The sequence below is a fragment of the Cebidichthys violaceus genome, unplaced genomic scaffold (genome assembly GCF_023349555.1).
Source record: "Cebidichthys violaceus isolate CVI_PGR_0920_01 unplaced genomic scaffold, fCebVio1.0.p SCAF_2, whole genome shotgun sequence".
Taxonomy (NCBI): Eukaryota; Metazoa; Chordata; class Actinopteri; order Perciformes; family Stichaeidae; genus Cebidichthys; species Cebidichthys violaceus.
This window is the reverse complement of record NW_027176372.1, coordinates 10,727,193-10,793,542: the sequence shown is the minus strand read 5'-3', so window position 1 is coordinate 10,793,542 and position 66,350 is coordinate 10,727,193. Positions and strand designations below refer to the sequence as shown.

At 43.2% G+C, this 66,350-nt stretch overlaps 2 protein-coding genes across 12 annotated transcripts; one reads left to right on the top strand and one right to left on the bottom strand.

The window, feature by feature from the left end:
• Positions 1-9,302: 9,302 nt before the first annotated feature.
• asb12b (ankyrin repeat and SOCS box-containing 12b) lies at positions 9,303-14,495 on the top strand. The gene is made up of 4 exons (XM_068714365.1): positions 9,303-9,529; positions 9,892-10,215; positions 11,920-12,448; positions 12,544-14,495. The coding sequence occupies exons 2-4, from the start codon at positions 9,931-9,933 to the stop codon at positions 12,687-12,689; spliced, it is 960 nt and encodes a 319-aa protein (XP_068570466.1). The 5' UTR covers positions 9,303-9,529; positions 9,892-9,930; the 3' UTR covers positions 12,690-14,495.
• Positions 14,496-15,813: 1,318 nt separating this feature from the next.
• On the bottom strand, positions 15,814-55,807 carry LOC137875277 (rho guanine nucleotide exchange factor 9). Of its 11 annotated transcripts, XM_068714355.1 has the most exons (15): positions 55,527-55,807; positions 52,588-54,261; positions 50,227-50,353; positions 50,007-50,113; positions 30,805-30,984; positions 30,051-30,140; positions 28,716-28,916; positions 26,406-26,585; positions 25,762-25,994; positions 24,592-24,721; positions 22,898-23,029; positions 20,613-20,856; positions 20,379-20,447; positions 19,199-19,266; positions 18,178-18,264 (listed from the first exon to the last, which is right to left on the bottom strand). In XM_068714355.1, exons 2-15 carry the CDS (start codon positions 54,193-54,195, stop codon positions 18,259-18,261), a joined length of 3,375 nt encoding a protein of 1,124 aa, XP_068570456.1. In that variant the 5' UTR covers positions 54,196-54,261; positions 55,527-55,807; the 3' UTR covers positions 18,178-18,258. The 11 variants fall into 11 exon arrangements, with proteins under 11 accessions (XP_068570454.1, XP_068570455.1, XP_068570460.1 ...); XM_068714353.1 differs by lacking the exon at positions 19,199-19,266 and having other exon boundaries at positions 15,814-18,264; XM_068714356.1 differs by lacking the exon at positions 19,199-19,266 and having other exon boundaries at positions 20,356-20,447.
• Between the last annotated feature and the right edge of the window lie 10,543 nt (positions 55,808-66,350).

The window sequence follows — 66,350 nt, the reverse complement described above, 5'->3', positions numbered from 1 at the left end:
TATCGAAACCAACAGCTTGACACCAGACGTTTGGAAGTGAAACATTGACCGACTTTTACCTCGAAGCAACATAGAGGGCACTGCCCTGTGTTTACACGCCTCTTCTTTTCGTGTTTGTCACAGCCGCACTTCCTGCCATCAGCGAACTACTAGCGCCATCTAGTGGTCGACGCGCCCGCAAGAAGGTACTTTTAAATTTAATGCAATGTCATTCATTTATTTATGTATTTATTTAGATTACTTTATTTGTATTCATTGCATGTAAGATGGAGGATGTACGGGGAAATATAAAGTGACAATAATCACAAGTGCAGAACAATGTGTAGTACCAAATATAAAATGTGCAATACAAAGATAATACAAACAAAATGTCTAAAAAATGAAAATGTGCAATATAAAATAGACTGTACTGTTTTGTTTTTTCCTTCTTCATACAGGATTCTGTTGACATATTTTCTCTTGCTTGAATATCAACATGTTTTTTTAATGGTCATGAATCTCTGCGTGTTTAAAATATTCAGCATTAGTTTTATTAGTTGTGGCGCACTTTTAATTTACTGTACATGATGCTCCTGTTTCTGTCACAGCCTCATTGCCGTAATGTTGCTATTGTAAGCACAATTATCTAACTTCAAATGCCATTACTAACATATTACATATGTTAGTAATGGCATATCAGTTTACTCAGTGATTTAAAGATTTGTGGATGTATATTGATAGTTTCTTCAGTGGCTAATTAACCATGTTTAGTCTGTAACCCATTTTATTACAGCACTGTGATCACTGGAATAATTCTGGACCTTATTACACACAATATGCTATGTTGGTAGACATAAATAACAAGTGAGGCTACCCACGCTGTGCCAGCTGTGTGTAAATTACACATATTGGAGTAGTCACAAAGACTCTCATGCTTCCTGGAAAACTGAAGTCACTCGTATCCACTCCTCTCCAATAACATCTTCTACCACATTGTGACTGATCAATTCTATATATATATACGGCTGAGTGATTGAATTATCCCACCACATCTGGCACGAACATAGTTGGAAGCAAGTGGTGTGTGTTCGTGATATTTGCTCAGTTAGTCAGTTGTGTTGCATTTCAAGACAGTTGCTTTTATTTGTCACACACTTGTACACTTGTAGATATGCGGCCTCAATGCATGACATCTGGGAAGAAGGGGAACATTATACAGACCAACTGAGACAATATGTCTTCATCTGTGCTGAACCCCTGAGGTAGGATATTTCTTCTCATTACCAGCTGCGTTGTGTTAAATGTTGTTTTTATTTCAAATTCAGTGGCCTCTTTAGCTTCGTTATGAACTTCTTGAAAATGTATGACATTGTAACCCTTTCAACAGAATTGTATTAAAAGACAACAGCTTTGGTCCACGTTTGCTTCCTGTCTGCTTATTCTACTGACATACATTACAACAGGAAATAAAGTGGGAAAACATTTGGAATATTTATGTTTACAGCTGTGAAATAGTGTATTGGATATGGTCTGTAATAGACATGGACATTTATCCACCATTCAGTGTGGTTTTCAATTCCTGAGAATATCATTGTTTCTAATGCCCAGAACTTCAGAATACCTAAAGCTGAAATATTACCTTCTTTTGTCTTCTTTGTTGATTTTCAGAGGAAAAACACGAGGTGTTGGGGGAGGAGCAGCAGACTGGATGGAGACGATGACATCAAGGTGATGAGCCGCTTCTGATGAGCCCTCCTTGTGATTCTCCATGGTGCCCCTCCTACAATTTCTGGAGGAAAAAAAACACATTACAGACACACACTCATTCAAATATAAATATCATGTTATTTGAATGTTCAAGTTTCCAGCTGTGTACAGACGATTATGTTTTCCAGACTCACCTCTCTTCACTTAGATGTACTTGTCTTCATCCATTCTGCTGTTCCTCCCCCAACACCATGTGTCTTTTCTCTGAGAACCAACAAAGAAGACAAATGAGCTCCTTAAATTGGCTTTAATTCCAGCTTCAGGTATTTCTAAGAGCTGGACATCAGAAACAAAGATATTCTCAGGAAGGGTAAATCAAAATGGATGACGTCAGAATATGTCCGTGTCTATTACAGACCATACCCTATAATTCCATGTATTTTCAAGCGGTTCATAACAAAGCTTAATAGGCCCCTGAATTTAAAATATTTGGTACACTTTCAATATTCAGCAAGAGGAAACACAGAGCAGGAAAAAAAATATCCTACCTCAGCTTTAGCAAGGATAAGATGTTCTCTCAGTTGGTCTGTAGAACGTTCCTCTTCTTCCCAGAGGTCGTCCATCGAGGCCGCATAGCAACAAGAGTGTGACAAACAAAAGCACCTGAAAAGTGGAAACACTAAATTACCTATTTTTGTAACATTGAGATCAGGCATCTGTTGTTTCCAACTATGCCCCTCCTAGATACCGTAGTGGAATAATTCAATCAATCAGCCATTCATTTATAAATAATTAGTCACGAAATATGTTGTCCCACCAATTGTAGAAGATCTTATTGGAGAGGAGTGAATGGGACTTTGTTTTTGATTATCTTTGCAGTGTTTCCCATTAAATAACTAGACTGTAGCAGCTCGCCAATGTTCATTTTGTCCGAACAGTTTCATAATAAATATTTGTACACTTCTCAACGGGTGGGCTGGCTGGCTCTGTCTGGGCAGCAGTGAGTAGTGAGCGTCTCTAGTTTGGCTCGGGGAGTGAAAGTGTTTAGTAAATAATGAAATGATAGAGCACAGTGTGAGCACAAGTAAAAGTCCTGCATTCCAAATTTTTCTTCAGTAAAAGTTAAAAAAGGTACTGGCATCAAAATATACTCCCATGGTTTCTGTGTGGATAATGTGAATCTAAGTGATTTTGCCATCTCTGATCCCAAACCCCCCACGAGGATTCGCTCCCGCCCCCTAAATACACTCTCTGGTCCTCACTTCTGCCATGCTTTTACTGAGTCGCGCACAACTTTCAATACCAATGAACAACTCGGCCTCTCCGTAGAGGAGCTTGTCAGTACGTTTAAACATTTTAGATTCCATAGCTCCATTCAGATGTAAGAAGTTGCATTCCCACTTGGGTTTTTGAAATATGTATTTCAGATGGCTGGTTCAGACATTTTAGCCATTATTAACTGCTCTCTGTCAACTGGTATTTTCCCCTCTAACTTTAAACATGCTACTGTTTACCCACTTTTAAAGATCCCTCGGTTTTAAAGAGTTTTAGACCCATCTCCAAGCAGCCATTTTTATCAAAGTTTTTTAGAAAAGACTGTTTGGTTTCTTTTATTAATAACAATAAAATCTTTGGTAAATTCAGGCTTTTCGCTGACTTTTGATGCTCAGGTGACCAAAGGTGTCTATATTAGGTCCTCTCCTGTTCACTGTTTTCCAAGTTACCACTAGGAAACATAATAAAGAGTTCCATCGCTACGCAGATGATACCTAGTTGTACATCCAGATTAAGCCCGGGCTCCAGCACTGTTTTGTGTATCATGTCCTGCCTTGCCGACATTAGAAATTGGATGTCGAAAAATGTCCTGCAACTAAATGACTCCAAATGAAGTAGTTATAATTACCCCTGCTGACCACAGCACTAGCTGTATTAATGATCTTTCCTCAAGTCTGGGCGCCTTATCAAATAATGTTCGGCATGAAGCCCAAGTTATATTTGAGTCAGCATTGATTTTTGATGCTCAGGTGATCAAAGTTGTGCAGATCTGCTTTGCTCAATTGAGACAGCTTAGCAAAACCAGGTCTGATTTTTAGAAAAGACTGTTTCCACTCAATTGATTTCTTTTATGAATAACAATGACATCTTTAAGAAATTCAGGCTCTTCGCTCTCTTCACAGCACTGAGACTGCTCTGGTCAAGATCCCAGCCGACCCAGGCCTGTATTCCATATGAATTCTTATTGACCTCAGCTCAGCCTTTGACACAGAGGACCACGATGTCTTAATCAGCCATCTGAAGAACTATGTTGGCATCAGTGATGTGGCACTGGATTTGTTGATGTCTAATCTGTCTAACAGGTCCTTTTCCGTAATGCTTGGAGATGCCTCCTCTTCATCTGCTCCTCTCTTCTGTGGGCTCCCTTGGTGGGGGGTCTATATTAGGTCCCCTCCTGTTTACATATATATGTTACCAATAAGGACACATCATACGGCAACATAATATGGAGTTTCATCGCTACGCCGATGAAACTCAGTTGTAGCCTACATTCCGATTAAGCCCGGGCTCCAGCACTGTTTCGTGTATCATGTCCTGCTTTGCCGACATAAGAAATTGGATGTCTAAAAATGTCCTGGAACTAAATAACTCCAAATGAAGTAGTTATAATTACCCCTGCTGACCCGAACACTAGCTGTATTAATGATCTTTCCTCAAGTCTGGGCGCCTTATCAAATAATGTTCGGCATGAAGCTCCCAACCTAAGTGTTATTTTTGACTCTGAATTGATTTTTGATGCTCAGGTGACCAAAATTGTGCAGATTTGCTTTGGTCAATTGAGACAGTTTAGCAAAACCAGGTCATTCCTTTCACCTACAGACCTGGAGACAGTCATTTGAAATGGGTTACAGACCAAATGGAGTTTAATCAGCCATTGTAGAAACGATATATAATTTACAATTCTTTGAATCACTGAGTACACTACTATGCCATTGCTGGCATATTTCCGCCTCCTAAATTAAGAGTTGCTGCTCAACAAGAGCAAACGTTACAAGCAGTTGGTAATGTGAGACAATGACAGAAAAAGGCACATTACGCACTTTAAATTAAAACTGTGGCAAAAACAATAAAATGCTGAACATGTCATACACGTAGAGATTGATTACCTTAACAAACCATATATAAGCAAGAGAAAATATATCAACAGAATCATGTATGAAGTCTGTACAGTACATTATCACACAGCAGGTGAAACAACCGGCAAAGAGACAACCATTAGCAACACACAAATTCGCCATTTAACTGCAAGCAGCTTTGTTATTTAAACAAATGTGTTTGTTAAACTCCACAATCTTACATTCATTTTACAGGCTCATCCACAAGTGGCATTGTTTTTCTCTGACAATAACGGTAGGAAAACTATAACAAAACCAACAGAAAACGCCATTTTCCTTCTCACAATAATCTGTCATTTTTGCCATGCATCATTCTGGTGAATCTGTGCGCTGGATCGTTTTATTTGTCCACTCTAAACAGGCAATGTACCAGCTGTACAAAACTGAACAATGATATTGCTTTTTATCTCAAGCTGGTTTATATTTAACCAAAATGACCAGGACATTTCTGCTGAATTAGCTACCATGTAAAAGAATACCCGGTGTGGAAGATTTACTAGCGTTGGAATTAACTGATGACATACGTGAGGCATACGTGAGGCAGATGTGGCGTGGGCGTGACCATTGATGATCCATTATACAAGTAACCAGAAGACTGTCTTATATTTGTATCATATATCATTATTAATCTGAGCTCAAGTCGATGCAAGACCTGTTCATACTTTCTTACAGCCTGTCAGTGAAACATGCAGCCTGAGTTGATGACACCCAGCGCAGACTCGGATGAATATATTATCCATTTTTATGACAAAAATATTATTCGTTGTCCGACTAAACGCGGGTCAATACTTTATTGATCCCCAGGGGGAAATTGGGACGTTACAGTTGCTACTGTATACGAGTATGTAAAATGTAAATTATATACATAATGCTACAATATATAAACACACTATATGGAGAGAAATAAAAAGTGTAAAAAAGTGAAAAAAAAATATGCATTCAAGTTGGGTGTACACCTCTCATACCTAATAATAATAATGGTATAACATTATACAAATGTATGATACAAATATAAGACTGACAACAATAACTATTTGTAAAGGATGTATTGACGTTTGCAGAGCTTTTGAAAGTTTATTTAATTTAGCATCGCACTAGATTCCTTGGGGAAAAAAAACATTAGATTTTTCCATTGAATTTTGGATTATTGTAGCAAATAAACCTGTGACAAACAAACGTTTAATATATTTAAAAGTTTAGTTCAGCAAGAACATCTTCACAACGTATCATTACATTTAATTCTTTTGAAACGCAATTCAAACTCCAGTCAATCGTAAACAAAAAATAACTTATTCCTTAATATTTACAACGTGTCAACAGTTTACTCACCTGCGAACCCCGAGCGTAGACCACCATCTACAGGTTACACAGTATAACAGCATGCAAACTCTCCATCGAGGGCTCCGGTGCGCTGCTCTCTCTCAGACACGTTGTAATCCAGCATGAAATCTCATCGAGCCTTTATAAAAACTAATACATCTAGCAGTGTATGTCTTCTTTGATTAGTTATCCATGTATCCGTGCTGAAAGGAGTTGTTGTAGCCCAGTGTCGTGCGGTGAGGTTGGTGTCTGGTGAGGCACTGACACTACATAAATCAGATTTACAAATATATGAACCCAATAGAGAAGCTTAAATCACCATTCAATTGGCAGCTTGTACATTGACTACTGGTTGTTTTTCATATTAGCATTATTTACACACACATAGGTAAGGTACATATTTGATTCCACCGGGAGCGTTTCAGAAGCGGAGCGCTCGCGGGCGTCACCCGCGAAAATCGTGAGATTCCGCGATAATCTGTGTAACAACCACGGATGTATAAAGAGAACGAACACATAAAAGGTTACTTTACCTGTCCGACGTTGAATTGCTGTTGATTTGGTCATATTTCCCTGTTTTTCAAGACATTTTTAAGCTTGGATATAGAATCTTACATTTTTGTGGTCAAACAAAATATAAGAAGTGTAGAGAAGTGTAGAAGAAGAGCAACGACAGAACAAGCATGAACCCGACCCGTGGGCTCTCGCTCGCTCTCTTCTTTGAGGCAGAGTAGTGTTTGCCTCTCTGCTTTTTCACTGCGGTTTCTGTCAGATCAGCAACACTAAATATGTTCTACACAGACGTGAAATACATTACATATTATATGTAAAGAAAGGACATGTAATAAAAGTGTCTTCAAATATTACAATGGTGACAAACAATGAGAAAGCAATAGGCACGCGCTCAACCCAGTTAGTGAGGGATTCACAATCTGAGGTGAGGGACAACTCGTCGCTGCCTCACCTACGGCAAGATATATCCCATGATGCATTGGGTGAAGTCAGTCGACGAATCAGAGGCTGTGTTGCTGATCTCAGAGCAGATGCACAATGGAGTGGCAATGGATACAATGTATATTTCTCTCCCCTGAAGAACAAGTTCACTATTGTGTTATGTGTGATTTGAATACATATCTGAGATTTAATGTCCAAAATATGTATTTTTCTTTTGTATCTATTGCATACATATTCTAATAGTCCAGTTTGTCCTGCAGAAAAAGCGATGTAAATAACATATCTGTGCATTACACTCATGCATGGTCTCATGCTGTTTGTTTTCTCATTATTTTTTTATTTATTAATTTATTTTTGCTTATATACTTCTTATAAATGGAGAGTATGGAAATAAGAAAAACATAAAAACTAAAAAGTATTTCAAAACTTTGTGAAATTGTTAAAAGGTGGTTACAGTATCTATTATAGTGGAGCTTGGAGTGTCAAGTTTAAACATTTTAGAAGGAGATGCATTTTTAAATCTTGAGCTCCACAGGGTTTAATGAAGTTACAATATTAATTTTCAGAGTGTCTATTTGCACCTGGGTGAGAATAAGTCAGCTACACAGCAGCTATTCGGCTTTAGTATGCTACTTATTTTGCAAGCCAGAAGGCGTTCTGCCAAGATTTACGAATAGTAGTAATAGTAGAAGAAGTAAAAGTATAGTAAAAAAACATGCATTTAAAAAAGACAACTTTGGGGTGGACCAGAGGGTTAACTAAGGACAGTCTCCCTGGGGGGGGGACTGTGTATGTGCTTGGTTGACCTTTATTTTCAGTTTTCAGTCACAGTTTGTTTAGGATTAAGTACAGGCAAGAAAACTAGTTAGGGTTAGGAAAAATATACACATAACCTATAGTAGGCTACATATGCAGTAATGTGTGTGAGTGCAAATAGTAATGTTGGCTACAGACACCTGGCTGCTTGTGCCATCTGCCTTTTATTTTGGATACATCTCCAAAAGTATAACAGCGATAAAAAACGGTTTATTTTTGCATACTTGCATTTGTCACTGTCCTCGGATTTCCGGAAGTGTGCATTAAAAGCACGTCTTTGTTATCCACATTGAATTGTTATAAGACTGTGTGCTCAAATGGATAAATAAAGAATAAAGTTTACTCCTGCATTTGTATGCCAGGAATCTGGACTCTTGTGCCATCTGCTGCTGAAAGAATGTGATGTGTCACAGGCTCCCTTCTGAACACAGGGGCCGGATGAAGACATGGGTTTGGCAGAGGAACAGCTGACTGGCTGCTCCTGACACTGACACTTACTGAAATGGCTGCTTTGTGGGGGGGGGGGGGGGGGGGGGTTAATCGTCAAGGAAGGAACTTGTGTACGACTCTTATAAAGGCCTTGAGCATTGAATGGTCCACTGATTGCATCCCCATTCAGCCCCTTATCTAAGCTGACAACTTCATGCCCCTGATTAAGACACACACACACACACACACACACACACACACACACACACACACACACACACACACACACACACACACACACACACACACACACATACACACACACACACACAATATTACTCAACCTGAGAGGACTCTCACTGACCATGTCTGACATTCACTAACCTTACTAAAACAAAAAGGGCCAAAACACTGAGTCTGACAATAAAAACAGATAGATAATTGACAGTGGAATTTTGCCATCACATTATTGAAGAGTATTAAAGACCATAAATACTTGGCATTTTTTGGCTCTGCCCCTGCTGCCTTGGTGTGAATCGAGGAAACAGGTGATAGCAGGGCACATAGAGGCAAACTAACGGCCATTCTCATGGGTTGTTTGGTTTTATCGTCACAATGTCACAGTTGTGTCTTTAATACCTGCAGAGACAAGCTGAAACAAAAAGTGGAGAATTATGCTACTCAGTGCACCGTGACGTTTAAAGAGACACAGAAGCCTCCATTTCATTTTTGTTTTTATTCCGGACACACTCGCCAATCTCCGACTGAGTGTCACACTCGTATCACCTTTCTAATTATAACCCTGAGCCTGGATTCTCCAAGAATGGAAGTTCAGCCAGGCCCATCTGTGGCCTAAAATTAGCCCCCTACCCCCCAGAAAGGAGCTCTGGTCCCCTCTGTCTGTTAACACATACGCACACACACACACACACACACACACACACACACACACACACACACACACACACACACACACACACACACACCATACTGCGCTTTCCACAACTCCTGTGGAAGCATCACACACTCCTTGGAGGACTTTTCTTTCCTTCTTTCTTCCACATGATTTATTATGGAGTTTTGAGAGTTTTTAAACTTCTCTTATCTTCTAATGTCTTCGGGGAAAAAAACACACCATCACACAACTAGTTGAGGTAAGTGTCTTGTTACAGTTATGTTGCTGCTGTTGAATGGAACCATAGCCTTGTTTCTGCTGAGCAAATCACGTGGACCTCCAGTGGAAACCATTCTTTCTTATGTATGAGTATAAAATGCACTCATGTATGGCTTTGTTTGAAGTTGCATTGCTGTGATTTGTCTTATGTGAAGTAACTGTGTCATGTAAACAAACTGCGTTGTCTTATGGCAGTACTGAAGAAGTTATTCTCTTTTCTTTCATGTAGGAATTTGTTATGTTGAAAGAACAATCGTGCCTTACAAAAATAACCCAAGATGTCAGCTGTGCATATGTGTTTGGAGGCATTACCATCTCTGTCTGACATTTTCGCCACCGCAGATGGAAGAGCTTTGACTCGCAGCAGCCTGGGGTTACATCATGGTTCTGGGCCAAGCTGTCAACATGAGTTTGATGGACATTTCAAAGATCTTCTCCCTGCTGCAGCCTAAGGAGGAGGATGAGGACAACGAGCAGTGCCAGGCCTTGAACAACGCCGTGAGCAGCGACAACGTGACTCTGCTCTCCGAGCTTCTGTCTCAGGAGAGTTACAGGAGGTCTATCAATGCTCGAAGCGGCTGGGGGGTCCCAGTCACCCCCTTGCGCAGTGCTGCTGCTCTGGGACACCTGAGGTGCTTGGAGTTGTTGTTGGAGCACGGTGCAGAGGTGAGACATGGAGAGAGCGTTTTGTTGTACAGCTTGCAGATGAGGATGGTGAGATGGATCTTTGATATGGAGGGGGGTTTAACCCAGAAGAACCCAAACCCATTTTTCCTTAAAGGAAAATTATAGATTTAAAACTAAGACTAAATAGACCACATGGAACACATTTCTGAAAATATTTTTTAAATACTACCCTCTAGTGCCACAGATCTGAAACGTTACATATGTCACACATATGTGTATAGATGTTTTCCTCATTTGAAAATCAATTAACTTGGCCTTTTTTAGCTTGGTAACAAAGATTATGCCTTTTTATTTGCATTTACACAACACATATCAAAATTATAACTTTTATGGTTAGATTTAATCAAAAACTCTTTTTCAGATTTGTTTTACAAGACAAAAATGTCTTCTCGTTGGATGAGCTTCAGTGCATCCTGAACACTGTATCGTTCATTCTAGACCCCACTGCAAAATAAATTAATTAAATGTCTTTTGAATTCGACAAAAGAACATATTTTAATTAAAAATAATTGAATCAGCTAAATCAATTGAGCAGCTCATTATTATTTTTCTTATTGTGTTTTTCTGAGACAATTATAAGTTTAAAAACCTGATGTGACATATCTGTCACAACAATATTTTCATAATTTTTTAGACATAAATTAGTTTGATAAACATGGTCAGAACCGTTTGGATGTAATGTAGGACTTGTTATCAAAGCATTAGAATTGTTAAATGTGTTGAAACTTCAGCAACAAAAACAAGATTTATGAAATTAGCTAGTTCTGCCATTTTGGAAGTGATGTCGTTGGTACACAAATTAAGTCACTGTCACATGACTTCACCAGGAAGTTCTGTATGTGTCACTTAGGGACTTCAAGAGTTAAAATCAGGGATACAACTGTAGAAGGAACTTTACAGGATATTTAAAGTGTCTGTGACAACTGTGTCACCGTGGGTCCTTATGGATTAATGGACATACGTTTCTATATTTAGCAACCCAAATTATATACTGCACTCAGGTGTCACACATTTCATTTAAAAGCCCAAAAAGATTCCTAGATTCCTAGAGAACATCTTTTTATGATATCAAAAATTAAGAGTAAGAAATTAGATTTCCCACATTTTAAACGTATTAGGTATTAAAGCTGCACAATATTTGAAATGAACAATGGATCAAACGGATAGGTGTAATATGAAAGGGGTGCCTGGCAGTGATAAACCCACACAAAGTGATTACCTAACTCTGCAGTTCTCCTCAGTTCTAAGGAGCCTCAGAGTGTCTTTTTAGCTCTTTGTTTCGGTTTTCCATCCTCAAGGTTGTTTCCAGAAGCAGCAGGCAGCTGTTTTTCCGCAAAATAAAGGCTCCAATAAACCCATTATTTACTACCTGACCAGTGCAAAACAGCAAATTGCCAATGTTAGGGATTAGAGAGGGATATAGTGGATCATTTAGCTGCTAATAAGCAGGATATTTCCCTCAGGAGTTGGTGGAAATCGAAACAGTGTTAAAAGGAGAGTGAATATTGGATTTCAAGTCATTAGATAAATAAATAAATACAAATTGAGAGGTGAGAATATGTCAATGCTGTGTCAAATAATGCAGCTGTAATGATGCATATCGACGTTGTTGGATCACCAAATTTGTCAGGGCCGCTTCCTACTGTGACAACATGTCGGTGCACTGCTGTGTTTTGAATCCAGATCGACAGCCTGGACGTGAAGGCCCAGACGCCTCTGTTCACAGCTGTCAGTGGGAAACATCTGGACTGCGTGGTTGCCCTGCTGAAGTCCGGAGCCGATCCCAATGGCAGCCAATACAACAACTGCTCCCCAGTGCTGACTGCAGCCCGCGAGGGCGACGTAGACGTGCTCCGAGAGCTGCTGCTCTTCGGAGCCGAGGTGGACGCCAAGCCCAAGGTCCCCGAGTGGGCCTCCAATGCCTCAGCCTGCAGAGGGCCCCTTTACATCTCAGCTGTTTATGGACACCTGGACTGCTTCAAACTGCTCCTGCTCCACGGGGCCAACCCCAACTACAACTGCACGGACGAGACGTTGCTGGCCAGGATAAAGCAGCCAAAGACGGTGCTGGAGGTGTGTCTGCGTTACGGCTGCGGGGTGGAGTACATCCAGCTGCTCATAGACTTTGGGGCAGACGTGTTTCTGCCCACACTGATCATTGACAAGACTACGAAGCAGAACGAAGCTCTGATTCTGCTGCTCAAAGAGAGAGGTGAGACACGGGTCATGGTTTGGTTCAGTGTGCGTCAAAGTGTGCAAAGTGTAAAAATGTTGATCCACCTTTTGTTTTGTCTGTTCCTGCTCCAGTTTGTCCCAAAACACTGATGTCGCAGACTCGGCTAGCAATCCGAAGACACCTACCCTTTGCCAACAAAGAGCCTGTCATCGACAGTTTGGACGTTCCTCTGATCCTGAGGAACTATCTGAAGCATGAAACCTCTGAACACATATGATGCTCACCTTAGCATCAGAATATATGGCCAGTGACATTTTTTTTTACCTCATTTCTGATGACTGGATAATTGATTTTTTGTTTTTCCGATAAGTACAAAAGGTCCCTGTACTGTATAGTGAGTGCTCTAAATTCTTGTTTTTGTTATTTATATATTAAAATTGAAATGTGTGCCTAGTAAATAGATATATAACTTCTGATTAAATTATTATTTACGCTCTACAAAGCTTATTGAAGTGTCTTCGTCAAACACAGAAAGATGAACATCTGTCCATGTTGGACACTCTGCCGTGTCCTTTTTCAGTGTAACACCGTGGTTGACCACTAGAGACCACAGTAATACTGCTTATTGCCCTGGTCCAAATTTGGTAATGCCTCTTTGCATCACCTTTAGCTCTGTTCTCCTCTGAGGTAACATTACACAATAAAAGATTTATTCATCCAGACACATATGCACACAGACTGTCTGCATCTCACCACAATGTCTGAGATCTTTCCTAAAAACACTGTTTCGCAGCTGTGGACTTCAAAACAGGAAGCGGAGAAGACATTTGCCCAAACGTCATTACAGCAGTTATTAGCAGGCTACAATTTGTGGTTATAAATGTTTCTTTTGTGAGTTGTGAAACGCCCCCTGATACCGTTATTATCGTATGTTTGCATGACCTTGAATCTTTCCTCTGTAACACATCCATAAGTTAATGCGTCAGTTGTTGGGAATGGGGACCTGCAAACAGGAAACGATGTCACACAACAGGAAACCCAGCACAATGCTCCCACTCACACATTGACGCCTCGAACACGCAGTTCTGTAGAGGTTTTATTTTCAACAAAAGTACAGCTATATCAGATATGGATTTATTTTTACAGCGAAGTACAACATATTCCCAGTGCTTCTGATTACATCAAAACATAGAATGTACATACAGTTGACATCTCCACTCTCCCATTCACAGTTTCTGGATTGAATAGGCATTATTTTTCAGGTTTTTCATTTCTACAACAAATAATCAAACTCAAAGGCCAGCGAGAAAGAAAATGACAAATGTTTGCATATGGTGACAAAGGATATGGATACTGTGAGTAAATTGTTCTGTGTGAGGCAAAAAATCCAGACCTTAAACTAGATGGTAATATACAATGAATAGATTTCAAACGTGGAATGTCAGTCTTCTGTTTACCTTGTTGTCAGTGAACACCACATCGACATATGGCTCATTGAAGACTCTGTTTGTACCCTGACTTTTCTGAAACAACACTGCGAGGAATTCCTACTGAAGATGTCGTGATGCTAAATGTGAGTGGCTCACGCACAGCCTGGACTAAAAGGAATTACATTAATCTGAGCAACCTCTGATGCGTCCGACTGACAGTCTGCTAAATTGGCTGTCTTGCTTTTATGACAGGAAATAGAAAGAAAAAATTAAATCTTCCACACAGAAAGCTGTCCTCTAAGTTCTCAGCGCAAGGTCAGAATGATAATTAGATAATAAAAATAATGTATACATCCTTTTGAACAATGTGGCCAAAATGGTTCTATTTAATACTGCATTCAATAAATACAAGTGAGGAATTAATTTGTACTGTCAAGTCATTGCACTTTAAAGAATCATTTCTTAAGTAGAAACAAGAGCATGATATGAATTGCAATGAAGTACTGTATGTGTGTGTGTGTGTGTGTGTGTGTGTGTGTGTGTGTGTGTGTGTGCATCTTCAGGATTATGTCTATCTTTAGCTCATCCCGAGAGGTTTCGCATTTATTCAGCTCTTCTGCTTGACTACAAATCTATACACAAACACCCATGATCAGTGCTAACTCCTATTTGGTTCACTGTTGTCATAGAAAAATGATACCCGTTTTTCCTCAGCGGTTAATGGAATTCCAAAAAAAATAACCAGCAGTTTGGACCATGACAGTGCAGATTGGAGTCAAAGAAAAGAGTAAATAAAGACTTCAGAATAAGTTTACAGTTTATAGGACCCAATATATCTGGGCAAAGAGAACATTAGTGCCTTTAATTTCACCCATCAACAGTTCAGTCTTTGATTCAGCATGAGGAAAAGATGTATCCCCTCTACTTAATAAATAAAAACAGAAGCTACAACCTGTAATGTGTCGTGAGCAGGAGACAGGTGGACGGAGAAAAGAACTCCCCTTAGTGAGATGGCATGGGTTCACAAATGAATGGTTCCGCGGTGGGGAAAAAAATAAATCCCATTGGAAGTTAAATGAAACTAAACAATCTGTCAAGAGTTGTCTAAAGTCTCATGCAAAATATTGGATGCCACGAGCATGCATTTACCTGGTACTGAGGTCTACCGCACGCTAGAACTGGAACATTCGTCTCCAACGCAAAATACCAATATCCAAATATATGATCTGTTCTTTTTACATTATTTACAGTGTGTAGCTGATAAAGGTAAAATAGATGATTCTTCTTTTGATTCATAACTCAATGCTAATAATATACTTTGAAAAGTGAAACCTAACTTGACTAATGAAAAGCTGCTTTCCTACTATATATTCAAATTAAACCATCTTTCAGGATGTTAAATATAACAATTAAGGAATTCTATGTAGTTTCTAAACGTCTGAAATTAGAATGAACCTCTTTTTGTGCAATAAAGTTACCGCTATGGACGTGTGGTGTAATATAATAAGGTGTGTTTCAGTCAGACGGCACAGTATCTACTCATATGGAAAAGGCCTGACCTCTAAGTTTCTGTCCGAGTGGATTTCATGCACTGGGGAGCGAGGAATTCCCATAGTGTATGTGTGAGAGAGAGAGAGAGGGGGGAGGGGGAGAGAGGGAGAGAGAGAGAGAGGGGGGGAGAGAGAGAAAAAGAGGGAGAGAGAGAGAGATGCAAGTCCCACACTGAAGGGAAAATACATGACTAATTCAAATCTGCCTGTGAAACTGAATAGATAATCACTAGTGGAATGCTGGAAGGCACTGTTAGATAGCATCTCTCTTCTCCGCAGCAGAACGGGCCAGCAAGTGCGCATGATGGTGTGTGTGTGTGTGTGTGTGTTTGGCTGCATGCTTGTGTCTGTATGTTGGTTGGTGGTGGCGTGGAGTATAGGGGAATGGGGGGGGGGGGGGGGGGGGGGGGGGGGGGGGGGGGCGTAGCACGGGACCTGAGGTTATCATGGCCTGGGAACCATATCTTTTTGCTGTGCCAGACCAGGGAATTATCTTCCAAAACAATCTCACTGGGAGCCATCTCTACAGACACCAGCAGCCAACTCACACATTTCTCAACCTTCTTTACTGAAACAAAAACATAAATTATACAACATACAAAGCAATTCTAAGGTTTTTTTTCTTTTTTCTCTCCAATAGGTTATAAGGCCTATAAGCAGGCAAACAAATGACATAGAACGATATATAACTCTTTCATATCACGTTGTAGTGGATAGTGAAGATATATAATGATATATCACATTGCACAAGTTGTCATACTGTATATGTACTGTCCATCAGGTGATATAATTCAACACAAAATGTACTTCTGTATCCGAGGTCAAAATATGATCACAAACCATGGACTCGTGTGTCACTTACATTCCCACTGTAGAAAAGAATATACCTTCATGATGTGTGTGGATTGTGTTCGGATCCTCTCGTTCCTAACACCTCTCTGTCAGTAGCATATGGCGGGATCTCGCCCACAGCAGCTTCGGCGACATTGTTGATTAAACACAACAATCTGATCGGGCCACAGTCCCGTGTAAACCACTTAACAGTGCCGAGCTAACTGCCAGAACATGGATCGGATCTGGAAAAACAACGGGGAGGAGTGCCAAGATTTGAAGCTGCAGCCTTTAGAGATGCATGAATCTGTCAGAGGACACCTGCATGCTACAGATTAAATTTACCTTTCCCGCCTCCCTCTGGTGTTGGCTCACACTTCTGCAGAGTACGTCCTTTCAGTGCTGACTCACAACCAACCGCTATGGTTGTCCTGTTCATTTATACAGATGTATTTTTTTGACCATTTCCCCTTGTGCTGGTTAAGGGCCTGTTCCAAAATTCTCACACTGCGGCGCGTTAGCGTCGCTCCTACTTAAACGGGAGGAGGGAGCGCTCCTCGGACTGAATGTGTGCTATGCTTTTTACAGTGTGAGCAACACAAAAAATGATGAAGCCAACCGAAAGCAGTCTTTCTTTTGACAGCTGACGTGAAAAAGAGATACTAGTTTAGACCTTGGCCAATGCTTCAACTTCACTTTTAGACCTCTCGGTGGATTTCCAGAGGTCGGCTGTTCTCTTTCCAAACACCCAGTGAGCTGCCAGCACAGTGCTACAGGGGTGGTCTCTGGGGAGAGTGGGGAGGGGGGGGGGCTCTGACACAAGGCAGGTGGACCGCAGCCTGCCTATCTCCTGCTCCCAGCTGTTTCATCTGAGCGGTAAAAGCTCTCTCGTCGAAATTGTCGGCATGAACGGTTATGAATACCCTGTCAAAAGTGGTTGGTGAAAGGATGTAAACATTCTATTGATGTTCCAACTATTGATTTGTTCCCTGACCCATCATATCATGGCTAATGGCAGGTTTCCAAAAGAGTGAAGCTCTTCCTCTGAGAGCCAGTGACTCATGCGGGCTGAGCAGGTGGGTAGAGAGAGATAGAGAGGACAAGGGATGGACGGGGAGAGCGAGGGAGACACCGTAAAACGTCAGACTTGGTGAGGAGGAGGGGGGGGGGGGGGCTGCTACTGTATGCGAGCAGCTAGAGAGAGAAACATGGAGCGTTGAGAGTGGGGAGGAGATCCAGACGCAGGCATTTGGTTGCGCAGAGACGGCCTGGCTGGTCTGTGATCAGTGGAAGAATGGATGTAACTCAGAGATGACACCGAAGGCCGAGCTTCACGGGTCCCTTCAGACGCCACGGGGCCGTCGCATTATTCGCTCTCACATTCAGAAGAATGCAACAAGCAATCTCACGTAGCAGCGCGGCGAGGTCGACACACTCACACCACTAGGAATGCCCTGTCCTGGCCTCGTGGTTTTCTCCAGATGATGGACTGAAAATGGATTGATATGACAACCTAAACAACTCTGGGACATTCAGATGGCGTGAAGATGCAGAATCCGGGGGGGAAAGAGTTCATGACAGGCGACTCAGCTGGAGAAGCGTGATAACTAAGAACGTTACTGACATATATGAATTGTAATGTTTTGTCATTTTTCTCAACGTTTTGAATCCAAGTCTTCAGTCCTCTTGCTGCTTCCAGTCACACGCTATATTAACAATGGTCCATCATTTCAAAAGTCTCTTGTGTTTGTGTGTGTGTGTGTGTGTGTGTGTTTTTCGTATTTTTCTTCATCATGGGACATGATCATCCAGTGTTTAGTGCTTCTAAGAAAAATAGCTGGTCCTTCAGAAGAGTCTGTGTGTCTCTATTTCTTAAATGGAGCTAATCTACTAAAATTCTGCCAGAAAGGAGCCTGGCCTCTTTTGGATTGACTGAATTCAAAAACCTCTCCTTGTGCCATGTCCTCCGTTACCTCATACTGCCCCGCACTTAGGGGGTCCTGGGGGGGCGGGTATGAGGGGGGCGTGCACCTGTTTACACCTAAGAAGGCAGGTGCAAAAAAAGAGCAAGAAGGGGGGGAGTGAGGGGAGAGGGACAAGGAGGCAGCGCAGGGCACAAAGCGAGAGAAGAAGGAAGGAGGTGGATAGCAAACAGGAGACATCATCAGTAAATGTATCTTGAACAGACACAAAAACACAACACCAAGTCATGCTTCCATAGAAAACAGGCACGTAGACGTACAAAATGAGCCTTCAGTGGTAACATTCCTGCATATTAAACCTATGATATGATACAGTGTGATCATATGGTGACGGCTGAATTGGGACACGGGTGGAATTCAGCTCTAGCAATGACACAAGGGAGACTGAAGCTGCTATTCAATCAAAGTCTGTCGCAGACAAACAGGAGAACCAACAGATTACACCGGATACAGTGATGAAAACCAGGCAATTGGACGAGAGACATTGTTCTTCCGCGTTTGTTGACAGCACGATTGTTTGAATAGCACCCTCGACACTTGAGAACACAAGAGCGGCAAAAATAGAGCCAACAGAAAAAGCTGTTAATATGCATTTAACTACAGCTTACAATGTCATCTAGCTACGGTCTACAAGCATCACAACTAGGCTAGTGCAATTAGAAATTAGATACAATCAATATTTGGAGATGAAATAGTCAAAAGTTGCCATGGCATCTTTGGAAGAAATTAAAAGATGAGAAACAGTGTATTTTTGTTGGGGGAGGAGGGGGTATTGTGCCAAACACTGTTTTTAGCAGTTCGAAGGGTTTGATCTATTTGTGTTAAGAGGAACCTGTTTTTATCTTGGACAGTCAAGACAATGCTTGTAAACAGATCGGACTGTGACTGCATGCTCCAATGTGCCAACGTTAATCACAACACCTCCCAACGCTGCTCAGCAGTTGCCATGGCATCTTATTGTGCTAGCTCTAAGGAGAACTCTAATGCATATACCTTTATCATTCTCAAACCATGTCCATACAACATGGCCCTCTTTCTCAAGATGAAATCTATAAATGAATCTGAAATTCAAGAGAGTACTTCACCTTGTGCCAGCCATGTACACATACAGCACTTAGAAACACACAACATTTACTTCTGACAGACATCTACGGGGATCCTAACGTCAAGAGAGAACATTCCAGCAGGGGGTCATTGGTTAATTAATACCTTAATGGATGGTCATGCTTATTGTGGAACTGGCAATAGCAAGAACATCAGTAATGGTAAATGTACAAACATCTAGCCTGGCACTAAAATGGCTAACTCTTAAAGGATGATACCGACAGTTTTGGACATGTGGGTCCTCTGTCTGATGCTTTGCGAGGAATTAGCATCTTGAATAACTTGCTTGACATGTTTTTCTGTTACTGAGATAGCCAGCGGCTGTTGGCGTGTTACCGTATTTTGACATATCTGGCTTTAAAACAGAACTTGTTCAAATCACCAAATAAGTCAAAATAACAGGATCACCCTGATGTTTCTCCGGCCTTAAAGGTGTCATGTTGTTCCTTTGTCCTCCTTTGTCCTTGTTTTATAATGTATATGATGTAATAAAACAAAATAAATCAACTATAAAACATGTGTACACATCAGAAGTCAGATTTAAGAGCTATTTGTCTAGGGTGTAGCTTGAAAATCTGGATGTAAATGAAAGCGATAAGCTCCAACAACCACTCTAACTCAGTAACAGAACAAATGCAAACACTTGGAATTTGTTGGAGACCAGCGTGACACAGGACCCACATGTCACCAACACCGCTATCACCCTTTAAACTCAATACATCATGCAAACAGCCCTCTGTCTTTTCATTGATGCTTAACAGCTGCTTTGCAACTCATATCAATTGAACCTCGCGTACAGGCCGACAGACATTTAACTCAAAGGAAGTGTCTATTGAAAGTAATACAACGAGAAGAACATGAATTGACGTGACTTTTTCTAGCTTACTTAGTACACAGATAGTCTAGGTCCATTCATAAACAAAGTAGGCGTGTTTAAAAAAAAAGGTGTAGAAAGTAGAAAAAACAAGAGAGCAGGTTAAGGAGTAAAGAGTAAACAGCGATGAGAAGACAGAGCACACCAGCGAGGAAAAGAAAAGGGAAATCACCTGATATCTTCTTGTTGCCTCACCTTTCTGTTTGGTCACCTTTCTCACCGTCATGGCCGCCTGGCGCTTCTGGTACTCAGAGATCTCGAAACCTAAACGAACAAACAAAATTGCAAAGCATCTGAGTAATATGTGGCAAGCCATAAGAAAGTCACCCTGTAGCGCGCTGCAGCAAATACAACACGTAGCTCCAATGTCCATTGTGAATGAAAGTAAAGCTTTCCAAACAGGGAGGTACAGAGGGATGCATGACTAACCGATTTTCTCATCCTCCTGCACCATCTTCCTCTCCTCGTGGAAGGCCCTGAGCCAGCGGATCTTTTCCTCCGGCTTCTTGGCGAGGAAGATGTGGATCTCCTCGCTGTCTTTGTTGCACAATTTGAAGGCGTTCTTCACGCTGACGTTGAAGTCGTCGTCACGCCCGTCAATGGCGTCCCGCACCTCGTAGCGGTCCATGTCGATACGGCCCTTATAGTACAGGATGTCCCGGCGTATCAGATCCTGGGGAAGAAGAGGAGGAGGAGCGGTCTGTTAATGCGCATGTGTGTGTGTGTGTGTGCTGAACCTTAAGAGGTGTCAACAAGCATCCTTCACTTGGTGTCCGGAGAGTCTGCTGCCTGATGCTTGCGACCCTTTCCGTCTGCTGCCCAGACATACAAACACATTGCAGAGTGCCAGATCACAAATGGTGGAAAGTACTATTTCAACGTTGGTGAGTACACGCCGTAAAATCTCATGTACAAGTACGCTGCGATAAATCCCATCTTTGTGAAGCTTATGCTGGCCAGTTTTTGATGACAGCTTGTGTCAGACAGGTGTGATTTTACTGTATTTGACTGTGAGGCTGCAACCAATGATTCATTTCATTACTGTTATTCTTCTCAATTAATCCCTTGGTCAGAAAATGTGAAAAAATATCAAAAAATATTTCAATTTACAATCCAAACATTTGAGAAGCTGAAACAATTTTTTTTTTTGGTATTTTGTCTGAAAGAAATCTTCAACATTATGAATCAATTACCAAATCAGTTTCAGACAAAATTTCTGATGATTGTCCTTCCATCGTGGAGTTTTTGAGGGGACGATATAGTGGATACATTTAAAATGGTGGACAGTACTACAGTACTTCGGTGTAAATAGGGAGTGCCTCAGTGAAGTACAGATAAACACCAGAGAATGACACTAACCTTGTGACTAAAAATAGTGGGTATCTCTTCTTAACCCATAAAATATCAAAAAACTATAAATATTTCATTTAGATTTTTAAACTTCGGTACACCATGACAGGGTAGCATCCAGCAATTATTTTCACCATTGATTAATCTCTGAATTATTGTCGAGTAATTGATTCATTTTTGGTCCAAAAAATTTCAGAAATTAGTGAAAAATGCAAAAGTCCAACCACAATTTCCGAAGTTGACGTCTCCAAATATCTCATCACAGTTTTCTTAAACCACAGGTGACGTCTTCTCACCAAAAGACCAAAATCCAATGATATTCAGTAACTATCACAAACAACAAACAAAGAAGCGAATCCTAAAGAATTATTTTTCAGGATAGATTTGGTCCACCTCTACAGCAGATCATCAACCACGAGTAACCTTGACCTGTGTTACTTTGCAGGAATAAGCCTTGGCCGTCATTTTGACCGCTGCCTTCGGGCCAAAATTACCAGCAGCCACACTACTGTATAAGGTCAAGGAAGGTAAAAAGAAAAAACAAGAACAGGAATATTTTAATAAGCGTGCCGAGACAAATCTGCATCCGTGTGCTGATAAGGAAGAGATGAGCGGAAAAGGCTGTAGAAGGCTACATGCAACGTGTTACTTACACACCCCGAGGGCGTAAGTTACACATGTTGTACTGAGGACGTGTGGAACAAAGACTAAAACCTATGATTCAGTTGTTTATTTAGTGGCCCAGAACCGCTAACACATGTGGGGATCTGCAGAAATTCAGAGTTCATTTCAGGTGTCAGAGATGTTCGACAATGATAGAAGTGAGTCTGTGGGGGTTAGACACTATATCTGGATGTCTTTGTTAGTTCCCTTTGTATGTGTGTTTGTCCGTGTAATGGTGAAAGTATTGCTCCGCTGTGTGTACACGTGCGTGTGATGATGCAGCACTCCAGCCTCTGTGTGTTTGTCCGCCTGCATTCGTGTCTGCGTCTCTGTGTGGTTGCGTGTATTGTTGGGACTAGTCGAGCGTGAACATCCGTCTGACAGGAGAGCGCAGCCTCAGTGCATTAGAGCCCAAACTACCACCGCTCCATTTTGTGAAAGGTGCCGAGGATTTGATCGCATCTTCACCGAGGGCGGGTGCGTCTCATAGCGTGTTATGTAATCTATTCGCGGCTCTCGAGTGCGGTTGAGGAAGTCGTGTGGTCTTCAAGCGTCTCCGTCACCAGCCATTTCAAGAACACAGGCCGAGGGTGTGTTTTAGCTTTTCAGCTTGTTTTCAGCCAGTAGGGTCTTCAAAGGAAAAAAAAAGGAAGGAAGTGAACAAAGAGAAAGACAGAGAGAAGGAGAGAGAGAGAGCCTACCTTCTTACAGAGAACCAGCTGGTGATCAAAGAGGAAGAAGACTCGCTGCTGGCTGCGTCCATAGGGCTGATAGATCCATGACAACTCCCCAGTGTAGATGAGCTCCGAGCTCCTGTCCAAGATATCATCGCCCTAGATACACAGACACACACACAATGTGTAAATGAAGAAGACACTCATAGGTACAACCATGCACTATGATGCAACTGCCAAAAGATACAAGTTAGCAGCATGTGAGAATAGTTATACAGTGTCTCCTGTGGCTCATAGCTAGCTCAGTAGCTAGCTAGCTAAAAAGTAACCTGGCCTAACATTACTAATTAGGATGGCTCGCTAGAGAAGCTTTAATATGGAGTATTGGTGGTCCGGCTGCACGTCTAATCTTCCTGTTCAGCTCCATAACAGTTCCCCTGCAATACGGCAGAGATACATCAATATTAATGTGAGACTGTTACATAACAGGTTGAAAGTTCCTTGTGGTAACTTTAATTTTCTTTGAGCTTGAACTTGATGATTTTGCTCAATCCATCTCAAAATGGCAGCCATTTAAAAGCGTAAGTTTAAAGTGAATACTGGATCCCCTTGGAGTTTAATGTTTTGGTGCAACAGAATTAAATTCGATCTAGGTTCAGAGTAAAAACCAAACTGACATTTAAAGAGAGGTTTAAATTGAATCCTTGATTTTAAGCTAGTTTTAAAGTTTGGTGCAACATGATTTAAAGTTAAACCATGATTTAACCGGGTTTAACAGCAGGGGAAATCTAACAAAAAATGCTCTCACGTTGCATTATGGGACCTGTAGGATCCAGCACTTTCTTTTTAGCTTAACCCATACTTGTGACCAAAAGTTAGGATATCTCAGCCTCTGCTGCATCAATTTTGACCGTTTGTTTTTCCCCATCGGTCTCCAACAAGTCTTTCAACTTTCTGAGAGCGCAATACTAAATTGCTGCAATAATTTATGACGTTTAAAAGTGAAAGTTGAGAAGATGTCATTTTTGGTTTGTTAAAAAGACAAACATTTAAGGAATCCAAGGAGTGACTTTGGGAATTTTAAAAGTATATGAAAACAATAAATGAAGCTTAGTGGTGGTTCAGTCAGGAAGACTCTCTTTATGCTGCCTGCAAATCTCTCTGTCTCTTGCTCTCCAGCTTCTACTCAATCGACTGACTGACTATGGGGGCTCACTCCAAGATAAACTAACCACATTTTGCCGCAATCTCCCAAAGCCAATAATATTGTTGGCATCAAACTTTTGTGATTTCAGCATGAACCAACGCCGACCCTCCCCTGCCCCATTCACCTCCAGTCTTCACCACATCCCATGGTTCTACCCACTGAGCTCATCCAAAGTCCCTCTCCAAATCCCATCATCCAGATCTTTAGCTAATTCTTTTCACCCCTTCACCACCAGACTCCACCAGGGGGGTAATATTCCTGTACTAACCATGGCATCAATATCCCCCTAAACATGACTACGTCACAAATGGGTCTAATCGCCGAAGACTCTACACAATTCTAACTTTTAAAAGTCATTCCTGATTAAAATAAATCATGTGAGATGTAAATTAAGTAAAAGTCCCTGGGCAATATCCGTGACTAAACAGATGGACTAAACAGACTGGACCAGATTCTGCCAGTAAAACAACATCAGATGCTTTGAAAGAACTCCACAGTCAACACATACACATACCTCCCAGTCCAGAACAGAGGCTTGCCACTGGGCGATCTTGTCGATGTTCTCCAGTCTCCTCTTCCTCTCGTTTATCTGCTGAGTGACGTTCCGCATTACTGCCAGTGCTGCTGCCACGTATCGATAATCACTACGGACACAGTGTATACATAAGTACTTCTGGGGTGTTAAAGGGTAAATTTATAGCTCTTGGAGTTTGGCCACCCATTAAAAAAAAAAAAAGACATGTAATGTTGCAGCAGTGAATGATACAGAGTAGCCGATTAAAAGGCTAGGGTTGTAAACTCAAGTAGCAGCAGTAAGTCTGCTGGAACACAGTGAAAATAACATACTTCCATTTAATTCTAATCAGCCACTTTCTCTATCCACAGTTAACTCTGACTGCGTCTATGCTAACTGAGCTGGATTTATCCCTCTGGCTTAGATATGCAACGGATCCGATCCTCACTTTGGAAGATAATGCCTGCTTGTGAGTGTGTGTGTGTGTGTGTGTGTAACAGAGAGCAGGCAGATTCTCTACAGCTCCAAACAGTCAAACACTGTGATCTGGCAGGCAGAGCTGGCACCTGTCCCTCTCTGGCTGAGAATGCATGCTTTGTCAATGACCTGGAGCTGGCTGAGACACGCTGAATCACTCGCGCCATTTTTTTTCTGTGGGTTTGCACGCATGAGTTTGCACATCTGGATGCTCTCGTATCTGCAAATGTTTACTGTGCTTCTGTGCAGCGCCTGCTGTGTGTGTTGTTGGGAATGTTGATGCTCGTATGTGTGCCAGCGAAAGCCCAAATTCATATTTAATCTGCAATCTATTTATAGCCAGTAGCTCTGTGCAATGATCCTATGGTCATGTATTGAAATGAGGACGATGTGACATGATGATGCGCAGCAGTGTCGTAGTATACATTTTTGATGCAACTGAGATTCCTTGATGAAATGTTTTCCCCCCCACACAACATTCACAGAAAGCTGGCAAAACAGTGCAAAATAACATTTGTTTCAGTTCATGCATGGATAATCACCGCTTCAGTCGAACAAACCCAACACCTGCAACGGCTGCAAAGCAACACAATGCATCTGGAACACAATGATGCATCGGTAATGCCATCAAAGCGTCAAAAGCAACACGTTCAGATCCAGAATTAATGTGACTTTGGACAAAGCGTACAGTACCTGTGCTCCTGCGCAGTGTATTTGAGAAGCTCAGCCAATTGGAGTGGATATTTGCAGATTTTCTGGACGGGGGTGAGCAAGAAGCCGTCTATGGCAATGTCAATCATTTGCTGCAGGAGGCGACAGGCCTCGAAGAAGTGCTGGTACCTGCCATCCCTCATCAGTTTGCTCAGCTCCATACAGGCATCCAAGTGGTTGTTACAGTATTCTGAGTAGATCCAAAAACCATCTTGCTGTAGATTAAAAGAGCAGAGAGATACAAGATGAGAGGGGGAAATATGAAACGAAATCCTCTTTTTAATAAAACATCCTGGGGAGAAGCGTGCCAACATGTGCGGAGGAGCAGCTCCGGTCGCTAAAATTTTTATTAGAGCTGTTTTTTTTTCTCGAGATCATGACTTAATTATCTCATTATCTTGAGAAAAACTGTTTGCTGGTGACTTAATTATAGCCACAGCTTTACTGTTATCTCGAGATAACGAGATTATTAAATTCTGATCTTGAGATAACAAAACCTAACAAAAATGATTAGCAATTATGGCTGCTCTCAGCTGGACCTCAAGTTTTTTCAAACCGTTTTTTTTGTGTTGAAATGAAGTGTGCTATAAAAGGAGAACACTCGAGAAAGCACTATTTCAACTCACGTGTTCTAAAAAGCATGGTCCGATTTCAGAGAGGTGGGGGTCGTCTGTGTTGTACTGTTTCTCCAAGTCTCTAACGAAGCCCATCTGGAAGCGGAAGATGTCCTCGATGTTCCCAAAGATGACCCTCAGTTGGTCATCATTGAACATGTCCACGCGCTTCCTGCACTGGCGCAGGTAGCCCTGCAACAACACGAGTTACAACTACTACGAGGTTTTCAAAAGACGATACGGTTTAAGTGCCAGGTCAGAAAACTGCTGAAGAAAAGCACGATGCAGGCCACAGCTTGTTACATCTCATCACTAGTTTTTGCTAATTCTTTGTAATAAACATCTGAAGTCACTGCTTAAATATAATTCATTTGAATCAAAATGAACTGTGACTCCGAAACTTCTACAGAGTCAAAAACAATTTTGTGCAGGTCGAGCTGTGGCCTCAATTTCAGTCAGTCCAATTCTTGTGGTTAATTAAATGCCCCGAAGCTTCGGCACTTTGGGAACAGGTTTGCTGTGAGAGGAAGGTCTCTGCTGTTTCACACTCCACCACCCAGAACTCTCTCCGTTTATGAAACACATACGTTAAGCCTTTTCGATTCGTACAGTCGAGCTCAATGCCGATAATCAAAAGCTGAGAAAAGTCTCTTTCCAAAAGTATCGATAGCGCAAGACTAAAATACATTATTATGATTATGAGATGGGAAGCTTCTTTTAATCATAGAGCCCTAAGTGACGAGCACAGCCATTACTGTCAGGGCGTGTTCTATCAATAACCAAGAACAAATATCAGTTTTTAGTTTAGATTTTTACTCTATTTATTTTTTCTAAATTCTAAAAGCCTTTACTTTTACTTACGTGACACACAAAGTTTGGAAATAGTTATGATAAAGTATCATTTTAACATTTCATTTAAAGAATAACCCATTGACTGGCCTGTCCACATCTGTTTTAAATCAAAGAGCGCATCAAAGAAGTCTTTCTTGCCTGTGCTTGTTTGTACCAAATTTGAACCTGCTGGGTATCTCCACAGGCGATAAGTGTGAAGGTGAGAAGGTGAAATTTACGCTTTATTGCAGCTATTTTTAAACATTATGCTTCGCCCGCATTACAGACAAAGGGTATTCAGAGGGTTGAGGTAAGATGGTTAGATAAGCAAAAAATCTGCACTAGAAAATCTTGCCCACCCAAAGTCATTATGCAGGTGTTGTGTTCTGTATTCAGAGTTGACCTCCATGTATCTAGCACAGAGGCAACGGCTGTGCTGGTGACAACATTTTAGAAATAACTGCCCCGCATGTAAAAACAGTATTATGCAATCTTACTTTAACTCACTTGTATTTTTGTGAATTTGTCTCTATATTATTTGTTTTTACGGTATCAGCAGGAAGACAGCAGTACTTAACAGGATGTTGTACTGTTACTGTTAGCAGCAGAACAAACAGACGGGTGTGGGACAGTCATTTGATTATAACTATGGTCTTTTTCGATCATATATAATAATAAAAAAATATCTGGAAATCTTAATGCCAATTTATCAGTTCACATTTACATAATACAACATGATTAATCTTGTATTCCCATAGATTCTTTTGAACCAATTATCATGTGGCACTGCTTCCTCTTCACTTTTGATTTTAACATCAAGACAGGGACAGAGGAGCCGTTATTATTAGCTATTGTCAGATTCTCAAAGATAAAAACCGTTCCATGTTAGATACAAAAGTTAATATAGTAAATACTGTAGCTGTACTGTACCTGTATTAGGCTATACAGCGGACTAACACTATGCCATGCAAACCCAGTTTGTTTTTAAATATATTCAAATGTATATTATAAATAATCCGTCCAGTTTTTAGATTTAGATTTAAAATGTTTATAAATGGCTTGCCATGCTAAAAATGTAACAAATGGTAAGGCTCTTGTTTAATTTGATTAGGTGAGAATTCAAGCCTGTCACTTCGGCATGAATCATAATCACAAATTTAATGTGGACTGGATCGCTCCGAGTGTCTGCCACCACTGTGTACAATCAACAAATCGTGTCTTCTTATCTAAAAAAAAAATAAAGAAATAAGAACTATTTTTGGACTGTTTTGATAACAACAGAAAAAAAATATGTCTTGACTAAAAGTGTGAATGTGGGAGTGTTAAGAATTCATACTAGACCCTTGTGTAGCATCAAACAGGCTGCTTCTTCTCACACACGTTCCAGTTCATTCAGCTCCTTTCCATTTACCTTTCCTATTGTCTCTCTGGTACTAAAAGCAATGCCCTGGAACAGCAGTGGATGTATGCGTGCGCACACGTGTTTAGTACCTCACAGATGTCCTTGAGGTGTTTGATGTAGTGTCTCTCCGTGCTCATGATCTCGTTGATGACGTTGGCTCTCATCTGGTCTCGGTTCTGGAGGGGCGAGCCCAGACACAGGCAGTCATTGGTCGGGTCCAGGTGCCCGTTCTGCACCTCGCTGGTCCCCTCGGCTGGCTCCCCTCCCACGTCCTCCTGGTTCACCCACAGCTGAGTGCACACACAGAGCCACACACACACACACACACACACACACACACACACACACACACACACACACACACACACACACATGCACTTGAATAAAAAAAATTTGCTCAGCCATGTCAGTTCAGAGTATGAATCTGACGGGAAAAATAAGTATTAGTAAACAGATACATTTAGGTATTCATATCACAAATCGTTGCTATAAAAGTGGTACTACTCGCACCTCATGAGCATGAATGTACACTGCACACACACACGTGAACACACATCTCACACACACAGAGCTTCGTTTAGAGGGTCTCTGGTTCGTTTGGACAGTGAGTAAGACTGTTGGTCCAGCTTTTTAGAAAGGTGAGGGACAAACTGCCAAACACTCCAGAGTTTAAAATAAGCCTCTTTCTGAGCGTGGTGGCCAGAGGATTTTCAATGCCCAACTTTGGCCCTGTGTGTGACTCCAAAACCCCCCACCCCACCCCACTCCTGCACATACGCATGCATGTACACTCGCACACAAACTCACATGTTCCACACACATGCATGCACTCACCGACACCCACACACGCCACATACATTGTGTATTCCACTATCGCTCATAGAAAGGGCCAAGTGAGCGTGGTTTCAGATGTCCAGCAGCCAACACCTGATGACACACAGTTTGCCAAGAGAACATCAAAGAACCCGACGAGTAGAATGCCAAACACAAGATGAGGAATGCAGCGCCACAGACAAGCAGAGTGACGGGTGGTGGAGCACTGAGTGCAGACTAGAACTAGGAGCGCAGCGTACAGACTGAGAAATAGTCAGAGTCAACAGTAAATGGAAGAAATTAATGATCCATATTTGAAAGAGAAATCTCCATGAATATTAACCGGAATAATGATTCCAAAATCCATCTGATTCTATGTGAACACATTTGCAGAATTTTGAGTGCAGGCCACTAAGGAGACATTTAACATTACTTTACTTTTGACTCATCAGTTCTGCCTCTCTATCAACCCCGTTGAGGATGATGTGAAAACGTCATGGGAACGTTAATGTTTTGGTAATGTCGTGGGGTACGTTGCGTTGACAGACTGGAGCGGGGCGGGTGGGCGGGCAGGCTGGATGGGTAGATGAAGCTGGGGAAAAAAAACGCACCTTTGACGTGGTGTTTTGGAACCGTGGAGTTGCTATGGGGTTGATATAGAAAACCTGTTTTGTTTGGGGCTGAGGAGGGTGGGGTTCCACCTTGGAGAGAGAGAATGACAGAACAGAAAGATACTTTTTGGTTGACAGTCGGTCAGCCTGTCTGCCCTGCCCTCTCAGGAGTGAATATGGAAGGGTGGACAAGTGGGAATGGCCATGAGGAGTGTCTGTGGGGGGGAGGGGAGGGGGGAGGAAGGAGGTGGGGGGGTCTCCACCTACAACAAGGATGCTAATTCTTCCCTCAGCATGATAAGTAAAAGAAGTATGGAATAAGATGCTGTAGCAGCATCAGAACTTTGTGTTGGGTTAAGTTGGAACTCAAATATGGGTGAGATATAATCACGATGTAAAGTGAGGACGTTGTAAATTTAAGTGGATTTCAAGGGTAGGTACTGAGGTTGATGCCAAACTAAAAAAAAGGGGCTCATCAGCATCTTTGTTTTATTGTCCCTGAACACCTGATAAAGGCACTTAGCTAGCTATTCTCAGATCTCTTGAGTGTTATGTGTTATCTAAATAAAGCATTATATTCAACAGTGTGCATGTGTGTGTTTCGTGCACGTGTTTCCTGTGCGTGTGACAGAATGCTCGTGCGTGTGCACCTTCCTCAGTGTGTTTATCAGCTTGTGTGCATATGTTCTGTGCGTGCGTGGGTGTGTGTGTTGTGTCTATGGTCGCCGGCCAGCAGCGGCTGCAGCTAACTCACCCGTACAAAGCTGGCGGGGAACCATCCTTCCTCCTCGTCAATCTGGCCCCACCACCAGTCCTTGTTGGAGGCGTCCAGCACCTTGATGACGTCACCGGCCTTAAACGCCAACTCCCGGTCCGCCATGGTCACATGGTCCCATACCGCCTCAGCGTTGACGATTGAACCTCCACTTATCAACTGGAGAAATCGGAGGGAAAGACAGGCAACATCTTAAGCTTTATTCTCAAAACTGAAACAGCGCAACGAGCACCACAGACACCGGCCAATGGATATTGATCCACGTGACCAAAAAAAACAGCATTTAAATCTAATTTGAAAGTGATTGTAATTCAGCGCTCAGCCTAATTTTGTCCTCGATCTGTGTGAATCCTTGTTGTTAAGCCCACTCAGATTACTAATGGATGCAAATACACACCCTCAAAGCCAGGGCCCACTGGCAGCTTAGGGATTGCAAATAGAACAACACAATAGGCCGACACAGACCACAGCACAACACAACACAACAAAATACGGCAACACACAAAAAAAAAAGGCAGAGCCATTAGTGGAGAAACAACACGGCGTTCAGAAGCACAGCACCAGTCTCCACACAGTGATGGTAATTGGCCCATTATGACATTAGAATAATTACATGTGTTAATGTAATATAAATGCTGAGGAGCAAACAAATGTGAAGGGATAATCTCCCTTCCTTCATGCTTGTTATGTTATCAGCAGCACGGTCTTTGACAACACGGAAGGATGACTCATCAAATCTTTTCTATTGATTTTGGCATCATGAATAACTAATGTGGACAAGATGTGACGCTGACATAAATGTTTAAACTGGGCAACTGGTGCGCATGTACACGAGCAGAGTATTATTTTAGTGCGCATGCATCGGGCGAAGTGTGTGTCAGGTGATCAGTATTCTTCAGGGGATTTGGAGAGGCTAAAGGTTGTTCTCATTAAAGGACAGCGGACAGCGATCCTGAGGAGGACCTGATTCTCACATCATCCATCTACCAAACGACCTCACCATCCATCACGCTGAGGCCTTAGCTCGGTGGCCTTGAGATGAGCAAAAAAAAATACGCAACACACGTGCAGCCACGCTTTTACCTTCACGTGCATTGAACCCCTGTATGCGTCTGTGGCACAGCTCCAACTGCTTGTTCCAATTGTTCTCTCCAAAGTAGTGTTCATCAGCATGCTCCAGTCCAGAGCTAACCATGCATCCAGTCCCTGGGGCTGTGGGCAGAGCAGCCAGCGCTAACCAAGCCTGACAGGAGCTGCTTAGGCTCTAGGTAAGGAGTTATCAAAAGGCCTGGAGGAGACGGGGATGTCACATGGACGGACATTAAATTAGTTCTTTACTTGCATTCAAGGCTTCTGCGTATTAATATTGAGCTACTGTTGCTTTCTAAACGGACCTTGTTAATGTTTTTGTTTTTTTCAAGATTGCTTTGGCTCTTATAAAATGAAATTCCTGGATGGGAAAAACCTTTTTAAAATGCACCTCATCACTCCAGTGCAAATATGCTATTCCACCTAAGGTGCTGATGCAGAGTGTTTGCAGGAAGGCCCGTGAGAAACAGCAGACTGTGTGTTTGTATGTGTGTATTCAACCGAACCCCCCCCCCCCTCCCTCCCATGAGGATCCGAGCTCTCAGACTCAGCAGCTACATTGCCCCTTCAACCTGTGGACATGTCTGCTTCCCTGGTGGCTTACTGAGACAGCTACAGGGGATATAAGCCAATCAGGGCAGAGGAGTGAACACAGGGAGGGACGCCCATGCCAGGGAAGGGAGAGAACAGCCGTCGTCATGGTGACAGATGAGGATGCTTCACTAACACTTCAGGATGCAACCGGAATATTTCCAAATTTAAGCGTGCGTGTGATCACTGAATATCTGCAATATCGCTCTGTCATTAAATATTAAAATGATAAACCCGTCATATGATGATGATATGTAAACATCAAAGGAACTCTGTGTCGGCTTCTGCATGCAGGGTTGAGATCAAAGATCTCATTGAGAAGCCTGATTCAATCAGGTAAGGGTTTGGAGCTGGGGTAGCAATAGATCCATGCTACATCTCAAAGCTCTCCGCTACAGGAAGAGAGGAGGATCACCACGAAAAAAACATGTGTCACGCTGCCATGGAAACAGGACCAATGAATGAATAGTACTCAAAAAGATTTACAAAAAAATCATTGTTGATTCAGGAAAAAGAATTTGAAGAGTCCAAAAAAAAAATCTGACACTTTAGTAGAAGCTAAATCTGCTCTACTTTACCGCCACCATCTGACATCAGGACCTCTGCCTGAAACACTGAGGTCCGTCCTGCTTCTCGCTACCTTACTGTGTCTGCTTTCCCTAATCCACCCCCCCAAGCTTCCAACCCCCATGCTCCAGGTCCACTCCATTTTCGGCCCCATTCACTCCCAGCTCAATCTCTCCAGTTCCCATCAATCTGCTGTAATATAGCCGACAGACAGAGAGAGAGAGAGAGAGAGACAGAGATCCATTCACGGCCAATGTTCCTCCCTGCTCACTTCTCCCCTTCCCCTCATCCCTCCATCTCCCTAATGAGATCAGCGCTGCCCTCTCCAATACATTTCATCCCCCCCACCCCTTCTACATGTCTGAATAAATTAAAAAGCATTACATAATCAATCTTCCCAATCCCGAGCCTTAGCACAGCCTCACACCTAGCTTGATCGAATGGCACACGGTGAACACACAAACAGAGAGGAAGTCTTGCCACAAAACTCCTCGTTACCTGCGTGCCTACCGGCTGCGAGGACCTGTGTCATCATGATGGTTACACCGCAGTTACAACATCAAAGATCAAAGGGCGAAAACTGCCGCCGCAAAACCTGTATTTGGGTCAACGCAGATGAATGCAGAGGAATCTATTGCTACACACGGAGACGTACGGCAACGCTCCCGGTCTCACGTTGGAGCAGAGACACGGAGACTGACAAGGAAACATGTGAGAACAGAAAGAGGATTCACACGCTTATATCATCTTTGCAGCACAACACATCAGCATTCACTGCACTGGCAGCTACACTGCATTCCAACATCCTCCTCTATCTCTAGCCGTAGCACATCTGCACCAAAAGCACCTACAGCATCCTCGAGCAAACACACACACACACACACACACACACACACACACACACACACACACACACAAACACACAAACACACACGCCTTTAGCCAGCCTTACCATGTTTGTGACATGAAACTGTTCAGAGAGTGTATGCATGGAGAAGTCCGGCTCACACAAGCATGATAATTAAAATCTCTTTTTTTTGGAAGAGGTTCGAGGCGGTGGTCCTCCCGCAAGAGCCGAGCCTGCGATGTCGAGTGGCAAGGTTGCCGTATTCCAGCAAGAGGCTTCTCTCCGACGCACTGAGTGAGTCTCGCGGTCCGTCCTCCCTGTGTCTGCCAACCCTGTTATGTAATACACTTATACCCCGAGTCTGGGAGCCAATCAAAGATGCTCTGCCTAAAACCGGTGAGAAATGCACTCACATCCTCTCTCACACACACACACACACACACACACACACACACACACACACACACATACACACACTGTGGTCTTGCTCGCGCACACCATCCGCACATTGACACTTCTGACTGCACAGCATTTAACGGTACTCTATTAGAAGGCATCTGCCCTGGAGGGATTACAAATGTGTGAACACTCGGGGACGTGTGCACGACTCAGATTCAAAGAGGGACTATACGGATAACATCCACCCCCGACACACACACACACACACACGTGCAACCTAACATGTGAATACACATTTGTAACTAGCACTGAGATATCACCGCTAGCCACCTGAGCCATAGCCACTGCAGTATGCAATATTAAGATGCTGTGTTTACAGTCCTGTGGGGGTCCACTCCAGGAGGGGTGTTTATGCGTTGATGAAGACACACACCAGCCCACATGCCACAGCATGTGATGGAGCTATTCGTGTCCATAATAAAAGCCAATCACTTATTTCTACACCTACAGTACAACATTTACCACTTAACTAGACACACACACACACACACACACACACACACACACACACACACACACACACACACAAAAAGCTCTGCACTTAGCCTTGAGTGTGATAGAGCACATACAGTATCTTCTAAAAACCTAGCCAGCCTACCCCACCTATTTATAGGACTGTCATGGAAGGCTCTGGGATGGGCTTTTAGCATATCTATTTCTGACATTCATTCAACATTCATGACACCTGCCTCCAATCCTTTATTATTATGCAACTGCATGTGGGGTAAAAAAAGAGAAGAAAAGGAGCTTTTGTATCTCCAACCTGACATGCCTTTGCACTTGGAGGACATTTCATATGTAAGAAATGTGCATATTTACTGATACATTTTCCTTATTAGACCCCATTTAGTGACCAGGCGTAATAATGTGTCGGCTGCATAAAACAGGTGCCACATTACAAATGTTGTAAACTGGAGAAATGTGAATATTGTAGGGCTGTGAAATGGGAGCTGAGTTTAGCTGCATCTAAAATGGGGGAAACCTGGAGTGACGGAGGCCCTCCTTTATTAGGCCTAGCCCTGCCTGCTATTGGTTACTGCTCAGCTGAGATTACAATGATCCTCCAGAGTCCACCATCGGCAGCAACCTCTCACTCAGCACCCGCTATTTGCTACAAATATCCCAATTACTTCAGTGGAGAGATCCCTGCTCGGCTATCAGCTGCCATATTGTGGATGTGGCAGTGTGGATCACAATAGGAAAACAAGACCTGACGCAGCAGTAGGCTGTTGGTAAAAAAAAAAAAAGAAGACCATCAGATTAATTTTTTCCTCTAAGAATCGAATGAGTATAAAATTAAATTAATCCATGCGCATAATCCACAAAATACAACATGGAGGAGATAGGGAGATCGACGTAGAGGAGGGGGGGGACATGTTTATATGCGGGGGGATATGAATTTCCAGTCACCACAAAAAAAGGCAAGAGCATCACAGATCTGTATCCGCACAACTACGACCACCACCACCACCAGACAACACTAGCTACCACAAACGGTGAGAGGACACAAGACATAACGAAGGATTGGGGAGAGGGGTGGTGGGGGGGTTAACAGAAATACATTATGTTGTACCAACGTCATTCATTTCAACGCGTAGCCGCGATGGAGCGCCGGGTGTCCCCGCTCTCGACCAACGCGCACTGCCTGTCTCTCCTCTCCTGTGCGAAAGTGCGCTGCGCTGCGAACCGGGCCCCAAGCGCAGATCCATTAACGAGTACCGAGGATGAACATCAACAGCACGTTCACAAGCACCAGAACCGCGATCACCGTGAACACCGCGCAAGTCTGGACGTCCAAGGCCATGATGGCGCAGCGCTGCGGGCCGATGCTGAGATGCGCTCTCGGGAAGACGGGGCGAGAATTCAGCCCTCCACGTCTAGACGCGTAGCCTCGAAGCCACGGAGAAATCCACCATTACAGCTCAGGCAAGAAATGACCCAAAAGAAAAAACGGGGAAAAAAGGAAAAAAGAAAGATGCCTCTACGCCTCTTCACAATACGCGATGTAATTCATAAAGGCACGGGAAGAGATGCATCATTCCTCACCATCATCATCGTCATCAGTCTGCACCGCGATTTCTCCCCGCTAGTCAACACCTGCCGGTGTTTTCGCCTCTTCCCCCCTAAACCGACCGACTCTCAGGCCAATAGACTCTCACAGCAAACAAGAGGGAGGCTGTGCGCAGGCTGTTCGCAGCTGCCGAGCCGCCTTCCGGTGAGTGGGGGGACCAGAGAGAGATCGGCTGCGAGGCTGAGAGGCGGTCCTGTGTTAATGCTGATCAGCGCTCCGCCGCCAGACTGCCGGCTTCAGCCATCACCTACAGTCGGGGGGGGGGAGGGGCACCACATCGACCACAGAGGGCCAGAATCATAACCTCATTAATCTCACCACCCCCCGTCTAAAAATATCCCTGCGCCGCGCTGATTTATCATTTGTCATTAACGGGGGCCGCGATGGAAGGAGGATAAATGTCAGAATAACGGGCGCGCGCCCCTCAAAGTGATCACCGTCTCATAATTTTATTGGCGCGATGTCAGCCGTTTCTGCCAATTTGTCCGTGGCCACGCATCAATCAGATACAGTGTGCCCAGTTGGTCTGATAATCGACCCCATTTTGCATTACCGCTGGCTGCACCGGACCAACAAGCAGCAGGCACGTGAAGGAGACATCCACGGGCAATCAAGAGCATCTCTTCATGATTAAAATGCATGTAAAAAAAAGAAAGGCAGTTCTAGATCTAATTGTGTCATCGCGTCACAAAAGTATGATGAGAAACATGTGATGCTATTTGGAGGAGTACAGGGGCACGAGAGGGAAATGTTTAGTATTCTCACTTGTAGCCGGCAAATGTTCACCTTCATTTATGAAAGTCTGAACTCAAATTCACATTTATTTTTTTCATGGTGAAGAAATGTGATGAATGAAGCCCAGAGTTAAGACTCACAGGTCAACCTTTCATTTATTTATTTTTCAGCAAAATACACATTGGTGTACACTTTGAAGATGTCTTTACTGGAAAATACCCACATCTTTTAAACTTCACACAGCCAGCAGGCTGTCTGTTATAAAATATGTAGTTCTTAGCCAGAAGACTTGATAAAGCTCCTCCAGACCCACAAAAGACATGTATCTGGTTTTAGAGGTACTCCGGGTGACTTCAAAACTGAAATCAGCGAAGCTCCCATTTAACTTACACTGTATATTGTAGTGAGACCAGGCGGCAACCTCCGGTTCTAAAAAGTGAAGCCTTAAACTTGCATTCTCTCTTCTGGCCAGTAGGGGGCGACTCCTCTGGTTGCAAAAAGAAGTCTGGTTGTATGAGAAAATGACTCTACTTCTCACTTTATTTATTACCTCAGTAAACACTGTAAACATGAGTTTATGGTCCCAATTGCTAGTTTCAAGTCTTCTTCAATACAGCATGATGTTCATTTAGTAAATTATGGTCCTATTTAAAAGTCAAATATACGATAAAGCAGAGAATGCTTGAGGGTGGGGCTGCCTTTTGATTGACAGGTTGCTACTAGAGCGTATTTGGCATCTCTACCACAGAGTCACTCCTCCGCAGTCCAAATATGGTCACTTCTGTTCACTGGTTGCAAAAATCCAAGATGGTGATGGCCAAAACGCCTACTACGTCCACTTCTTGTATTCAGTCTATGAGTGAAAATGGGGTCAAGGGCATTCTAAGCATAATGTTGATACATTTTAATAATAATTCTAATCGTGTATGCCATTGTGGGGACACATTTACACAACCCTGGATTCATACACTTGAAATACAGGTAGGGAAATGTCCTTACCAGCAGTGTGGGTGGGCCAGTGAGAGATCACATCCTGGGTTTTGCACAATGGATTCCAACTGGTTCGGAAGAAGAGTCCCGACCTCATTACCACCTTTGAGGTGCCCTTGAGCAACACGGTTAACCTCAAACTGCACTAGTGGAGCTGCTCAGTGTCCCACGGACCAGAATGAGGTTTGCAGAGGTGGCCTCCAGATGTGAAAAGTGTGTTACTGTATAAATGCTGAGCAGGACATAATCTGAAATAAAGCACGGGGTTCAGAAAAACCTAACTCTAAACAAACAAAGGTACAAAAAACACTCCAAACCTCAACTAGAGGGTGTGTGTATCTAGAGTCCTCTAAACTAAACACACACTCATTTGTGGAGCAGAAGAATATATCCAGAAGCGCTGAGGTTTGCCCAGTACTTACGGTGAATCTCATTTCCAAGCTCCCGGGAAAAGTCTGGTAATGCTGTAATCATGTGATGCACTGGGCCCAGAACGGCATTATGACGTAACCATATTGAACAAAACAACTATAAAACAGAGTAACAATTTCCTGAGCACACACAGTAAAAAAAACACCCGTTAAATGTAACAACCAATATAATTTTGCCCAATATAAATTTAAAGGTCACGATTGAGCAGCATGAAGAATTACTCCCTTGAATGAATAATTTGTACTCACAAAGTAGCAGCGATCCGTCCCTGTAGCAGCATAAACTCAAGTTGCAGGTTGTTGTTAACAGTCTGGTCACTTAGAGAGGACAGAGGCTGCAGTCAGCTTGAAATCAGGCCATTTACAAAAAATTCAAGCAGCAACCCAGCTTCATGGCAGGAACACGGTGTCGAAATGTCAGTGAAAACTGCTCAAACCATTCCCGCAGCTGCCATTCAATATGCTCAATATGTTCCAAACACATTTGCACTGGAATACAGTTAAATGAACTCACTGCAGTCGCTGCTAGCTTGGTGGGCTTTTTTACACCCGGGGAGAACAGAAGCAAACTCTGTTGCAGGTTGATATCTTTTGGAACCGTTTGTAACATTCTGGGAATATGGATGGATACCAGAGAAGTGGGTTGTGCTTCAGGACTGTTCCTAAAAGTATTTATTTATTTATTTATTTTTATTCCGCCATGAAACTGCTGTTGGAATCCACATTAACCACCGTGACTCTGTGCAGACGACTGCTGAAGTTCTCCACAAAGGGAGCGAGCTATAAACACTTCAGAGTCACTTTTCAAACCAACAGGAGGCGAGTGTTTGGTATTCAAACGCCGTTTTCTTTTCGGCATCCGTATTCCTTTAAGGCTCAATCTTGTGAGTGACGAGACAAAATGTCTCCAGCTCCCTTCTGGTGCGTGTGTCTACCGTTGGCATGCGCGGCGTTATTTTGGCCTCCGCGTTAAGATGAACATCGTATAAACACACAAAGCGCATCCCGGGCCTGCAGCGCTTGTCCCGATGCCCGCGCCTCTCGTTGCTGGCAGGTTGTGTGAAGACGGCACAACATGAATCAGTTCAGCTCAGTTCCAGCCACCACCCAGCAAACCAACCAACACACGCACAGTCACAATACCCCCCCAACCCCCGCCCCCCTCCAAACTAGACTTCTGTCTTCACATTCAGCCGAGAGCTTCGAGATGGATCAAAAGACCCAGAGAATGCGTTTAAAAGAATAACACCAAGCGAGTGCACTATATCAGTATTTTTAAAGCCATAAATAATTTCCGAGGCACTCTCTCTGCACATACATGGCGATAAAAGCAGTGGCTCCTGAAAGCCAGGCTTTTTTAGTGAGCCGCCGTATGAGGCATCACGGCTGAGATATGACAACCGTCCTCAAACAGGCTTTTTTTGTCTTGCTCTGTGCTTGTGTGCGCATGTGTGTGTGTGAAACGCAGAGTGAGCAGATTACGTAAGCCTGCCCTACCTCTGTGGGCTCCCACTCCAATCTCCCTGACATTTAGACAACAAAGGTCACATCTGAAAGTCTAAATCTGCACAGACACCAATGCTAATATACTCATGCATATACAAAAGAGAGGGGCAATATCTCCCACCAGCAGAGAATCATGTGTTAAATAGGACTGAACTTCAACTTACTGTACGTGAATTGCGTGCACAACGAGCACAGCTGCAGGTTAATCAATGTGACTCGGAGCGTTTTCCGGACTGTCGTCATTGTGAGGAGTTTGTCCAAAAATGTAAAGCTTACAATGCTAAGCTTCTAATGGTTAGTATTTACAGCAGGGATATGGTATTACTGTGTATTGCACAGCACACTGTGTTGTGAAGCAATGTTTGAAACAATTTCATAAAATAATATGCAAGCTTGCACTGAACCCTTCCGTTTTCCCGATGGAAATTAATGATGACAATGAATTAATGAGTGCAGATAAAAATCTACAGCACATGTCTGGATTGTGAGGGCTTTATCCCACCCATCCATTTATCAATTCTTCCTGTCATTTATCAAGCAAAGGCTCCAGAGTAAAAAAAAAAAAAAGGCATGCAGAGCAATGCAGATCCCTCTGTTGTGTAACAGTTCTGTCTCTTATGCCCCTTAAAGGGGAGGTTCATTTGTAAATACATGACCCACTTCAACTGGGTTCTCATATGAGATCAATCCTCGCTGGCCCCCTCACCTGATCATGTAAAAAACATGTTTAAAAAACCATAAAAACATAGCTTTACATTTTCAAATTGACATGTGTCCACAGTTCAGCTAAAGCTACTATGAGGCCTTAGCAGTCTGAATTAGCAAAAATCAACGTGTATCTGCCGAAAGTGAGTCTTTACGGTGTGAAATTCCCTCTTTGTGTTTTCAGTGTTTCCTTTCCCAGCTGTGGCACAGAGACAGTAATACCGTGCGGTAATTTGGTCCAAAAAAGATTGTGAAGATATCCACTTCATTTGTCAAACTCAGACTGCTGAAGTCTCATATTAACTTCAGCTGCACTTTACAATTCATCTTTGTCTTGGATCTCTTACTTTGAAATTGCTTTTGCGGCCAGTATGGACCAGAGGAACAGTTACGCTGTACATGTGGGCATGTGAGTGCTGTGTTAAGAGATGGGGGGGAAAGAAAGAATGAAAAAAGTGAACCTATCCTTTAATCATTTGGCAGATAAGCTTCATGTCGGCTTTCTGTCCTATCTCTAAAACCAACAATCAGGTTAGGGTCAGAAAAAGGTAAGAACGTGAACTTTGCTTTGCTGCTGTGCACTCTCTTTATCACCAGGGTGTGACATAATGAGCAGTACTGCAGCCACTGCACCAAACTGGCAGGCAACCCTACCATCTCACACATCAACCCTCACTTGTGAAAATGACCCTGAACCTCTTCCACAGCAGCAGCTGCTCACCATCCGCTTGATTAGGACATTTCTTTTTCCCCACGAGAGAACTACCCCAGTGCACATTTGGGTATTGTGGTCCAAAAGAGCAAAACAGCAGAGGACGATCTAAATGTCATCAGACTGGACCCACTCCAGAACCTCGAGTGTGCCTCAATATCCTGTCAACGAATATCACAAACGCAAGCGGAAAAAAAAGCGCGGTGTGATTATAGTATTGCCGCAGAGCACTACTTCCAAATGCATCAGGGCAATATCTAGTCATAATAGTTATTAGTGTCCTGGTAGGATAGAGGCAGGAAGCTACGCTACTTTAGGCAGCAGTCGTTTGCTCCAATATTGGCATCATCCATCACTGCCACGCTGACAACCATGTGAGGAACAATGTTTGCACCTCTCACCTTTAGACGAAAGGCGGTAAAATATTCCGCACCCTCCCCTGTTTTTTAAGCATTACATTAAGTCCAGCGCTGGTGGGAAGTGCACGAGTCAAACTCTCTCAGTTTAATTCTTGACATTCAGCTCCTCTCTTTCTGCAGGTTTTCTTTAAATCTCTGCATATGCGATGACTACTGCAGGATGTCCACTTATTATATACAGCCAGATAGTGTAGAAATAGAATGAATCGGATGAATTCAACAATTCTCCTTTGTGTTTATTTGCTGGTCTGAGAGCAGCTCTGTGGATCTACTCTGAGGTCAGACCTAAGTTGACTCTACTGGCCTTTAGCCAGCAGGCTCCATCTTTAAAAAGTCTCTCCCCCGAATACCGACTACACATTTCAGTGCTAGTGAATTAATCTGTTTGTGGTCACTAGGTATTTGGCTAATAGGAGGCAAAGCCCACCACACCCATTTCCCCTCCAGTCTGCTCCAATTCTTTTGTTCCCCTCCCATCCCCACGACAACCACACTGACTTCCTGCTTCCTCCCGGGCCTTCCAGCCACTAAGCACCCTAAAAATAAACCGCTGGACTTTTCCTGAATGCAGTTTTTTTGTCACCATTGTTCAGAAATCAGCTGTTTTTTTGTTCAGTGATTAGTGTGAAGGTGAGTCAGTGGGTCAGAGCATCGAGGGTTTTTAAGAAGTAGTGCGAGATGGATGAGATAAGAGAGGTAGGTCGTGCCAAGTGGGGGTGGAGAAATTAGGGTTAAAGACATCACGAGTGATATCAGCATTCCTAGACCTAACTGCTTCAGGAGAAATAGTCCTACTCATTCAGTCTTCGTACGAACAAGGTATATAAAGGTATATAAGGTATATAAAGTCTTTTGCGGAATAAAAACAGGCTTTTGAAGACAAGCTTGTAATGGAAAAACCAAAATGTGAAGCTAGTTTAATACACGTCTCTCCTGTTTTCCACACATCCGGGACAAAAATGTGCTCATTACTATGCTACTTGGATAATTGTAATTTATTTACTAATAGATTAACTGTGCATTAAGCGCTGAAAGCATATAACACAGAGAGCTCCACCTCAACACACTACCACCACCTCTATTAAAAATGCAAATGATATGGGAACCACTGGGGGGAACTGGCAGTGTACACTTGACTTATTCCTACGAGGTGTTATGGCCAAGGTTCAAGGAATAGTGCAACATTTTGGGGAATACACATATTTGCTTTCCTGTTTCTTTAATTTGCACAAAAACCAAAGTGTAAAATCGAACACATTGTTGTTTTTACGAGGAGGTATGTACGCCACCGTTTCTTGACCTGGCTAGCTGTTTCCCCCTGTTTCCAGTATTTATGCTAAGCTAAGCTCCTGGGTGTAGCTTCATATCTATCCTACAGATATGAGAGTGGTATCAATCTTCGAGAGTGATATCAATCTTCGAGAGTGATATCAATCTTCTCATGCAATTCGCAAGAAAGTCTAAGTTTACTAGAATGAATTTCATCTAGAGTACCTATTTTCCTATTTGGAACTTTTCTGCTCTGACCAGCTCCTTTACATATCCATTAAGACTGGCAAACTGAAATCCCTGAAGCTCACCAACTCTTCAGTTAAGGTGTAGTAGTAAGTCTGAAATCTCTCTCAAATTTCCCAGTGAGGGGAAACAGTGCCTCTGTTAAAAAGACACGATAACAAGCTCCCCAAAGACAGCATTGTAGCTGTTCACAAACTGCAACAAAAAGAAAGCATTCAGGAACACACGGTTGAGATATTATTCATTTATGTTTCTGTTCAGCATCGGTGCCAGTGTGTACTTAATTAGAGCCCGACGATTGGTCATTTGAGAGCCCAGCTGTGGGGCAAGGGATAAAATCAAATGACCTGTGCTGGGATTTGGTTGGCTGCCTCAGCCGGGCACTGCTTCACTGTGCTGGTTGTGAGTGTGCTGAGCTCGCTGGTGTCATCATTCATCAGAGCACTGTCAGCCACCTGCGGCCCAAAAACACTGGGAGGTAAGAACAGTAGTGTCTTCCCGTCCTTCGCCAGCTTTCTGGCCGGCTACATTTGCATGCAGCGTTTGTTTGATATTTGGTGCAGTGTCTCTTCGGGGAGCAGATTTAGATTTCTATTGTAACAGTTTTGGGTGAGGCTAGTCACATCATCTAAGAGAGAGAGAGAGAGCGAGAGAGAGAGAGAGAGAGAGAGAGAGAGAGAGAGAGAGAGAGAGAGAGAGTCTCACCTCCTCTAATCAACCATTATGTCCACCCTAACTCACTATAAGAACATCCACAGCCCCGCCTGTCCTCTGAGCTGAAACGATTTTACATTCTCACTGCCTCCACGCGACGAGAGTTCAAAAGCAGAACGTCGGATTGAAATGCAAAACTCTGCAGTGAAACGGTATTTGGGTGCAGGGTTGTTTGGCATTCTGTGTTCCTCGGCACCGTTCGTCTCGTTGATAGGTCAGTTCCATTTCTGCCATCAAAGACTTTATAGACTCCACCGGAATCAGTGCTGTCCTGTAAAATATCCCCTACCAAGCTTGCCATCTATGTTTACAGTGTAGATGCATATAGAAACTTGCGAGCTTTCAAACTCACAGGCACATCTCAAGAAGCAGGTGTTTTTTCACAGGCCTGGAGGGAGCAACGGGATGGAGCGAATGGGGGGGAGCGGGGAAATGAGTGTGTGTGTGTGTGTGTGTGTGTGTGTGTGTGTGTGTGTGTGTGTGGGGGGGGGGGGGGGGGGGAGGGAGGCGGATGGGGAGGGGGAACGAGGAAGCAGTCCGAGGAGCGACGGGGGTTGCATAATACGTGTACGCGTCGAAGGGTTTACTCTGACGCCGCATGTGGTGTAGCAGGGAGAGCCAGAGAGGTCAGAGGCAGAAAGTTAAGCTAAATAATGTACACAAGAAGTGGCAGCTGCCAGAAAAATACAGCCCATCTTTCACAAAAGGCCTGCAGGATACATTCTAACTAGCAGCACACTGTACAGGCAGTTAGCTTCTGTCTCATTATTTTAGGGCAGGGACAAAAGGACAGGAGCTGCGTCTTCTATTCACGGTACAACTACTCAAATAACATATATTTAAATCACAGCAGTTGTCTAGTTTTTCATTTACAAAAAAATTAAATGTTTTGTAAAAAGTCACACATGCTCTCCATCATAAAATGCATGATTACATATTAGTATGAAGCTTACTGATTGCTTTAAATGTACAAATAGGAAAGAGTAATAAACAATCTTTAAGTAAAAGTACTGTTACTCAAAATGCCCTTGATTTCAATAAAGAAATACATATAGGCCCTTCAAAATGGTCTCATCAGCATGCTGCCACGACCTGCTGCCAAAACTGTGTTGACTGACAATATTGCAAAAATGATTGTTTTGAAGCAGGCGATTTGTGGGAAATTTACAAGGCAGATTGAGTTGCTGCTGTTTTGAAGATACAGACAATTTATTCCAAAACACACATGATCCCCGAGACAACAGCCAGCAGATATTAGCCTGTAAGTTGACAAAGCAGCGAGATGACAACCTCTAATCACGTCTGAATAATGTATTGATGCCATGGGTGAGTGTAAGTACTCGCCTGCCAGGTTTCCTAAGTCACTGTTGGCTAAATTTTTTTTTTAGCAAGAATGAGAGCTGAGCATGAATACAATGTACTTAATGCAATATTAATTTTGAATGTATACAGGATTACACAGTTAATTAATTCATTCATTATTTGTTCATCATAGACCTGGGCGATATGGAGGAAATAAAATATCGCAATATTTTGACCAAATACCTCGATATTGACATTGCGGCGATTTTGTTGGGTTGTCTATTAGTGGTTTACACAATGGGATTTTTGAGTTATCAAAAATAAGTTATCATCAGTAATGTGGGTATAATGACTAAATGGGTAAAGGCAAATAATAGAACAGTATAATATTCCAAATATAAGACGATATCTATTCTCATATCGTGATATCGACGTAATGTCAATATAAAGCAACGCCCTAGTTTATCATATCGATAATTTTTTTATTTTGCTAAGTACTGTTGCTACTGAGGTTATTAAATTAGTACGTGGAAGGATTTGGTTCAAGGTTGCTGCAAGAGAAAGCTGATGGCAAAATGTTAAGTATTGAGTAAGATGGAATTATTATGTGTCTTTGTACAAGTCAAGTCAAGTCAATTTAATTTCTGTATCCCACAAATTGCATCTGGGAAGATGTCAAGCAGCTTCAAGGTGCCACTAGACACTGGCAGGACCTCCTCTCTACAAAGCAATGTATTCTAGAGAGGTACAGAGATTGTAATGAGACACAGAAATATCTTATTCTAAACTATTATTATAGTCGGGTGAACAGAATGGATACAGTGGAAGTTATAAGTGGAATTAATACGAACATAAAACTTCCTCAATGTCTTTGTGAAAGACATCAGTTACACATTTTAGCCTGTGGGGTGTCTGCTCTCAGATGGTGCTGTCAGATAACAAGGGATCATCCTATTACCTAACACAAGGTGACATTCTTCTGAGTTGACTCAAGACCAGAAAAAGTCTTTATCCCAAATATACACTTGTCAGATAGCCATGAAAACATTACACAAACAGCAGTGTGCGTTACACAAACAGCAGAAGCTGATGACTGTGGGTGAAATCACCTGAGCAGCCTGGGAAAACTCTCACAAATGATACAACTGAGGCTGGATAACAAGCCCCGGAGTGCCTTAGGCCTTGAATAGTCTCATAACAAAAAAAGCGCTGCGTGTTGTGACATTGCTTCCACCAATATATCCCCACTGTCCTACTAAGGCAGCGGCAGTGGCTAGGAGTGATGATGGAAGGGTAGAGAAACTGGCTCTGATGACGTTTAAAAAACAGGGCTTCAAGAATGCACAAACACAAACCTGTACATGCACAGGCATGCGCGATCTGACAAAAATACGAGCATAACGCGGACACACTGTAAAACGGGATACACCAATGAGTGGGAGAATTAACACAACAGCACTGTTCCCCACAGTCCTAGGGAACATGCAGCCATCTGAAATAAAAGTGGAAACAGCTTTTGTCGGGAGCAAAGGAAACCCTCTCAACAGTTATATAAGAATCCGTCTCTCTCTCTCTCTCTAGCACACAAAAACACACACCACGGAAGTGCATGAGTTGCACGCCTATGCATACAACAACCACAACAACAACAACACACCTGCTTGGCTGAAACCTATTCTTTGGAAGAAACAGCCCGAGGAGGCTCTGACACGACCACCTACTCAGATTGGGCGATACTATTTATTAGAGCCCGATGCATCCTGCAGAACAGCGTTAGCTGGTGGCTGCAGTAAGTCAAGGCGGATACCTGCCTGCACCTTGGCAGGGGGATGATGTCGAATGAACACTGATAAAGGATTGTAGTTCGCCTGTGGCTCAAAGAGAGGACCGTACATCATACACAAGGTTATTTTGAGAGAGACATATTCCCGCGGTTCCCCCACGACTTTAAAGAAAAAATACCACCCCGGGGCGAGACCAATGCTGCACAATCACAGCGTGTTCGACAGAGATATCGCCGGCCGGTGCTATTCCTTTCTCGGCAAATAAAGAAGTCGTCAACGCGATGACTCACAAACCCCGACAGATGAATTCTGAATGCATCGGGAGTGCACGTGAAGTGTGCGTCAGAGTGAAGAGGGTGTATCATAGGCTCTGGGGCCGAGGGAGGCAGATATAAACAGCATGCATGCATGTGTGTGTGTGTGTGGTCAAATTAACAGCTGAGCACTGGTGTATGAAAAAAAAAGTGCGCGCGCATAAATAGTTGCACTTTTTTCCAACACTGCCCTACCGCTTGCCTCAACTCGCCTCTGCCTGCTGACTCATGCGTTCATAATAAATAGATAGCATTGCGTAATATGATTATGACCAGACAGACCTGGATTGGGCCAAACTTAATCACATAAGATTGCACTTGAAACTCCTAATCTGTGTGAAGCCATTAAAAAGACGGGCCCCGTCTCTGACAAGTTGACAGCAGAGCTTCGGGCACGGCATTAGTAACACACGGGGAACTGTCCTCTCTTCTGCATGGGAATTAACAAAGACTGCAACTGGTAAGTGTTTGTTGTGAGGAGAGGAGAGGAGAGGAGAGGAGAGGAGAGGGCAGTGACTAGGGGGAGAAATCCAGTTAAATGAAAGGGAGAAGAGAGGCGTCAGCATTAGCAGTTAATCCACTGCAGTGAGAACGCTTTCTCTCTGCCTGCGGCCTCCAGGCTCCAGTAGTCGTCCTAACAGGAAGGCTGTAACACACACACACACACACACACACACACACACTGTATCCCAAACAACAGATCCGATCCTGACATGAGATCTGTACCATGTAAACAATGCTTGACTTACCAGAAAGGAGATATTAAAGCTGAAGCACCATCCCTCCGTGTCCCTCCACTACAGCTGTCATATTGTGCATGTAAAGTATTTATGCAGCATATACAGTATACATGCTACCTCCATGCTCAAGACGCAGTCATGAATCCCAGAACTTGAGGCAAATGAACTGCCCCTCGCCATTCTCACACACACACACACACACACACACACACACACACACACACACACACACACACACACACACACACAAGACATTTCCAGTGTTGTGAGTCCACGTTCCCTACCCCAGGGGAGGGCCACGGCACAAAAAGTGCACACACAAAAGGGAGCATCTCTCTCTTCCCCGCTCCGTTTCTCTCCCACCCCTTTTTCTCTCTCTCTCACCCACACACTTTCTCTATTTAGCTCACACTTAAAAAGGCGGCCTAAAGATAGAAGCAAGGAGATGAACAACAGCCAGCGAGTGTCATGGCAACAACGTGCAGTGGCTCACAAACACTATTTAGACGAATGAGAAAAGAAAAAAAATAAGTTATAATCAAAGGCTAAATGCAGCGACATCGAATACAGTTTACTAAATTTCAATGCATGGACGTGCCAAGGCAGAGAGCCCTGGGCTCAGCATTCAGCAGTCGAGTAGACAGCATCTCTCATGAAAATGGACTTGTGATTGTACTACAAATGCTGTGGTTAATCCTCACTGACTCCTAGTAAATAGCTCGAATTTGAGTTGAAAAAAAACGTGAGCTTTTACGCTCACATATTTACAACGCCGTGCACACTCCTTCTTTTCTCACATATTTAAACACTGCTCGGAAACATTATGCATGATGCATTTTTCTCAATGAGAGAAAACAAATTGCAGTCAATGAAACCTTGCATGTGGGACTCAAGAGCAAGAGATCCAATTTAGTACGATCAAAGCAGTGATGTAAACAGTGTTAAGCGCTCTATGCATTGCGGCTCTGCAGGTACAGAGGTTGGACACAATCCCCCCCCCCCCCCCCCCACACACACACACACACACACACACACACACACACATCAAAGCAGCGATTCTCAAATGACTGGTTTGCCTCCCTGAGTAGTATTACTCCGACGTGCTACTTTTACACAACTGGCGTAGATGCGTTACACTTTTCGTTGATTCCAGAACAACCACCAGGTATGTGCGAAACAATTTCATGTCATTACTCTCTCTGCGTTTGTCTGCACAAGTTCTCGTCAAGATTTTAGAAAAAAACATCAGATGTGTCGGGTGGCCTGTTCAGGATGAGTAATGGCCCAAGAGTACCGGATGACATTAATCCACGTGGCCACCATCTTCACGGATCAGTTCCCTAATTGTCTGATGAAACATTGACCGGTGCTCCATCCTCTCCATATTATCAGTATGAGTGGGAGGTTATTTGTCACATTCCTGCTCTATGCTACGTCCCATCATCTCATTTACATCTGCTAATATGTGTGTGACAGGTGGACAAACCCAGTGTGACAATGTGTGTGTGTGTGTGTATAGGGAGTCAATAGTAATAGTGTCAATAGTGGTCATAGTATTGTTTATAATCTGTACAATGTGTTTTTATAAAGCCCTTGAAAGCCTGGCAGAAGGAAGAGTAAAAGCTAGATTCATCTGTATTCATGTGTGTGTGTGTGTGTGTGTGTGTGTGTGTGTGTGTGTTGGACTTACAACGTTGACCTGCAGTGGTTCTGAACCGGGTCTCAACAGCCTCCTCCTCCTGCAGCTGCCAGGGCCTCCTGACCGCAGGCGCACCGAGGATGACGACTGACCCACGTCTGGGGACGGACGCGTGCAGAGACGGCCGGGCAAACAGATGATCAATTTCACAAACACACGTCAATCAACTGTCTGCATATTAATGGGAAATTCAACAAAAACAAAAGGGTACCTGACTGAGGAAGGAGGAGCGCCAAGGCAGTGAGAGTGCTGGGGGGTAGCGGCAGGGAGCGGCACCGCAGGAGAGAAGCTCTTAGTGGGGGCTCTAACGGGGACACACCCGGGGGGCGAGACAAGGCCTAGAGGGGACTGAGTGGTTAGGGCATCTCCTATAGTCCATATGTAACTTTGATACACACACTCACAAGGTTGAATGGACACATTCCCCTGCCCTTCATGTTACATTTCTTTTTCCCCCGTTTACTGCCTTGTCCCCCTTCTTTCTTTTTTGTTGTTGCAGTGTATTAAAGTATTTCACATCCAGGAAGTCTATTCTGGCGCATTGGTCGGTGTGCATGCCCTGCAGCAAACCATGTGAGACTATACATCATGCCAACCGGGGAGGTCTCACAGGATAAAATGAAACGACTCTGAGTTAGGGCAATGAGAGGTAGAGCTTATGGGAGCGATGAGGCAGAAAATTGGCGACAAAAAAAAAAAGAGAGAGAGACTGAGAGTGAGGGAGAAAGAAAGAGAAGTCAGGAAGAAAGACAGAAAGAAAGAAAGAAAGAAAGAAAGAAAGAAAGGGAAAGAATGGGTGAGAGAAAGAGAGAGAGAGAGAGAGAGAGAGAGAGAGAGAGAGAGAGAAAAGAGAGGCAGAGGGGGAGGAGGTGAGCTGAGGGAAAAGCAGCATCCAGAAATACTGGCCTCTATAAATGGGGCAGAGCATACATGCACTGTTGCAGCCAACAGTGAGTGAGTGTTGTATAAATACTGGGTTAGTACTGGGCTGCCCTGTCTGTAGTGTGTGTTTGATTCATTTTGGGCTTGTGGTATATTGATCAACTAGTGAAACTTTGCCCTCCAACTGTCTTTTCTTTGACTTCAGGGTATGATATATTTATGCCAACTGCACATGAATGCATTTACACTGTATAACTGTGTATTCATATATTTGCAGGACGGCATGTGTTTGTGACATTCAGTGAAATGATGCGTGAATGCCCTGTGTTGTATTTGTTGACGTCTTACTCTGTGGTGCAGCTCCGTGGACTCCCTAGTAACACTGGTCTCTATGACAGAGCAGGGCCTGGAGCGAGCGGCCGTCCGAGAGCGCTGCGTGGCGGGAGCAGGCCCGCGTCTCCGCCGGCACAGCTCGCCGTAGTGGTCGCAGAGATCTCGATCCGGGTCGGGCCTCCACAGGTCCAGTGCGGCTGAGGCCGGGCGAGGACGATTTCGTGGGGGCTTGTGGGGCACAGAGGTCTTCTCTGTGCTGGAGCCGGGCCCGGCTGGGCACGGCTGTCTCACACCGCAGCCTGTCTGGCTGGCAATCTGCTCACACAGCTGTGATTGGCACAGATACTCAGAGATTTTGGCCCAGATAAAAGGTGCAACACTACATTTCTTGTGTCGGGAATTGGGGAGGAACGTCTCCATAGATTCGGTAAAATACACCTCATTTCATATCAAAAGATTCTACTAGCCCATGAGCTCATGTTTCTAATTGCTATGCATTTAGTGGCTGGTGCCAAAGAAAGTCCCTGAATGGCATTTAAACTTCAGAGAATAAAAAAAACAATAAATCATTAACACCCTTCCCAAAACACAGATTCCCACAGGCCCTTGCATAATAAACCCCTATGAAAGTGTGCTGAGTATTGAGATGTCACATCTCATTTTGTCATCGGGAGTTAGGGCTAACGTGTCCTGACTCGATGGTGTGACTGGAAGGGGGATGACTAATGCCTCCACTGGAGTGAGAAAGGAAGGGTGACGTCATGACGCGCGGACATCACTGAGCTCTAGGGTTACTGCGGCCACATACAGGACGGCTTTATGGGAAATAGGGTTTTCCTTGCAGGCCGCACAAGGCTGGCTGAGGGGACAAACTAATACTGTGTTGTCCACCATTGTCATTACTGACTGCTTCCTCCTCTCTCCAACAGATGGGGCAAAAGGACAACTTCTGCCCAATTCATGTCCTCACAGGCTGGTGGTGTGTTGAATGTTTTTGTTTCTCCCAGACAGCTAATGAACCACACCTAGGAACTTCTATCATGGGGAAATGAGTAACAGCTCTGGTGCTATTTACAGTCTAGTTTGTTGTTGATGTTTTTTAAGAAGCAAAAGAATGACTGTGGTTAAAACAGTTACATAAATGATAATTTGAGCATTTATGCAGTAGTTACATGTTTTGGCAATGTTAATGATGTGAGAAAAAGCCTGCAATGGATTGTCATTATGGCATGAATGTGAGACACATTATACGCAAAAATGCTGTTCAGCAACACAAATGACTTAATTAACAAATGCATTTATTAAATTTCACTGACTGGTAATTAGCAAAGCTCACTTTGTATTTAAAGTCACATACCTTGAATATTTCCTCTGTGGAATCTGATGTGGTCACGCTATTGGTTGTGCTCTCTTTATCACCTTGTTGTGATTGGACATTCACTTCCTGTATCTGGCGGGCGACCGGTGGAGCATCCCTGGAATCCTGCTCATTTCCTGCCTGCCCCGCTACCTGTTCCTCTTGACAGAGACAGCTTAATGGATCACTTTCGACCTCTGCTTCTTCTTTAGTCTCTGTGGTCGGACCTGACCGGGGGATATGATTCTCTACTATGGCTGTGGACCTGTGGTTTGTCTCTCTCTCTACATGTTTGTCGGAGACCTCAGAACCTTGAAGGCCATTGACAGCTCGAGCTCCTGGGCATGCCCTGAAGGCCTTTAGGACCACCTTAGGGGATCGTCCACCTGTCACAGGTGCTGGAGCCTCGCTGTCGAGGCTGCCTGAGTGTGAAGATTTAGCGGTCACTGGTGATGATGGCATCGGCTGGGATTTTGGAAGTCCTTCACTGTGGAGTGTCAGGGACACACTTTGGATGCTGCCCACTGATGGCTGTGGGGCCCGTGGGGAGCCCACCGGTGTCCTTTCTCCCTCTGGAGGAGAGAAGGAGTGCGATGTCGTCCGCCACTTTCTGGCCGTGTCCGCGACACTGTTGAAAAACTTGAACAGACCACCAAAGTGCCCCTTGGTGTCAGAGTGTTTCGGGGGCGGTGGCTGAAAGTCTCTGACACTCTCAAAGTCCACAGAGCCGTAGTCTGAGTCCATGGTCTTGTCCAAAGAGGGAAGCTCAGAGTCAAAGCTCCTCTCTGAGTAGACCGGATTGGCCTTCCCCAAAAGGGAAATCCGCCTCAGGTAACTCCACACGTCTTTGTGCCTCCTCCCTCTACCGTGGTGTGTGCTCGGGCTACCTTTAACGCTAGGCTCATCGCAGCCTGCCGCCGTTTTGTTGCAGTTGTTTGAATTTCCGTGACTTCTCTTAGTATAGCAAACTCTTTCTGACAGTTTGCAACCGTTCTGAGTCACAGCCTCTCCCATCACAGCGGGCTGGTGGCCACCTACGGGAGCCGTGAGGTCGATGTCCTCGAACGAGCAGTCGAAGTCTGCTGTGTGGCCGGCGTAGGAGTGCCTCTTGCTGCGGTGTCTGAGCGTGCCCCTGCCGGACTGCTGAAGAGAGCCTATGTCCCGGCAGAAAGACTCCTCATCCACCCAGGAGCTGCTGAACTTGGCGGTGGACAATTTCCCCGTCTTCCCTCTGAACACGGAGGGGGATTTCAGCTTCTTGAAGGAGCGGACTTTGTCAGCAAACGAGAGTTTGGGGATGGAAGCCTCCCCGGGCAGGATCATGGAGTGGGGTCTGCGCTCCAGCTCTGACACGGCTCTCTTTCGGTTCAAGATCCTCCAGATGCCTCCCGTGGCACGGGGCCTCCGGTTGACCTCCTGTCTCTCCTTGACAGGGGTCTGAGAAGAGGCAGCCTGGGTCTCTCCATGGCCCTCTGCAGGCCCTGGCCCAGTCTCCTGAATATAAACACTGCCGGTCTCATTCTCCACATCCAGAGAAACATTAAACACTCGGTTGACAAACCCATTAGGGTTGTTGCTCGCAGGGGCATGGTTGTCTGTCTGCTCCATCCTCTCTCATTCTACAGTGTCAGCTATCAGCTCCAATGGACCTCATGTCTCGGGCCTCTCAAACAACTGGAGGAACGAAACATTTTCAGCTTTTAATTCAGGAGTTTGACATTAAACTGACAACCTTAGCTTTTCACATCATGCTTATTCTGTCTATGCCATGAATGCAAAATATATTACATCAAATCATCTGTGTCTCACCTCCTACACGGAAGGTGAAACGTTAGCATAATAGATATGTGTAGTGCTATTTAAACAATAAAACACTATGAGGTCTCATGTTGTGATTGTCAGACAAGGGCTTTTGTACCACGAGTCAACAGTCACAAACACCCACAATATCCAAAGCATTCGTTTGAGACTCAGTCCCCCCCATCTAACATTTAAACCAGGAGGCTGCGTTGTCATGGAAACCCTCGCTATAGAGATGCCTGATTATTTCAGGCCCCTGCTCTCCGGCTGTGACGTCATCGTAGCTCAGATAAGGCCCCTCTGAGGAGGGAAGATGCTCAAGTGCCACACTACACTACTACATGTTAATTATCATAATCCCTTTAACGTATGGAAGCAGCTTGTGTAATTGGGGCCTCCAGCACACGTCTTTGTTGTTAAAATGAGATCATCACCACAGATGTGTTTCATTTACGATGGCCTTTTTCGCAGAAAGTCACAATTTATTTAATTAATGTGCCCGAGCTTCTTACTGATAAGCCTTTTTATGAGTGCTATTTAAAGAAAGCAAAGCCACTCAATCGTTCCACAAATGTAAAAAATGACAGTTCACGAGCATAGTCCCTAGTCACACGTGCTAGAAAGTACTTTAAGCATTTTAATCTAAAATGTGACGTGTCTTTACTTGACCATACATATATAGTTATTCGGATAACTTTAATATGACGTCGTTTATCTGCTATAAAGCCTGCTTGGTGGTTAAATGGCACAAGCTACAAAACGTTTTGGCTTCCATGCTGTCACAAAACTTACGGTAACGAACGCAACTCGGTTTGCATACATCTGACAGTTTAACGTTAACGGTGACAGGTATCCTTTATGTTTGGATTAAAGTTGTCTTTTTTTTTTTACATAAGTCGTCAGTAAAATTGGCATTAACCAGCAGCAGGTTGCCGTTTTAAGAAACAAATATGTCAAAGCTTAGTAATTTAGTTCACCGTTGACGTTAGTTAACTGTTATCCGGATGAAACGTCCGCGTGAGTTAACGTTACACTTCTCGATAACTCCACAAACTTCTTTCTCAAGTGACACCCACGAACAAACAAACTATGTCTCCGCTCACCACTTCTACATGTAGCCGTGAAAGCGGTTAACTTACCACACAGTAACGTTCCTTCCCCCACCCCCCGTTTAAACGGGCATCGTCGTTGCTGTCCGTGAAGCCAATAAACACGCCACACCGGCTGAACGCATCCAGGGCAGTTCACGGGCTTAACTTGTATCCATGAGTAAGGCTGAAGTTATGTTGCGGACGGCGACTCCTTCTCAGCTGTCATGTGTTTGGTTTTTTAGCCTCTAAACTTCGTCGGCTATCACCAAACTGAGAGAAACTCCCCGAGCGAGCGACGGACCGGTGAACTCTTGCCCTGTACGCTCCTTCAGACGCCGACACTCTGATTTGTGATAAAGCGCTCACGCAGACAGAGCAACACACACACACACACACACACACACACACACACACACACACACACACACACACACACACACACACACACACACATGCAAATGGTCTATTAGATAGCACGTTTAGAGCTAATTAGTTTTTTAAAATATATATATATATATATATATATATATATATATATATATATATATATATATATATATATATTAGCTATATAGCTTACATTATATTATATTGCGATGTTTACTGAGCTTTTAATCCTATTTTATCCCTCAGTTCTTTCAAATCCTAAACTATTTTCCTGAGCCTTTATAGCATATTTTTATATATACTTAAGAGGGTTTTTTATTCTTCCTATTAGATGAAATAATAAGGAAGCACTTTAACATCTTTAAATGAACATCAGTGAAAACAAGTGATTGACTGAACTCTGGTCTCACTAGCTGATCCTCCTTTGGGATTTGCGTTGAATGTGAAAATCCTTCTATTGAAAAAGGCACAATGGGGAGAGGGAGCTCAAGGGGGGGGGGATCCGAAGGAATTCACAAAAAACCAAACAGCTCCACAGCTCCATAGCCGTGGAAGAGGAGATGGTGGAAGAACGGGGCCTAAATTTAAACATTTCCTCTTTGTCCTGTTTTGGGCCCATTGTCATCGCATGGCGTTCTCCCTTCTGCACAGGAAGGAGTGGATCTGACATCAACGCTCTCAGGCTGACAATGCCAGGAAGTCTGTCTGACTGTATGTAAATATCTCTATGTGTCCATGCTTCCCTTGCCTGCCCGAGGAGCCACGCTCCTCTCCCTAGAGCGGCTTTGAGTACTTGAGGGTGTAGTAGTAGTAGTAGTAGTAGTAGTAGTAGTAGTAGCAAGATGGTGATTTACATGCTACACTTCCCCCATAACTCATCCGCAACTGTCACTGTGAATTACAGCAACCTCATCTTCAAATGACCTCTCCTCTGAAGTAGCTTCAGTGGCACAAGGTTTCATATGTAGACCTAATATGCTCTCTTTCTCAGTTTCTATTTGTATTTGTCTATTTCAGATTTTTTGTGCTTCACCATTTGTCCTTTATGCTGTAATTTTCCCTCAGAGTTTTGTGTTGCCTCGCTGTTTGTTGCCCTCCTTCACTTCCATATCCTCACTTCTTCCCTCCCTCCCTCCCTCCCCTTACTCACTCACTTCCCTCAGAACCCCGAGCCGTCTTCCTGTTGTCCCCTACCCATCACAAAAGACATCCTGGCTCAAACGGCCCAAGTGTTTCAGCTCAGATCTGGCTTATGCTGACATAAAACCGACTAACTCCTCATCTTTAGAAAAATAAATCCACCCTAACAGCATTTTGTTTGAGTGACGGAAAGCATGAGACGGGGAGAAAAAGAGAGTGATGAATGGAGGGAGACAGATCAGAGATTTATAGATTCCCTACCAGCTGGGTCCTTGTCTGAAGTGATAAGTTTTGTTGACGTTTGGTGAGCTGTGCACATAAAGCAAGTTTACTTTGTCGCCTATTTACCGTGAGTGTTGAACACTAAGAACAGAGCTCTTTGAAATGATGTCATTGGCCCCTCATTTTCAGAACAATCAACCTCTTCCTCCTCTTCCTATGACGCGGCCCCCACTGGTGGGTTTTGGTGGAGATTACTGGAGACAAACACTTGCTGAGTTTAGGCCCGGCTGTAATTATTTCGCCAGTCTTTGTCAAAGCAGTTGAGTGAAAACAGGCTGCCGTGGAAAAGCCGGGCCAGACGGGGGGGGGGGGGGGGGGGGGGGGGGGGGGTTGTGAGGGCAGATGTGTTGTGATATCAAATGAAAGGCTTACTAGAAGCCTGGGAACTGGATTCAGGAGGTGTCACTCGTGTGAGAACAGCTGGGGGTTCGGTCGGTTTCCAGTGCAGGTGTTTGGGGACACTGAGGCTAAAACACTGCGTAGCTGCGCGTGATGTTACTTGATGATCTTAAATGAGGAGATGCTGGTGGTGCTGTGTGTAATGTATATATATATATATATATATATATATATATATATATATATATATATATATATATATATATATATATATATATATATATATATATATATATATATATATATATACATATATATGATACCTTATGGTCTGGCGTTACAAAGTGAACCGGGGCACTGCCACACACACAACATTTGTGCCCACGTCTGGTATGATTATGCCCAGGTATAGTCGTTGCCTCCAGTGGAAGAAGAGAGTTTGAATTACACTGACATTCCTGACATTCCCTCCACTCTGACCTGCATACTTCCCTGGCCTGGCTGCACATGGCACTATCCCTGAAACACACACACACACACACACACACACACACACACACACACACACACATTTGAGCCCCTTCCTTCACAGACACTTTGATCTTTTACTGCAATCAGTTTGGGATAATCAATCAGTTTGGGCGCTCGCACACACATGGCACACATATGGACGGCCGGAATGTTAACGTGTGTGAAGGGCCGACTGTTGTCGGTGATGGGAAGGTCCCACGAAATGACTTGTACCTAAAGCAGCCATCTGAGAGGGAGAGAGGGACGTAAAGAGAGGGGAAGATTGAGAGGGACAGGACAGGGGGAGTGTGTGTGTGTGTGTGTGTGTGTGTGTGCAGCTTTCAGCTGGGGACTTTCGGACATTATCAGGATGAATCTGAAAACAGGAAGGCGGGTTCCATTAAACAAGACGAGAGGAAGACGACGCAGTTCTACTTCCTGTTTTAGAGCAAGGGAGGAAACCGCAAATTTTTTAGGAATTCAACTCAGAATCAACACTCCGGAAGGAGTGTTGATTCTTAAACCTATGAGGGTTTTTAGTGAAGCAGTTTTTTTTTTATTGCTTTCTTTTGAACAAATGCTGCTGTCAAAAGTATGATCAGGCAGATGTTTATCATCCCAGTTCTGTATCTGTGTGACTGTTTATCTGGCTCTATATCTTGCCGCTTTGGGCTGAGCTGGACTTGGCTGTGTTTGTGGGTCAGCATGCAGCGAGAGGAAAGCAGCCCGGCATACAAAACACCATTTCCGCTCATCTTCCACTTTGTCGGAAAGCAATGTTTCTGATCGGGGGAAAAAAAAACCCCAAGGGGACGGGGGGCCAGAGGGAGGGATCACAGGGCAGCAGAGGAGGGGTATTTAACTGGGAAGAAGAGCATGAAGCATTGCAGCTCATCATGTGTCTTCTCATCAGAATGTGTCAGTATCGCTGACCAGAGTAAACGGGGTGAGATCTAAGGCGAGAGAGTAAACAATTATAACAGTGTGATTGATAGTAAACCGGCATTCCTCTCACTGACTCGTCATTAAGAAGGTTCTTTTATAGTTGTCTTTTTTTTTATCTCCTTGATGAATGTTGACCTCTGACCCCAATCCTTATCTCTGGTCAACGTCCTCTGCCCCGGCTAGGTTGTGAAAATAGTCCCAGTTTTTAACGTAAGCAAAACATTATTAGGCCTATCAATTATAGCTGGATATAATCCCTCCCTCCATCCCTCTCTATCCCTCTGTCCTCCGCTACAGCTCCTTTACTGTGTCCCAGTTAGAGGCGGAGAGCGAGCTTCCCATTCCTTTTAAAGCACATCCTGTCTTATCTCCGAGAGACGGAGCAAAAGAGGGAGTGACGCAGACATTTTGTGAAGTTTACATTTTGCTAGCAGCTATAACCAAATCTTTTCAGTCTCTCATAACTTCAATATCAATAGTCTTTCTTAAAAACAGCCTCTGTAGTTATTTATATTGAATGGTTCAAGTTTATTGCCACTCTAAATGTATTTTTTATGTTACTGCATGTCTGAACTTGATTCATTTTGTGTCTTTTTTTTTGGTTGGCTTTGGTTTTTGTGTTATGTATGGATTGTTTCATGACATGAATAAAACCAAACCCCTCCCTTCCATCCCAACAACCCACCACCCTTAAAACACACACACGCACACACACTTAGATCCTCTCTGTCAGGGTGATGTAACTGCATGTAGAGGTTGTTAAATATCCAAAAGCAGAGATACACTTGAGTGAAGAGAGACATCTAGAGGAACCAGCTGAAACTGTTCACTTATGTTACTTACCAGCAGGGTGTGAATGTTTTTTTTTTCTTCTTTTTTTCACGTCAAATTAGACACCTGTCTTTAAATTCAAAATACACACATTTCCGCAGAGTATAGCTGACACATGCAGCCACTCTACTATTAGTTATTACTTCTAGTTGTGCATGAGAGTTCCTTTGCACCAAACTGCAGCTAAGGGCCTCTGCCACACGATGGCACTCTGGCTCTTTCACAGGACGGTCAACACACATCTTTGCCAGTAGAGCTGTGGATTACGAGACAATCCTTTAATATTAAAAATCAGATCTGGCGTACATTTGAGAATATTGTCTATTTCAGGAGTAATACCACACAGACAAATCCAGGTTTCAGGGGAATGTGACTGATAGAGTGAAACCGGAGGACTTGATCTAAAATGATGAAATGAAATTGACCGGATTTGCTATGAGGATTTGAATTAACTACCAGAGTTCTGGAAGTGTAGCCGCTCTTTCATTGAATTAGCGGTTGCTGTTAGATCGACTCAATAAGAAACTGCTACCAAACCCGATAAAGAGCTGTGATTGGGCTCTGCACTGGTCTGAATTTAGGCAGTATTAATGACAGAGGCACCCTGAGGCTTCAGGCTCCTCTCTCTGTAATGAAGGTGTAGTTACATGTGCAGTAACTCCATTGGAATTCAGCCTTTAGCCGCGTGTCAATCAATGGACCATGGTCATGCTGCTGGAGCTGTGACCGCAGATACACTTTTTGAGGAAAATGTGCCTCGGGCTAAAAAGTAATTTGGTGTGAAAGTAAAGAATTAGACCTTGGAGATGTGGCCAGCATTAAAGTTAGATGTGATTAAAGCTACAGGCATCGATTGGATCTCTGTTACAAGGTACCAGGCCGCGGGATGTTCTGCAGAATAGCGGAATCACTCCGTATTCAATTTCATGATTTTTCACTGTAACACTGTGAGATGATTTCATTTGCTCTACACATTTGGAAAGAGGCTCAGTCAAGCAAAGAAAGAAGAAGAAGACGAAGAAGAAGAAGAAGAAGAAGAAGAAGAAGAAGAAGAAAGCATGAGCTGGCCAATTCCATAGAATCCAACGATGCCCGATTTATAGTTATGGCTTGGTTTAAATATAAAAGCTACAAGTTAAGTGGAACTTTTCTCATTTAACATTCGGCGAAGCACATCATCCTTGCTTAAAGGCCGTCAGAGGCAAGATAAGAGGCTGGTAATATGGGAGACCTATAGTCTGTCTCAGCTCTCTCTGGCAATCAGTAAAGACGGGGTGAAATCAGAAGAAACGTTGTGTATCCGTGTGTCCCACATGTGTTTATCCAATTTACCTGGGTGCACATTCATTTATTCATGCGTGCTTATTGAGAGTGCGGAGTAGGAGAAGGGAAAGAGGTATTCTGGTTATTAGGGGGAAGACTGTTGAAGAGGTGAGAGCCCAGCACTCCAAGCTGAAGCCACTTTCGCTTTCATGTTAGCAGCTGTCCAAGCCCAAAATGGCCAATTACCATCATTTCTCTGCTGGTGGTGGTAATGTTAGTGAGATAGTCAGAGAGAGAGAGAGAGAGAGAGAGAGAGAGAGAGAGAGAGAGAGAGAGAGAGAGAGAGAGAGAGAGTAATGCTGAGGGGAACCAAGAGCAGATGAGGTAGAGGCAGCAGAGATAAGCCAGAAATAAAACCATATTTCCACAGCATGGAAATCAGACAACATCAACCATGACAGAAGGTGAATCCATCATCTGCAAAGGAAATGGATTCAATTAGATGGGTCCTTCTGGTGTGGGAATATAGACAGAGATTGTTTTTATGGAAATAACAATTGTAATTGCAATGTCCCTGGCTCTTTTCACATTGATTATGCGGCGTAAATAGGCAGAGAGACAATGTATACAACACAGGCCCACAAATATACACACACTAGGGAAGTAGGAAAGATGGATTAAAAAAAGAGAGAGAAAACGACCATGTGGTATCTCTGCATATTCAAGTCTATAAGCATGCACGTGTTATTATTATTGTTAAGAGTGAGATGAAGACTGAGTTTTCCCCAGAGTCTCCTCCACTGATCTGCATCTCGGCATCTCAGTCTGATCTTTGCCAGGAGATAAATGCTGTTAGAGCTTGAGCGACAGGGCTCGCATTATTTCTTACAGGAAATACATGATATTCACTTTAAAACAGCGTGATGTTTTCATCACAGTCTAAAAAGCCAATCAATTGGAGCCAATCAAAGTCAGGTACCACGAGTGCTTGAAAGGTAAATATCAGTGGATTATTTTCCACTTTTAAATAACACCTCAAGGATCACATTGCTTTACAGGGACAGGGACGGCAAACACAAGCGGCTTCGCCTTCAACCACGTGGCAAGGTCCAAGTGAAAGAGATGACATTTCTCAGGCGGGTTAGATGAAAGATTGCCTCGCGTCTTTTCATCAGGATTGATAATGCTGCGCACAGTATTACATGTGGGTGACTGTGGTTGCTACTGAAAAGGAATATAGAGTCTGTTTTTTGACCTTTCATTCGACCGGCTGGACCTTACCAACGGATTGACATCAATATCAGACTGTCTTGTCTGACAAGGGAGAAAAAAAGAAAAAGAAAAAGAGAAGAACACCATTTTGTTGACAGAGTATGATCTGGGAGTGAAAGCGAACGGTGGCAGACGGGTTTACAAACACCTGTACGGGAAGAGTGATGATGCTGAGGCTAGAGGGCAAAGGCAGTGCAGGCCCGAATGAAATTATTACAAAAAAAGTAACCTCAAACCGGATGAAATGTAGTTTTCTTTATTTTTTATTTCAAAGAGCAGAGGTTGAAAGAGCCTGATCGCCCTCCGCGGTCCTGCCTCAAGCTGAGCCCCTGTCAATTCACATCTAAGGTCCTTGCACGATATAAGTAATCAAGCGCTCCTCACGCTGAGTTCATTTTCATTTGATTAATTCTAATGCGGCTTTGCCCAGTCTGGGAGGATAACAATGTGGGTTGCATGTCTCACTGCCTCCATCTGTCCGACTAGAACATGTCTGGGAACACAACATCACCACAACACCAGAACGGTTAATCTGCCTTATTTACTTCTCCCAATATGGCTGCTTTGTCACACAAATCGTTTGTCCTCCAGGATAAATATTTCCCCAGCGTCGGTGCACACTAAATGTTGATTTACTCTCAGACTGTTAAACTGGCCAATCTGCATATGGTGTGTTTGTGTTTTGTCAGGATGCAACCACTGTGACAATATATACTACAATTATCATCTAAGTGTGACAGCAAAACTGGAATCCATTCATCGGTCTGCAGAGACCTGGGTGTGTGAACCCAGTTGTCATATTGTTGCTGTGTGTTGAAGATGTCTGGTCTGACAAAGGGCTGATTTAATAGGAGAACAATTTAATGCTGTCTGATGTCATCGTAATGAACGGGATCTTGACTAATTTGTCTCTCCTTAAAGAGAGAGAAATAACGGGGGAGTCAGAGGGAGAGAGGATAAGAAAGGCATGAAGATCTGATTCGTCGGATAGCTATTTATGTTGCTGAAAGAAAAGAGAATTTGGAGCAGGCCATTTAACTTAATGCTCTCTCTTCTTTGCTAACGGTCTGAAGATAATTAGTATTACTAATCAAAACACTTGTGTCTCCTCTCCCCTGGTGTGTCATCTTCCCCCAGGGCTATTGTAAACTGTCTATTGCCATGAAGGGCACTCAATTCTTCCCTTTATGTTTCCATTGGATATACGCGAGAGCGATCTAATGCTTTTCCCATCTGCACTGTTTGCCGTTGTAATGTCAGCAGATCATTGTTTTTGCATGAGCCGCCGAACATCACATAAAACCAAAAAAAACAACCACATGCAAATCCATATGGATCCAAATACATCAACCACTGTTAAACGGATGGATGCAAATTGGACAGAATTAAGTATCAAGCATTAGCAGGACAACCAAGCATTATAACGAGTGATTAGTCCTCATTGGCTCAATAACTCATTGCTGAGACAAAATGAGTCTCTTATTCTTATAGTTGGTTGTGATGGGTGAAACGACCAAAGGTGTATTTGCTTTTGTGTATTTCCGATAGTTTTTAATTAACTGATTTATTTTTTAGTCTTAAATTTCAGGAAATAGTGAAAAAATTTCCATCAAAAGGTCTTACAGAGTCAACAGTGATGTCTTGAAATGTCTTGTTTTGTCCAACCAAAGATTTTCAATTTACAACAACAAATCCTCACATTTAAGCAGCTGAAACCAGAGAACAGTTGTCATTTTTGCTTCATAAATTAATGAAATGATTATAGTGTGTTGATGGTTATTAATTTTCCGTCAATTGACTATTGATAAAGCGAATGATAGTTTCAGCTCTGTTCATGAAAGGGTTTCTAGTTGTTGGTCAATCAAAGTGCATGAAGATATTACCTTGGGCTCAGGAGGTTCTGTAATTGCTTTTTTTAATGACTAATTTATTGGAGAAAAACATAAGACTTAAAGTCTACAACCATGTTAAAGGCTCTGTAAGGCTGTGCTTTGAACAAAATGCTAATATCAGCATGCTATCAAGCTCACTTTGACAATGCTAACATGCTGATTTTTTTCACAGGTTTGATGTCCACCCTCATCACCAGCTTAGTTTAGTATGATAGCATTTGCTAATTTTTAACTCTGAGCACCTTGGTTGGCTGAATAAAATCAAAAGATAGTTGTTGAGATATTTCAGTCCGGAGCAACGTGATGGAGCGACTGAATGACCGTCATTGCCGTCCCTAGAGAAATGCCGCTAGCATGGCTGACAATGAACCTGGGAAATACCCCGGACAAGCCATGCATCTTTCATGGCTCTAACCACAATTTGACGCCCATACATATTACATAAGTCAAAACTTTCTGACCTTTTTTTGGCATGTAGCCTACAATAAAACTGAAGTTCCCTGCTTGAATCAAACCAGGGTATTCCTGCTGTATAAGGAAAACATTGGTAACCACCAAGCCACTGATAAAAACAAAATAAATCACTTCTAAAAGAATATAAAAGCAGAGTAGCATTAGAACAGGTGAGTTAAGCCCAAATACGATTTATAACCAAAGATTTACCAAGTGAAAGAAGCAAAGGATGCTAACTGGTTTCTCCTCTTTCTGTATTCATTGCAGTGTTTCTCTCTCGTTGACACTTTATTCTGGATAGTGGATATTGGCAGAGAGGAGGGGAATGGTTTGTGACTTTATCTCAATAAATTACAGCCTGTCATGGATTATAGATTAATTAGTTTGTCCTTACCTGAGAGCAACGGGTGGAATCTAGTGGTGAAAAGACCAATTTTACACATCTCTGATTAAACAGTGTCAAATTACTTTTTAGAAATATGAGCCAGGAGGAAATTGTGGAATTTGACTTTTATTTTCACACTGGGGGAGTCTAATAGGGTTGGAGGAGGGCTTCTGGTCTACTGGGCTGCACATCAGGAAGTTAAAGCTGCAAAGGCGGTACTGCGTAATGTGAATTAATAATGACTTAATTAAACCTGAAATTAAGAGAAAGATACTCCTCCTGCCTGGGAACATATCTCCCTGGGCACTCCTGGATGTATATGAGATAAGGTTTATATACAAGATATCCTGCAATACCAGAAAAAAATAAAGAGAATGTGGCCTAGCACTTGAATGGCTTTAGCTGCACTTACAGCAAAGGAGTTGTGCAAAGTTCCCAAGGATTCTTTCATTGTGCAGTCTGTTTTATCTCCACCATAATGCAAGGTATGTTGATATACGCAAATCAATGCCTTCACAGGGAGAGAGAGAGACGTCCTTGTAATGTCATTATTGTGGGTGTTATGTCACTAAGTGTTGAATTACCGTAACACAAAGAAAAACATTAAGCCAATACTCAAAAGAAAGTCTGTTTCAACAACACGAACAAAGAGCTGCAGGAATGAGTCCTTAAACACTGAAATGAGTCAGAATTTTATATATTTTTTGTTAAATGCGTAAATACAGTCTGTGGTTAACCCAAGTTTTAAAGTTTTGTTCTACGATATAAAATGTCAGTAGATACCCCTCTGTTGAATTTTGAAGCTTTTCAATGCCTTTAAAAAGTCGGTTGCTAACAAGTGGTTAAATGAGACTACAAACGTCATCACTCTGACTGGTCCGCCTTCACACACTCACTGTGTATATTCGTGCCCATGCAAACGTGATGTAGTTCGTTTTGAAAGCCTGAGATAAAAAACCTTAAAAGTGGTGTTTATTTGTGCAGATTATCTTGCTAAACAAAACGTTTAAAAAAAAATCACAAACTTGTGTTTGTGACGGATATTGTTTTATTCAAGAAAAACACATTCTAGTGGAAACATCTCATTGGCTTTTTTTTCGAGGGAACCAGTGTGATGCTAACTTTTGGGATTGGCCTACAAAAATACGTCATCCCTGCAGCACTCCATCCATT

What these genes read in the sequence shown, in the direction of transcription:
- asb12b (XM_068714365.1), top strand. Translation starts at nt 9,931, where the DNA reads ATGGTTCTGGGCCAAGCTGTCAACATGAGTTTGATGGACATTTCAAAG. An exon ending in TGTTGGAGCACGGTGCAGAG is followed by an intron (nt 10,216 to 11,919) that starts GTGAGACATGGA and finishes TTTTGAATCCAG; the next exon opens with ATCGACAGCCTGGACGTGAA. An exon ending in TCTGCTGCTCAAAGAGAGAG is followed by an intron (nt 12,449 to 12,543) that starts GTGAGACACGGG and finishes TTCCTGCTCCAG; the next exon opens with TTTGTCCCAAAACACTGATG.
- LOC137875277 (XM_068714353.1), bottom strand. Translation starts at nt 54,195, where the DNA reads ATGGAGCAGACAGACAACCATGCCCCTGCGAGCAACAACCCTAATGGG. An exon ending in TACACTGCGCAGGAGCACAG is followed by an intron (nt 24,722 to 25,761) that starts GTACTGTACGCT and finishes CTGTGTCCGTAG; the next exon opens with TGATTATCGATACGTGGCAG. An exon ending in GCAGGAGGATGAGAAAATCG is followed by an intron (nt 20,448 to 20,612) that starts GTTAGTCATGCA and finishes TTGTTCGTTTAG; the next exon opens with GTTTCGAGATCTCTGAGTAC.